Raw genomic sequence first — 72,089 nt, forward strand, 5'->3', positions numbered from 1 at the left:
GTCCTTGAGAATACTCTGTAGATGCTTAGGAGGGATATATTAAACAGGGAATATGTAGACTGAACCTCTTATAGCAATCAGATAAATAAAGGAAAGGGAAGGTTTTTTTAGGAATGCTATTGCACACAAAAATGCAGATACAACCTGTGGCTAAAATTCCCCTAGTCACAGAGGAATATTTAGCTGGGAAAATAGCACAAACATCACGCGTCACTGATTACTTGCCCTGTTCTTACTCTCTTTTCTTGTAAGATGTTACTGGCCGCTCAAAAATACAGGATATTTAACTAGAAAAGACCTTTGTTCTTTCTTTACCCTCTAAAATTCAACATCTGTGTTCTTGTTCTAAAAAAAAAGATTCACTACCACCCCCATCTGCATTTGGATCACTATCTTTAATCTTATACTATCAAGAAAGCTAAATGTTCCAAAGTATGAGATCTTAATCATATGGATCAAGACAGAAAAGGAGGCTTAGACATTTAAGGGGGCTACTTATTTTCTGTCTGTCATCAGCTTCAAGCTACTACGGTTTGATTGTTCTGGGTTGTCTTTAAATCTCTCCGTGCTTCTGCTTCACAACTTCAGTAACAACATTGCTTAGACATGTTTCAAGAATGTATGCCTAATATATAATTAAAACACTCATATGTCATGTTAATAGATGTCATTAATTAGTATCCAGGTAAAAATTATAATTGCATCATCACACTTTTGAAATACACATTAAAAACAATTACTCAGGTCAATTTACACAGTAGAGAATTACAGAAAAAAATAAGATGCTTAATTTAACAATATGTTTAAAATGGAGAAACAATAATTATTTCATCTCCAAGACTTGGCAAACAAGACCCCTTTGAAAGTGAATATACTGAGTGTTCACGTAAAATTTGAAGACAACAAATTCCAACAGATTCTCTTGCACTGTTTTCATATTTCTGAACCCATATTGTTTATACACCCTTTAGTTTCTCTGTCCCTGACTCAGACATGCGTCATCTCTATTTCTGGGAAAATATTACTGACATTTTGTCCTTGGGTGTCTGTCACTGGTTGGGGGCAGAGCGAGACTGTCTAATGCATGGAATGTAGGTCATGAAAAGCTGACAGCACCCAAGATGTTTCTGAACCAGAAAACAGGCTTTACTGGAATGGGTAAATAAGAAATTAGACAGCTTCATGTGATTTAATTTTAGATGCTTCACTGAAACACCACAGCTGCTCTGCTAGTAACGTCTTTTCTGGAGACAATGAGCCGAGTGTTCCTACAATGCCTTAGTGCTGGTAGGCAAACTGGGCAGCAGTTAAATAGAACTTCTTTTTTTCTTTGCAGAAATACTGGGGACCCATCTTTCCTCTCCTCCAGTTGGGCTTGCACGTGTGCGAAAGCTGCTAGGTACATGCTAAAGCTTAGACACTACCTCACCACCTCCAGCCCCATCCAAGGCAATCAGTAAAGAGCACTTCACACTACTGACAAAGGAATTTGGGACAGTTGGAAAGTGCTTCAAAATTTTTTTCCATTCCAGTTCTTCTTTCTGGGCGGTCCTTACCAGGGCTTGTGCTGAGTTTTGGCTCTTCTCTACCCAAAGCTGGTCAGAATAATTTCAGTTATATAATGTTCGCCAGACACTCCTCTGTTCTTCAGAGTGTTCCTTTTCACCACATTACCCCAGATTTCCAATTTCCCTAACAGCGTTTCCTCCCTTACCTACTTTACCAAATTCCCTCCTTGCCTGTCATTCTCTCTGTGGAAATCTCTGCATAATATTTTACATTATTTCATATCCCTAACTTTTATTTAAGCATAATGCTGTTCTCTCCCTGACCAGGCTTGAACGGGTACCCAACAACAAGTTACAAAGACAGATATTCATATTTTAGACATCAACACCTATCTTAGGAAGCTCTTATTTCTCATAAAGTTAGTGCAGGACAGTGATTTTTCTAACTTAGGTACAGGTAATAGGCGTAGTGAGTATGCTTAAACAATCTCGAATATGCGACACAGAAGCCTTAGAAGCATTCATGTACTAAACAGAATTCCTTTCTAGGAAAGCAGACACCTCTTTTTTTGTGGTTCTGTATTCCAGCTACATTTTTAAGCAACTAAAAGGAGTGATGACTTTCAAGGTATAAATGTACTGCTGTTGATCCTTGTTATTTGTCCTTTTGATGTCCTGCTCCCCTCCCTCAGCCTTATCAAGTGACGTATGAAAAGCATCCCTTTGGCTGCCAGCTGTCACACCAGATGTTAGTCATTGCCTGGGCATGATCCTGAACCCACAACTCCCAAGTGGTCACTCATGTCCTGAAGTTAGGCTTGTACATCTAATTTCTAATGGTTACTGAGGATTTTGAAGACTACTGTACCTAGTGATTTCCAAGCCAATGTTTACATAAACGGGAGGCACAGGATGTTTAACGTCTGTCTGCTACATTTCAAGTGCAGTTAGCAGAAACCATGCAATCTTCTATCATTATTTAATAGCTCATCTGAGAATGACAGGGTGATTCCCTTTTCAACAGTTGTGGCCCAGAAAGATTACATAAGATTACATAACTTCAATCACCTATTGACAGCTTACAAGAGAATAAGTTAAAAAAGTCTTCTGGGGTTTGGAAGTTTCTGATTGCAGAGCCTAATCTTAAACAAAGCAACATAAAACATTATCAGGAAATAAGAGACATTCTTCCAGAGTTACAGACAAATGCGTATTGCAGGTAATTTCTCAGAAAAAATGCCTGCTAAGAATCCTCAAGTTTGTCTGCAAATGTAATAATGTCCAGGAGAGGAAGCAATGTTGTAGATAAATGATGCAGAAGGATCTCTGCACTGACAGTGAGAAAAATGATACCATTTATTCATTTGAGCATATGTGCTGTTTCTCCATCTGATTTTTAACCACAAGGGGAAAGAGTTAAGAAGAATAAATTTTAAAGTGCCTATTCAGATGTACGTATGTTGTAGTAGGTCTAATTAGCCTTTATAAGGACTTAAAGAGAACTGTTGCAAAGGGTAGATGAGATCAGAATGTTATTAAAAAGAAGAAAAAAATTTACATACGAAAATCCCACCTGAAAACAGCATAGCCAACGCCTAGACATTTCAGATTTTCCTGTGATATTCAAAATATAAGACAAGAGAATGTACTAAACTGACATCCAGCCCAAGGGAAAATACTTGGATGGATGCACTGGTTGAATATAATGTAACTCTAGATACGAGTGAGGCTGTCAGGATAAGTTTTCCTGGGTAATTAATCCACAGAGAAGAAAAGTTCAGAGGTAAAGCAATTAGGAATGACTGCACCAAAGTGGAGGGACAAGTTAAATCAGATATTTCAGTTACTGACATGGCTGTATTTCATGTGCGCTTTATCACTCAGTTTACTATCAATGAAGAATCTAGTAAATGAAACATATTATGGCTACTACAGAATGCAAGATAAACTTTGATTAAAGAAAAAATACTTTAAATCCAGTTCAGCTAAGGCATAATACTTAAAACTCTCAGACTGTTAACTTCTATCCCAGTTGTTCAGTTAGAGTCTGAACTGTAACCTTTGAAAATTAACAGACTCCCACAGGAATGCAGAATTTCAAAATATAGTGCTGTTGCATGTCTTTTTCCACTCATCTACCTGACATAAAACTAGTAGATTAAAGTCAGATTGCTTAGGAGTTTGAATTTAAAAATCTGGATATGTTATTAAATGCAGACAATAAGCAGTAGCAAACACATAGGGAAAATTCTACAGTTCAAGCCATGATTTTCCTTTTCAATAACATTTTTGCAACTCTGCTCTTTATACAGACTGAGACTCTTCAGGTTCAGTCTGTCCCCTCTGTAATTCTCTGGTGATACAGTCTGCAAACATGCTAAGTACCAAAGCCCTCAAATATACATACCAGTACTTCAAACCCTTTGAAAACCGAGTCTCTTTCAGCTTTTCCCTTGACAAGAGCTAGTGTGACAGACACACCAGCTGCTCAGACCTGAATAAGGGCTTTTTGAAGCAAAACCTATGAGCATACCAAACACTCAAAATGAGACTGTAGCAGATACATACTGCCTGAAAATTAGGGATAAGTCAGAGCTGTGAGACCTATAGTGATATGTATATTGTATAGGTAATAATAGTAATTGACAGCATCTTGGTTTAAACAATAAATCAGCCACCTCTCTGACTTGGCTTAGTATCAGGTGACCTAGGTAACGAAAATAAGTGCCTGCAAGACTGGAAACTTCTCAAAGTGATACGAAGTTTACAATTAAAACAATTTCACAGCAGATTTCGCCACACTGGATTCGTGCAGCAGATAACTTGCACATCTGCTAATGGCGTATGTCATCCCTTGACTGTTTCAGTTTATAGTACACTGTCCTCTGCAGAAAACAATCACAGATTTTTAAAGCTTTATCTCTAGAAACCTCCTCTTTTCAAATAGTTGAATTTCTGAAGAAAACACAAATCTGCTTTCCACTGGAGGCTAGCTGGCAGGTGGGATGTCAGTGTATGTCTGTGACTGGAGAAGACAGGTAACAGTCCCTGAAAGGGTTTTCCTGGTCAGTGTTGTAGCTGCTCTCCATTTTTTATGTGTTTCCTCCATAATAAGGCTGAGAAGCACTGAGAAGATTTCTCGCTGGTCACTTGTTGTATCTGTGCTATGGAATGAATATAATCCCTAGAGCAGCAAGACTGGCCACAGCTCCCATGCTCATACTAGTGAGCTTCCTGGTATAATTTCCATACCCCCTCTAAGCTGATCCTATAAATAACAGTCAATGCAGCCTTACATGGCTAGGTCTTGATAAAGTTTCTGATGGTGCCAAAATATCCAGTTTCTCTGCTTTCCAGATGCTTTTAATAAAGTGACTTCCATCTTATGGAACTGTGTTTGCATTACCCTCATTCCCCTGAGCTGCTTACAAGTGATGGTTACAGTTGGGTCAACATTTTTCCCCTGTCTTGCCTTTTTGCCTCTGTATAAGAAATAGGATCATTATTCTCTGAAGTCACCCACAAAGAAGAAAAGATGTGTATGGATAACCTCTTTCCAAGAGCGTTTTGCATTGATTTAAGACTTTGTTCCTTTAGGAGAGACCATTCAGGACTCACTTCCACTGCTTTTCAAGAAAGCTCTTTAAAAATGGCCAATAACTCAGCACAATTTAAAAAAAAAAAATCATGTGAAAGGAAAGAACTCTAAAGCTGACAATAACACAGGGACTTTGTGTCCAGATGACCGGCTATGAAGTACCTGTTCCCAGAGCTGAGTCCAGAATTTTATGCTATGTCTGAAAGCACCTGAGGAGCATCCCATTAAAAATGTCTTTGGATAAAATTCCAATATAAAGACCCAAGACTAAGTCTAGTTGACTCTGCTCAATAAGCTAAGGTAGTGCTTGTTGCTATGCCCCTGTTCAGAAATGACAATTCTTAAATCCTTTTTCTCACAGAAGTACAGTTTTCACCATTTTCCCCAACAGTGGGGGAACGAATGTGGCCAAAGCCTAATTCTACATTTCCTAGGCAAGTGGCAGAGTCACAAGTATGCTGTGTTGAAAGAGTATCTTCCCTCCTAAGTATGGTTTTGGGTTTGATTTATTTTTTAAAGAAAGGTGCAGCCACCACAGGAGCCAGATAATACTATAGCACCACACCCCTTCAGGAACACCTACAAGAGCAAGCTGTGGAACAGACTCTCTGACATCCTACGTAAATTTTACTGCCTGTCGTCACAACTGCCTTGACATAGGGTAGGTGCAGAGATGCAGCTGCAGGTGTGTGCAGCTTCGTAGTTTAGATGTTTCCCAGCTCTGATGGAGCTTGAGGAGAGAGGTTTCAATATTGCAATACTGAATCTCAGTGCCTAATCTCAGTTAAGACTTATTTGAGACCTTCTCAGACCCTAGTCCTCATAATCTAATCCAATTGGATTGTTTTTCCCCTTGGGCAGGAATCACACAGCCGTCACAGGACACCGAGTAAGAAATTCCAGTTTTTCCCATTCTTGCTTCCAGTGCACTTAGCTAACATTTATTGTGATTCATGAAACAGATCTGTTGAGAACTTAAAGGTCAGCTGGTCTGAATGGAACTAAATCCATCTCCTATGTGGAAAGGAAGAAATAAAAGACATGGAAAAAACAACCAACCAAAAAAAACCCACCTTTCCATAACATTTGTGTTCCAGTAAGTACAAAAGTGAGGCAATTGCTGTCCCTTCTTGCTCTAATGAGTAAGCACAGTGCTGACTGTAGCACATCTGCTGCATGGGGTGGACTGACGGATGCTGCCTGTAGCCCACAGTGGGATAAGGTCTTCAACAGAACGTCAAGGAAGCTGTGATGGAGATGAAGACTCATAGGCAAGCTGTAGGACTGATCCCAGAACTGCTCAGCCCATGACTGCTTATGTTCACTGGCTTCTACCTCTATGACTCCACTGTTGCACTCTGGTTTACGTTGGAAAATTGCACAGATGAAGTCTTTTACTATTGATGAGGGAGAAGTACGAAAAAAAGTGTATTCCCACACTCCTGCTTGTGCGTTAAGCCATATGCCAGGCACGCAAAAAATCTCAGTTTAAATTCTTGAAGCTTTTGGGAAATCTATCAAACCACAAACCCAGGATAAGTCGGAGCGAGCATGTGAGTCAATGCACTTATTTAGAGTTCAGTAGTAGCTGGGCTCTGACTGTAAGCTTCAGGCTGCGCTCGCACGGAGTGAAGTCAGTCGTTGCTCTGAAGAGGTTCCAGTCCACAGTGGGAGAGGAGGTCCGATTCACTGCAGCACATGCAGCAGTTACATGTCTAGCTTTCAAACCCTATTTGAAATCATTTATGCCTCAGAAAGGAAAATCCTAATAATAGTCTTATCAGAACTAGGTTTATTTTATTCAGACCTGGAAGGTAGGGTTGTAAAGGTTATTTTCTGAGATCTGATAACTCAAGGATAGGATTCTATTACATGCTATTGAGGTGCAGATTAAAGCTATTCTATGGGAGTCTTCTAAATCTTCCATTATTGATCTTATTACCTTCTGCATCACCATAAATGGATTTAGAAAAGTAACTGGAAAAAAAGCTGATCTAATTGCAGAAGTAAGTACAGCCTCAAGATTCAAGGCAACAATAGATGCTATGTTGGGGTTTTTTTTAAGTTTTCAGCCAAAGATGTAAGAAGCCTTATTTAAAAAAGACATTCTTTCGAAAGGCCACCACTAATTAGGAGATTCTCCCAGAGGAACAAAACATCTGTTGTAAAGAAACAGTTGTCACAAATTTGTAGAGTTAAAAAAATATATCAATTTCATATTCAAATCTTGTTCGAACAATAAGATACTGTTGCATGAGATGTTATGAGAATAATTTTATTTTGTACCAAAAGATGTGTCTCCAGGCTCTAAGAGACTAAGGGTAATCACCGAGGTTAAATCTACCTATCAGTCTATCCAGCTCCACAACAAACATTGTGAAACTGACTTCAGCATTGATTCAAATTTTGTCCTGCTTCAGCATCAGTATTGAAAATTCAATTCCGTTAATTGCATATTTATGTATCTGGCCTAGACCAACAAACTCACACAGTATTAGAGGCTAAGACCAGATTTTGCTGCTGCATCTTATTATAATTATACATTGGGTCTGGTATTTTGAATAGAAGCGTAATGATTTTTATTATTGAGATATACCTTCGTTAGCCTAGAAAAAAATAAGATGACATTTAGGCCATTTCTGTGGAACCATGTGTGTTCTGTTTCTCTTTCAAGCACTCACAGTTACTTGTGCCTTTGTATTTCTCACTTCAACAGCAGCAATGGCTCTCTATTTAGTCTAAAAACCTTTATAATTTAGGAAAGGTTAGTGCAAAATATTGTAGCCCATCTCTTCAGTCACAATTTGGGTACAACTCTGACTCCTCACATACTTTGAATTAAGCTCAAGATCTTAATCCCTTTACTCCACAATGGTCAATATCTGAGCTCAGTATATTTAAAATTCAGGATACACCTAGGCTGTTCTGGAATTCCTACTGATTGGGGTAAAAAGCCTGTGATTTGAGGGCAACATTTTCTTAGAGGTTAAACTTACTCTGCTTTATTTAGCTAAAAACTACAGACCATTACATAGTCATATTACTTTTACTGACTCTATGCATTCCTTTAGAAGAGTATCAGTAACAACTCGTGACTGCATAGTCACATTTTTATTGATTACCACATTAAAGGCAGGACAGGACAGACAAGACAGAATAGAAGAGAACAGAACGGAACAGAACTGTACTCCATTTGTTTTGATGTATCTGAAATTTGATTCTTGCAATGTTTCAAATGGATCTGAACACTTTTACCTTTGTTTCTTCATAAGGAGTCAACATAGTAATTTACATGGATCTTAAAACTGGCTGTATATTTTCCAGCTGGCCACTTGGCTCAAATCCAGGCCACCCCTCCACATAAAATTATAGCTGTTTCATGACGAATGCAAAAGGAGTTTGTTGCTTTTAGTCCAGTTCTCAGCAGCTTGTAATTGTAATCACAAAGACTGGTACCTCATCTGTATTTGCAATGGATGAAAGTAATTGACTGGTGTCTGGATTTACTCTTTGCCTTCTTCATATTGCTTCTAAGTGTCACCACTGAAAATGAAAATAGAGTTCATCAATATTTATTGGATAATGTGTTTTTTTTTTCCCCACAAGAAATAAAAGTTTATTTCAAGGAAATTACTATTTTGCATCCTACAATGAAGATTTCTTATTTAGTATAATTTTATGATAAGCTAATGAATATATCTTGCCTCACTACATCCCTCCCCCCCACCCCCGACTTACAATATTGTGTATAGGTTGTGTATAGGTAATAAGAATGTAGGAACTGTTGCTAAAAAGTTAGAATTTCTCAGATTATTCTATTCTTAAATCCTCCCTTCCTTTGCCTGACGTTTCCCCGAGTTTGTCTGCTGCAACTATTTGGAAAAGACAATTTGGCAAAAAGCAATGGGTGGGAGTGGAAAGTCAGAAATCATGAAACGAGAGGTTGTTTAATTTGATGACCTACCCTAAGCGGTGAGGCACGTAACATACAGCTTTAGTATGATCCCTAATGGGTCTTCTGAATGCTTTCTTGCATCTTGAGGAATCAAAGAAAATGGAATAAATCTTGTCTTCTATTTTCCTCCTCAAAACTGGCTTGCTCAGAAGCCTTGCCAGTACCAAAATAATTGCCTGATGAGTTTATACTTTATAATGCACACAAATTACTTGCCTTATATTGAAGTCACCTGCTGTTATGCATAAAAGTAGAGAATACCAGCCAGTCTATACATATTCTGCTTTCTAACAGATTTACGAGGAGGCTGACAGGTGACTCGTAGTTAGCCACTTCTAGCACACCTTTAAACCATCAGCTGGTTTTCATAGTGCAAACACTCCAACGGCTCCCAGATGTTTCAGACCTTCCAGAATCAAACACGTTGTTAACGTGCAAAGATGTTTATAGGGATTTTTCCTGTTCCCGGTTGTTCAAATGCAGAGTTATTTTGCAGCTGGCTGATAATGCAGGATGTCTTCCAAAAAAACGACCTTTTCAACATCTGCTGTCATTGTGCAGATAAGACCTATCAACACAGGCACAATTTTTTTTTTTTTTTACTCCGCAGCAGAGACAATGAGGCCAGTTATCTACTGGCCACAGGCTGACTTCTACCTGGTTGAAAACAATTTGGGAGCTACATCACCTTTCAAGTAATGGATACAGCTTATAGACATGAGTAACACCATGGACTTCAAGAACCTGCCCTTACTTGCTGCCTTTTTTTTTTTTTTTTTTTTGTCTTGGATGAAAACACAACAAATTCATGAGCCTGTATGTCTAAGTATTAATGCAAATATCTGTCACAAGTTACTTCAAATATTTCATATTATATGATGAAGAGAGCAGCAGGTCACATTTCGCAAAGTGTTTCCCAATGGAAGCATATTTCATTTGGGACTTTTTTTTCCTCAAAATCCTATAAAAATGGAGGGTATCCTTGCCCTTTGACTTCTCCCAGTTCTGATTCAAGCACTGGACATTTCATATCAAAAAGTTACAAGAAAGTTGAAGACTTTCTGTCAAGGCTGAATTAATCTTGTTTGACATAATAGCTCTGAGTTTTTCCTATGATATGAAGTATGACATTAGTTTACAAAGGGTAAAAATGAAATGTTCTAAGGGATATTTTTCTTTTATTTTCACTATTCTGTCTTTAAGTTATATATTATACATAATATATATTTTATGTATATATTATATTCTACTAGAATTTTCTAATTGAGACTTGGCACACAAAGAAAATGTACATTAAAGAAGAAAAAAAATCCTGAAATGCAATCGAAATTGATTCTGATTGATTCTGATACAGGCGAAACATAGACTATGAATTTGAGCCAGGAAAACAAAATATATTGGAGAATAGATGGTGTCTTACCAAGATTTAAAAAAAAAAAATCATCAAAATTTAAACTGTCAGCTGAAAGTCAGTTCAAATTAAACATTAGGATGCTTAGAGACATCACCCTGAGTAACTGGGCACATTGCCTTTACCCTGCTGAGACACTGAATTCAGCCATCTATAAAAGCACATATTCACAGTCATGAACTAAGGCTTCAGTGAAGAGACTGAGCACCAGAGTGGAGGCTATGTCCGTTTACACATCTGTCTTCTTGCAGACCACACAGTCGCACTGAGTCTCCCTTTTTTTAATCACATAGAGACAGCATTTGCGATTGGACAGTATAAGCTTATTTGCTGAGATTTTAGAGTGCTTCATGTCAGGAATTGTTACCAGTTACTTCTAATGGATGCAGGAACCAAAGCGGAGGAGGAGTTGAACAACTAGTCCAGTATCAATCACAGTCTGGAACAGATTCGAATTGCAAACCCCCAACTTTTCAAATAAGCTGCAGAAAATGTTTAATCTGTATTAACGTCAGAGTTTATTTACCACAGCCACCTTCTCCCTCTCCCTTTTACTGTCACGTGACTCTCATTCCTGTGCTTTGCACAAAATGCAATCAAAATCATCCTTTTTTTTCCAGACATTCAGATCAGTTTATCATTTCTCATTTCAGTTCATTTTATCAGCTACAGTTATCAGCATGTCTTAATAATCTCATCAAAATCTACCCTTTGGTGCTTATTTATATGTTCATCAATTAGAAGTCCTTAAAAATGTTAGAGATTTTCCAGTCTTGCTTGGAGCTATTCATGGAGAATCATCACAGTTCTAAAGTTTACAGAAAGTTAACAGGAACTATTAGACAGTTTAGACAGTTTTTAAAACAACTACGAGCTATCTGAACCTGCTGATAAAATAAGAAAAATAAAAAGAAAAATAAAAAGAAAAAAGAAAAAAAAAGAAAATGAAAAGAAAAAAAAAGCAAAAAAAGCTTGGCTCTAGATGTAGCTGTATAACTCCATCCTGAGTTAAATTGGAAAATATTTCACTACTATCATATGAATTGACTGCCACATTCGGTATTATGATGCCCTTCTACAAGAGGGCTGGAAGGAGGATCCAGGAACTACAGACCTTTCAGCCTGATCTCAGTGCCAGGGAAGGTTATGGAGCAGATAATGTTGAGTGCTATCACATGGCATGTACAGGACAACCAGGGGATGAGGCCCAGTCAGCATGGGTTTATGAAAGACAGGTGCCGCTGGACTGACCTGATGTCCTTCTATAACAAGTTGACCACTTAGTGGATGAGAGAAAGGCTGTGGATGTTGTCTACATAGACTTTAGTAAAGCCTTTGACATCATTTCCAACAGCATTCTCCAGGAGAAACTGGCTGCCCATGGCTTGGACAGGCATACTCTTCACTGGGTAAAAAACTGGCTGAATTGCCAGGCCCAAAGAGTTGTGGTGAATGAAGTTAAATCCAGTTGGCAGCCGGTCACAAGTGGTGTTCCCCAGGGCTCAGTATTGGGGCCAGCTCCGTTCAATATTTTTATCAATGATCTGGACACAGGAATTGAGTGCACCCTCAGTAAGTTTGCAGATGACACCAAATTGGGAGGAAGTGTTGATCTGCTTGAAGGTAGGAAGTCTCTACAGAGGGATCTGGACAGACTGGATCAACGGGCTCAGGCCAATTGTATGAGGTTCAACAAGGAAAAGTGTTGAGTCCTTCACTTGGGTCACAACAGCCTCATGCAGTGCTACAGGCTTGGGGAAGAGTGGCTGGAAAGCTGCCTGGCGGTAAAGGACCTGGGGGTGCTGGTCAACAGCTGGCTGAATACGAGCCAGCAGTGTGTTCAGGTGGCCAAGAAAGCCAACAGCATCCTGGCTTCTATCAGAAATAGTGTGGCCAGCAGGACTGAGAAAGTGATTATCCTCCTGTACTCAGCACTGGTGAGGCTGCACCTCGAATAGTGTGTTCAGTTTTGGACCCCTCACTGCAAGAAAGATATTGAGGTGCTGGAGCATGTCTAGAGAAGAGCAATGAAGCTGGTGAAGGGTCTAGAGAACAAGTCCTATGAGAAGCGGCTGAAGGAACTGGGGTTGTTTAGTTTGGAGAAAAGGAGGCTGAGGGGAGACCTTATAACAAGTGACAGGACAAGAGGAAACGGCCTCAAGTTGCACCAGAAGATGTTTAAATCGGCTGTTAGCATTGGAACAGGCTTACAGGGAAGTGATTAAGTCACTGTCCCTTAGAGGTATTTAAAAGATGTGTAGATATGGCACCTAGGGGCATGGTTTTGTGGTGGAATTGGCAGGGTTAGGTTTACGGTTGGACTCAATGATCTTGAAGGTCTTTTCCAACCTACATGATTCTATGATTCTATAATTTTATGATTATCTCATTTGATTATACCTCTGTAGCAATCACAGAAGGAAATAAATGTTAGACAATTATTTCTGCCCTATTACCAATACTTCCATGAGAGTTTTTAACTAATCAAGGGTAAGGACAGCTCTTTTCAAGTTTCCAGGGTCAGATTTGTTAATGTCTGCTACCCACAGAATTCATCTTTCATCTTTGCACTTCCCTGAGAAATGCTTTCACAATTTTTATATTCTTATTTATATAAATTCCCCTTTTGTGTGTTATACCTGTATAGATTAGATATGTGCCTGCAAAATGAATTCATGTGAATGCACTGGGTATGTTTTATAGTATGTATAACCTGGAGTTGATTAGGTGTGTTTGCTATGTCTTTGTCTCTCATAAGATCGGGGCTACTATAGGCTTGCTACCAATGTCAGACGAAATACATGTTGGACTGGCAAATTGTGATCATTTGCAGAGAGTTGGAGGGATGTTTTAATACTCACGTCATGAGAATTCCAGCATGAACCAGATTTCAATGTTCACCAATGTATTAATCATGTGCTTAACTTCAAGCATATGTTTTCCTTCACAGATTTATAATCAGGCCCTAGATATCTACGGTGTACTTGTGCTGGACCCATGGACAGTTTATTTCTTCAGCAGACCCAGCTCTGGTGACTGGAACTCTGTGGAGCAGATGAGTATTGATTTAATGGATAACTCGTCTGCTATTTTCTCTTTCAGGTTTTTGGTTACATTACACTGTCAATCATTCTCCTGCTTTGAATGAGCTAACGTGGTGTTTACCAAGACTCATGAGACTTAACATGGAAAATGAGCAGAGTTATTTTGATTCATTGTTGTAACAGATTGTAAACCTCTCCTCTGTTTTTAGAAACATTTACCATAGCAGCTGAAAAATGATTTTTCAAAATACTATTGCTACAGCCTTGGGATTAGATCTTGGGTTTAACCCAAAACACCCTCTATGCTGCTAAAACCCCCTTTTCTAATCCTCCTAATCTCTGCGCACACACGCAAAAAGAAAGTTTGACTGGGTTTTTCTCTTCTGTTTTTAGGGGAGGATTTCAATCTAAGTCAAGCCTACCCTGTGTGGTACATTACAATCAATACGACTTTCTATTTGTTAATGTTGGCACATTTAGAGATGGGGACTTATCAGTGAGAATGAGCTGAAATATTTTTGGTACTATCAGCAGAAAGACTTCTGCTACACATCATTAAGCAGTAAGCTTTAATTTTGTGCAGTTCTTTCTCATTTTGTATAAATTTAAAAACTAGACACGAAGCAGACTCTCAAAGTGCTGCAATTTTAGCATAAGGCTCTTACTACAGAGTGAAACCACATTTTTTTTCCTCATTATTAATGTACAGCTGCCATTAAAAATCTGACAAATTGTGTAAAATGTCAAAATATACTTGTCATGGTTGTCTTTTGCTTTCCAGGTATTGGTAAGATTTCTTTACCTACTACTCATATACAGTGTGGGGTTCAGATATATCATCTACTTAATAACAAATTTCTGTGCTTTATAATATGTGAAATAAAAATGTCACCTCTCCCCGTACCTTCAATCTAGGTACTCTGTGATGCAAATTAATTTTTTTTCTGGCTGAGCTGTTGCTATGTTTTTAGGGAGATAAATGACTATCAAAATGTGATTGGAAGCGTCGAGATGAACTTGCAGGAAATCTTTGCTCCAAGAAAGATGTTTACATTCTGAATGTTCACCCCTAAATCAGGACACAAACCAGTGCTGTGGTGTCAGATATTGCCCCACACATACAAATTTTGTCTAACGGTCAGTCTCTAGGAAATGTAGTACCCAGGAGCCACACACAGAGAATCATGTAATCTATAAGGTATTCATGGCATACCACCTACATTTTCTGGAGAATCTGGACCTCAAATGCCATGGGAATAGGACTGTATAAAGACACAGACACTTAAATAAACCTCTGCATCTTCCAACCACTTCTAACCCCAGGAAGAGCTAGCTGACGCCTCAGGCCACGATTGCTTTTCTCTTCTCCTTCTTTTTCCTCGATGCTAATAGAGAAAGTGTGATGGTGCATAGCTCATTTTTCACTCTTTGACTTCTTTTTTTTTCTGTACAAAAAAAAAAAAAAGACCACAAAGCCTTGATTTCACATAGAGTGCATCTGTGAGTATAAATCCATACTGCACGTGCCAAATGAAAATGTGACAATGTGTCAATAGTTCCTTTGTCCAAAATCTAAGATTTTTGACTGCAGAACTCCTTGCTACCTCACTGACCTTCTGAAGCTCAAGCATCTCTTTGCATTTACCCCCCATACTTCATCAACCTGAACAAGATGATCGCTGTAGCAAATTTTTACATGTTAGAAGAAGAATGCAGGTGTCATTAAATGGGAAGCAGATTTTTCTGGAGAAAAAGAAACTCTGTACTTTATGCTGATTTATCATCTGCAGAATCATGTTCTCAAACCTGATCAGACGAAGATGGATAAGGAAGGTCTTTGCTATCAGCAGGCTGGGGGAGATAACTTCTCCCCAGCGGTGGTAGTTAATAGCAATTGCTGCAAACTCTCACAACCTTCAACAGTTACATATAGAGGCAAATGTATGCCTGACCTGCAGCAGCCCACGGAATTACAGACATCTGCCCCGAATCCACAGAAAGGCTTTGTTAGCTGACAAACTAACTTTGAGGTGTCTTTCGTAGAACCTCTGTGCCTTAGGTCTTCAATTTTGGAACCTGACTCCATACCACTAGGGCTGACAGCATTAGAAATTGACTCTGTTGGATCAAATTTCCTCAGTACTATGCAAAATAAATGTTGTGTTATGAAAATACTGCCCATTTAAAAATAATATTAGACAAAATTCACATTTCTCTTAAGAAAATACTGATTTTATTTGATTACCTACCATGTTTGGGGGCAAAACAGTTCAAAAAGTAAAGTTTTGCTAATATCGTTACAAGTTAAGGCAAATCTGTAATGCCTACCAGTGCAAAATGCGTAAAGATATGATTTTTCTTTTCAATACAAATACTAAATCGCTACAGTGGTATAACTAAGTTGTAGAAAAGCTTGATTTATTTTAAAGAGGTGATGGTGTTTGACAGCAGTTTGCCAGGCTGCTTTCAGAGGCTACACTTTTTCAATTCGCCAGGATTTACTCATGTATCTGCAGCTGCCAGTACAGATGTGAACCAAATAAAAAAAAAGAAGAAAAAAACCAAGCAGTTCCCTCTACTTTGATACCATGTTCAACTTCTGTTTGTGATTGTTTAGCCTCATACCAGTAAAACTAATGATACCTGTTAGCAAGGAATCAGAGAACTTTTCCTTAAAACAATCTCAGAAGCACTCAGAAAATTTACTACAACAACACCAGCAAAAACATAGACCATATGTACAGACCTTTCGAGGAAAAAAATGTGAAACAATTGTACATATTTATCACTGCACCTCTCAACACTTCCTCAAACTCTGCCCACTGATTTCTCCTCTTCATATAACATCTGACATCCCAAACTACTGAGAAGCTGTAAAGGGCTTTTCAAAACATAAGAACTCCCTTAATCTGCCACAAAATTTTCTCTGCTTTTCTCTACATGGGCGATTTCATTGTAAGATTTATGAGCCAAAATGGCAATATTTTAGTACACTAAGAATGCCAATATTTAAAATCCCAAAGGAGTAACATATTTCAGATGTTGAAGTCTTTCCGTATAGGCACAACTGGCAGCTTTACGCCCCCGATGTAAGCACTAGATAGTTTTCCAATGGGGTATACAGCTTGCAGGAGGTGACCTGCATAACTTGCAGTGGGAAACAGAATACTGGTATCTAAACATAAAGAATACCAACGTGATGGACTTTCCAGCTCAGATATTTTTATGTACATAAAGAAGGTATTTGGGAACATTTTTGGTCGTGTATTTTCCTATGTTCCTTGCATCTGGATTTATAGACGGAAAAGAAAAAACTTCAGAGGTAAAAAGACTAGAAAGGCAAGTGTAATTACTACATTTCAGACACTGATCAGATAACTTTTGGTAGGTGGCTGTGGTAGGCACATCATGGTGCATAACATCGGACCATTGACCACAACTCTTTGAGTGTGACCATGCAGCCATTTCCTTATCCACCGAGTGGTCCATCCATCAAATCCGCGTCTGTCCAGTTTAGAGACAAGGATGTCGTGCGGGACAGTGTCAAATGCTTTGGACAAGTCTAGGCAGATGACGTCAGTTGCTCTTCCCTTATTCACCAACACCGTAACTCTGTCATAGAAGGTCATCGATTTGTCAGGCACGATTTGACCTTAGTGAAGCCATGTTGGCTGTGGCAAATCACCCCCTTATTTTCCAAGTGCCTTAGCATAATTTCCAAGGAGTATCTTCTTCATGATCTTGCTGGGCACAGAGGTGAGACTGGCCTGTAGTTCCCTGGGTCTTCTTTTTTTCCCTTTTCTTGATTTCTTGTTGTGTGTTGGGTTAGTTGTTAGGGTTTCATTTTATTTTTTTTCCCAAGCTGCTTCTGGGATTTCAAGCAGCAAATGATCGTGCCCAGCTATTTATAGTTACAGAGGCAGAAGATCATTTTATAGTGGAATACAACTTCAGATGGAGGCAATCGAGAAGTCATTGAACTTAGCAGCTGCGCAGCTGCGTCACCAAACCCCTCATGCTGCCCAATTATTTTCCTTGGCGACTGCTTCCTCTAAGAAATTTGTTTTTTCCTGACTATGCCTCAGTTGGCTGTTTGTGAGGGCTTGGCCAATGTTTGTTGGAGAAAGAAAGAGCAAGCAGTTGCTTCTGTTATTCTCCAGAGATCTTTATAGGGAAAATGCTGTTTAATATTGACATATTCTCACAGTCTCCGGGGGAGCCTTTTGACAGAAAGGGAGGGGAAGAGGAAGGGAGGATGGAGGGAGACCTGCTCTGTCTGACCTTTCTTCCCAGAGGATAAAAATCAAAAGAGAAAAAATAAATCTCTTTTTCCTCTTTTTTTTTGTTTGTGACTGTTGCAGCCTGAAGCTCCACTCCTGTAACCATGCTCTGTGCTCCCTAGTGAATATGCTGTTAGTATTTTTAGTAGAAAAATGCTGTATTACATTGCCTTGCATGTTCGCCAGAAGATAAAGAATTGGACGTGCCAGCAAGATCTTCTAAGCAACTGTGTCTAAACTGCTGGTGGCTCTTCTTTCTGCTGGGGTTTACACATCATGGCATGATCTGGAAAGTTCTTCTACAGTAAAACCCCACCAGGCTGTGTCTGCCGACCCAAGCATTGGGAAGGTCTGAATAAAAGACCAAATCTACTATTTGCACAACTCCAAAGTTGCAAAAATAATCTTCTGCTGTGGGAAGAGGGATGGTAACAAACACAGACCTGGATGTTTTCTCCAGGCATGTCCAGTTAAATGAGGATTACAGAAACCCAAGTAAATACAGGGAATAAAATAAACATGCTACACCCACTTTCCTTTCCCTTCTTAGGTCTTCATCCTACTTCAAAGCAATCCTCAGGCTTTAGTCCTACATGTGGGTACAAAAAGCATACCCATACTGTCCATACATGTCCTCTCTGGGATAATCTCTCAACCTCACACATCTTTGAACACCAGTTCCTGGCCAGTGGTGCCTAAACAGAGGCAGCATCACCTTCTATATCCTGCAGTGTCTTGCAGTTAAATAAACTTTTCATCAACCCACTGCCCTAGTGTTATGCTGTGGTCTTGAAATGCTCAGCACAGCACTCCAGACTTCAGCGCTTGGGAAGAAAAAAAAATTCCTCTTTCTTCTGGATTTCACTAAACCAACAAAGCCTCAAGCAAGAAACGAGCAGTCAAAACAAAATTAAAAGAGTTTGAGGCTGCTGTCTGGGATATATGGTGGTACAGAGTAGCTGGTGCAAAAACCAGTGGAGAAGAGCAAACAGAGCAGCTGCTGCGGAGGGTGAAATGCAGAAGTGTGAAAAAGCCACTGTGGAAGAAGCTGTGCGGAAGAGCTTTGCACAGACCAGCTGGTGCATAGGCAGTCACAAGAGATGTATAGATGTATAGAAAGGAGGGACTGCTGGTTGGGCATGTGGTTGTGCAGAGTAGCTCGTGCAGAACATACAGAACAGCAAGCAGAGGACAGGTTATGCAGAAGAGCTGCTGTGCACTGATTTTGTGTAATGTTTCTGCAGCCTTTTCAAGCCTTTTCAGATCCCCATAGGCCAAAATTCCTGGAGCTGCAGCAGATACGACTGCTGGACCATGAGAGTGCTCAGTGCAGGACAACGGCTGCAGCTTGCAAATCACCAGCTTGCTTTGACAGCCTTTTACATTCAGGCAAGCTCCAAGACTCATTCACGTTTTGTGTCACGTCCAGTTCCTTGACAGGGCTACAGGACGCTCAGTAAGGGAAGGAATCCCCTTGTTTTTCCTTACTTGCAAATACAAAGTGCCTCTCTTTCCAGTGACATCATATTTTTTAACTGAGATCAGAGGTACAAGTGTGATGGAGCACTTGTGTAGTGGGGGAGTAGAGCCACAAATAATCATAGAACCATAGAATGGTTTGGGTTGGAAGGGACCTCAAAGATCATCTATTTCCAACACCCCTGCCATGGGCAGGGAAACCCTCCACTAGATCAGGTTGCTCAAAGCCTCATCCAGCCTGGCCTTGAACACTTCCAGGGATGGGGCATCTACAACTTCTCTGGGCAACCTGTTCCAGTGCCTCACCACTCTCAGAGTGAAGAATTTCTTCCTTATATCCAACCTAAATCTACACTCTTTCAGTTTAAAGCCATTGCCCCTTGTCCTATCACTACACACCCTTGTAAAAAGTCCCTCTCCAACTTTCCCCTTTAAGTACTGGAAAGCTGCAATAAGATCACCCCGGAGCCTTCTCTTCTCCAGGCTGAACAGCCCCAACTCTCTCAACCTGTCTGCATAGGAGAGGTGCTCCAGCCCTCGGATTATCTTTGTGGCCCTCCTCTGGACTCGCTCCAGCAGCTCCATGTCCTTCTTGTGTTGTGTCAGCCATAGGAGCTGCTGTGTGGTGCTCAGGGAAGGTGACAAGGTGCATGTCACACTGACTGCAGTGCAAAGGCATTATCAGTTCCTCTTGGAGAGAGTCACTGCTGTTTTGGGATGTTACCCTTCCCTCCCATCCCAAACTGCTCTGAGGGTATAGAGGTAAATGAAAGATGCTATCACTGCAGAAAGGGTCTTCAAGTACTTTGCAGCTGTACAGCAGCCTGGCCAAGTGTCATGGTCATCTAACTATATAAAATAAACTAACAGACATACCTTCTTTTCTTTAAAAATCCCCCACAACCTTTCTTAAGAGCATAAGATTTTTTTTTGTTATTTCGTGCAGTTTCCCTTTCTTGTTTTCTGCTTGACCCATACCTTGTCTCCCTAACCGCCCTGATCTCTACTTATGAACAGTATTGTATTATGCCTGGTGTTACCTCATTCCCGTCTTCTTCTGAACATTGAGCCTGAAACACTGTCCGTAACTTGCTCAGCCCTACAGCCGGCAGAGGCAGGCAGGGCAAGCAAGGGGGAGCTCCCTGTGGGGGTCAGCTCCTGGCACTGCCGAGCAGCTCCCGCTGCACACCCTGCTGGGCTGCAGCCTAGAAACACCCTGAAATGCTCATGTCTCTCGTATTGTCATTGCTGAGTTAGTTCTTTATTTATTTTGCTGATCAGGCCTTGCAGAAATAACAACGAGGCTTTAAAAACCGTCGGGGTAATAAAAGGGTGGTCAGACTAATGAACATCAAAAACTTCCATCCTGTTGACCCAACCTTGACTTAGAAAAGCTGCAGCTGTCAGTTTCTTTAAGAGATAAAGATCACACTTTTGTTACTTCTTTTTGCCTGAGAGACACAGCCAGTAACTGCTTATAACAGACAAATAGCCTGAATGTTTTGTTTTAGTCACTGACTGCTGTTTTATTTTATCTTAGCCAAGAAACAAAGATAGCAAGGTTGTGTGATAGACTTAACTGCTGGCATCAGTAGATGCTGACTTTATCTTAAGATCAAGCAATTAACCTTTGCAGCTCTGGCCAATGTCAGAGGGACAAGTGGCAATTAATAGTCTGCTCTGACATCTCAGCAGTTAAGGGTCACATCACAGCTGAAATGACACAGCCACTCCTGCAGCCAAAGGAAGTGACAGTGTTTTCCTTCTAAAAGAACCTCTGCTGATCTTTATTCCCTCAGCGTGAAATCTGCTACGCTGCAACGACGCTTGCAGACTTTAAGACGTGCGAGCTCCGCAAGATTGTTGGAGAAAGCTTAGGAAAAAGGAACTGTTGGTAGAACACGAGTTTTTGATGAGTAAGGAAACAGCCTTTCTTCTCTCCATACAGTGTCACGATGAAAAGGCCAAGGCACTTGGCAACAACAGTGTATTGTTTTAATTTTAATGCTGCTATGTCACTTTCAGACTCTATTCAGTATTACAGTAATAAGAGTTGTTATGCAATTTATTTCAAAATCACTGCTGTGTTTTCTGGAAGCTGAAATGTTTCTCTTACAGTAAGAGAAGCTAATCACTCTGTGGGTCTTCTTACCAAACAATTTGCTAGTTAAAAATCTGAAAAATTAGCAACAAACTCAAGGAAATATTTGAAGTTGTCTAATATTAACCAATGGACACAAGCAAACACTCCTTACAAACTGTAGAATGGTAGTCCTAACGTGGTACACATGTACGGACAGGCTTGACTTTAGCCATGGCAGTATCCTTCTGCATTCCACGGCTATCCTAACTTCAGGACATGCTTATGCTTTTTGCAAGCCTGGATGCTAAGGTTGTATCTTAATGGAAAGGAGTTGGTCCCTCTAAATATAGAATCATAGAATGGTTAGGGTTGGAAGAGATCTCAAAGATCATCTAGTTCCAACCCCCCTGCCATGGCGGGTATATGATATACTCAACAGGTACTACTAAGTATCTTTGGCTGGTGAGGTGAAAACAGCTCTTTTTTTAGTGACAGCATGGGTAAATACACCATTACTAAAGACATGGGTGACAACGTGATGGAAAGAAACAAAATTAATTTTTAGGAGGAATATACCCCATCCACATTTCAGCTGTATAGCTGCAGTCACAACCAGCCAGCAAGTAACAAACAGATTGCTCCTTTCTGCGTGTCTGGCGCCGCACAAACCCAAAAGTGCAATGCTTCTCACAAACAAGTCAGCTGGTATAGCCAGAAAGTCTGGACGTGATGGCAACCTAAAGGCAAAGTTCTAGCTGCCCCAGAGATACACTCTGATGCAAAAAGGAGTTAAGACACTAGAACTAAGTCGAGAAAGCACCGCTTGCTGTAGGAAATGATCCGGATAGGGACACTTCTCTGTCTCTTTGGCAACAGTAGCAATATTCGCTAAGAAGATAGCTGTGTGGTTTAGGATGCCTAGAAAATCTGGATTTAGCTCTTTGCAATTTCTGTCCTAGGTTTATTACATAGAATCATAGAATCATAGAATGGTTAGGGCTGGACGGGACCTTCAAAGGTCATCTAGGCCAACCCCCTGCAAGGAACAGGGATATCTCCAACTAGACCAGGTTGCTCAGGGCCTCGTCCAACCTGGCCTTGAACATAAAAGTCTCACATGCTTTAGCTGCAAAACAGGGTTAATAGTGCTTCCTTTCTGCTTCTTGTCACGTACAGGCAGAATTCAGGACAACAGGATCGCAGTTAGATATTCTCTAAATGACATCAAAGCACAATTCATAAATATGAAAAAAGTGTAAATAAATGACTTGTTTGCAAAGCATTTCTAAACATAGTCTAAATATGGGCAGAATAATCATACCATAGGGCTGCAAAGGGTTTTCTTAACATCAGGGCCCAATTTTCTGTAAGAAAGTTTTCTCTTGGGAGTCTATTTCTGTCTGACAGAAGAGGGAGGGAAGACATACTTGTTTAAAAAGAGGTTTACACCAACACATTATTTGTGTAAACTTTAATTTCCTTACAGTAGAAACATACATAGTACAAGCCAAAAGTAGTATAACAATTTTACAGCAAAGCTAACCAGCAAAATGCAAAACTATTTTGTATCAAATTCTTAAAAAACTGTGCACTTTCTCAAACTTAACTTTGTTCAGCACATCGTTTTGATTTATATATAATAAGGCATTAATTCTATAAGAATCATTTACTATATTCCAAAATCGCATGACCTAGGTGTAACACTCTATAGCCTGATACCATTTTTGTTCCTTTCGATATTTACAGATTTAATCTACCTGCATTGACATGTAGCATAAAAGCACTAAGAACAAACACAAGCTTCGCCAATACTAGTTTCACATTGAAAAAGTTCCATAAAAAAAAGCTCATTTGTGCATTTCAATAGCTTGGTTCTGCTGCAGCCATGACCGTAGTTTAAGAATAATTTCCCCTTTTGGCATGCTTCCTCACTTCCAGTAGTATTTTGGTCTTTCAAAATGCAGAATTGAATCTGCTCTGAACCTGCAGGAACTGGAAGCGGACCCCAGTTTTACCAGCTACCCAAAATTTGTTTTCCTCCTCTCCAGAACACAGTTCTTAAATTTATTTGAAAGATAAATCTTCTATAAATGGCATAATTGAATTCATTCTAGCTACTATGTACAGAAATGGCTCAGGCAATTAAGTTAGTCCACCTTGTCATTAGTCAACAGGAAGTATAATTACTGTAGCTGTAAAGGAGGTATCTAGTGTTCCAGAATAAGTGAGTTTAATTATGGTGAGAGCTTCCCCAATTCTATTTACATGACAACTTCAGGCTCAATGTTAAATAGCAAGTCATCATTTCCTCTTCGAACTTCAAGTAGTAGAGGTGATTCATTCATCACAGCCTCTTGCAGGTCACTGGAAGTCATCAAAGGACGTCCATTGACTTTAACAATAATATCTCCATCTTGGATCCCTCCTCTGCAAAGACAAGAAGAAAAAGGCAGTAAGTATGCATTCTATGCAGAGAAAAAGCCCAAAGACTATTCACCGCCTCTTTGGCTGATGTGATAAATTTTTACTTGTTTTAATTTCCATTGAAGGGAAATTCCACCCTTCTGACTGTAAGAAATAATCAGTAGTACTCGCTAAATGCAAAATCAGGCTCATATTATTTTATTGAGGATTTTCTTCTAAAACAGCAAAAACACACCGACAGTGAAAGTAGTCTAGTTTTCTCTTTGTCTTCCACAAAACTACAGCAAATGAGAAAGAGAAAAGAATTTTAGCCATGACTGACTCGCACCACTCTATCCATTTGCAAGAATATGCTTTTCTCTCTCCAGTATGTATTCCAAGCATTGGAAATTCAACAATTCTCAAAATTTCAAGATAAGCAAAGTGTACCAACTGAACTACAGGTAAATTATTTCTCTCTTGCTGTTCAAATGTAATCCAGAATAGCTGCTTTTACTGTCTTTGCCTTTTCTTAATAATTCCTAAAGTAATTTTTAGAAGTGTCTTACTTATTCACCAACTGTTCTGTAAAATAGTCTTTTTCTCTCAGATAAAACATTGTCCCAGATAAGAGCTCTGCCAGTGTTCTATGTGAATGCTATCCTGTTTCCTGTTTAAACTCAATCCAAGTTTCTATTTATTAATATTCAACATACTTTCCAAAACCAAAATTTGTTTAATTGCGTTTGGGGTGTTCTTTAAATATGCATACTGTTAATGTTTCATAATGTCATTTTAAAAGTTCTGATATTGAAATATTTCACTTTCATAGATGTGAGTAGAATCTTAGCACAAATATTTTAATTTTTTTTAACCTAAAGGCACAATTTTTAATTGTTTAAATACAAATCAAGATTGGTATGAGGAAGTACTTGAATACAAATAGAAATATTGCCTACTAGTATCTATTGGAGATTTATTTATGGTGAAGAAAATTACATGCTCTACATACCTATGAGAAGGTGAGTTTGGAACAACTTCATGTACATAAATTCCACTTCTGACATCAGGAAAATCTGCATTATTGTGTTTCAGTTCTTCCACCAAGCTAAGAGAAGAACAAAATTATACAGCACAACAAAAGCAGTAGCATTCAAAATTTATTTTTTATTTATTCTCATTTTTTTTGTGTCCAAAAATGAGTGACTTAACTGTTAATCGTTTGCCCCTTGTTCTTGTGAGGAGAACGCAGGGGATTTGAACCTGGATTAAAACAAGCAACACAGACTTTAAGAGAGTCAAAGCTACTTACCTGTGCAAAGCATGCTATATTTAATGGTCTTGTACATCTCCTGCAAGAATCTGACTTTTGCTATTTGTAGCAGTAGCACAGAGGGCACTGTAAACAAGCACAGGGACAGCAGCACAGAGGCAGTAGCACCCTCTGTCCTAGGTGCTGTACAGGGACAAAAGACATTTCTGCCCCAAAGAATTAATGCTGGTGATGGGGCAGAAATTTGCTAACTATTTTGCTTCTTTCATTTTGCAAGTAATTTTTAATTTGTCTTTATCTAGAACAATATAGCTTTTGGTAACTTCAGTCATCAGATAGATCAGAACTGTCAAGAGTTTTCCAGGGAAACTTCAGCTTCCTCAAGTTTTCTTGAGGAATTGTTTGTGCATCCCTTAAAGAAAGAAGACAGGAACCAGCTGCAAAACAGAGACTCTAAAAACATTCTCTCGTTTCTGAGAAGATGACATCATTTCAGGTCTGTACACAGTGTGGGTCAAAATCCATTTATAGAAAGAAAGGATTTTAAACTAATGATGGATTACTCTGCTGTCCGCCATGAAAATGTGGGGTCCCTCAGACGGAAAGCAAGCCAAAATGGCTGCACACAGCTTCACTTCATTTGATTTTGTACTGAGGAAGCTAACAATCAAATGACTAAAGCAAACAGACCAAGGGAAGTAGTTTTTTTTTTCCTGAAAACAGGCCTGGAGACATCTTACGTGGCTTCATTAGATGCCACGAAAGCAGTAAAATCTCACATCGTGTTCATTTCACAATTACGCAGAGAAACATTCTGAGCTTCTCTCCATCGGTGGTGGCCCAGTGATGTTAATGCCATTACACTGATTTGTTCCAGCTGAGGATCTGACCCTTTGGGGAGGACTGCAAAAGTATAACTCAAACAAAGATGGCTTTACTACAACTCCAGCTGGAAATCGTCTTAATGTTGCAGTCTACTGCCACATTGGAAACGTGCCTACTGCTGGGAAAGAACACAAGCCTAAGAGCCCTCATTTGTTATCCCAGATTATATCCGGGTAACAGGAAGACACAAAGCAATGTGAGAGAGAAAAGACAGTAAAGAACTGGAGGAGGCTGTCCATGTTCTGCCTTTGTTAACATGGAGGCATGAGCTTTAGTTCTGCACTTTAGCACCTACTTTCTTTCTAGTTAATGGTTAGGCACCGAATCTCACATCGGATGGCCTCCACTGGCACTGATAAAACTACCGCCAAAGCCTCAGGCAGCTAATCTGTCACTGGCACTCAACCAGCACCTGAAAGCAGCAGCTTGTTTAAATGTCCCCTAAAACCTAGTGTAACTCCATACATCCTCATCAAGAACGAAAATCCGTGTTCAGGCTCTTCCTAAATTCCCTCAGCTATCAACAAGGCATCCGCCATTTAGAGAATGACTGATAGTGATTTTCCAGATCTCAGAACACATATTAAAAATGTTTAAAATTAAAAAGTTTAAAATGAAAACATTTGCAGACTTCATAAAAGCTAATGCACACTTCTGGTTTCTCTGGAAATTTGGAAAGAAAGCTCAGTGATCAAGTTCTGAACCACTATTGACCACATCTTGTATGCATGATCATACAGATTAACTTTCTAAGATACTTACGCAGGTGTTATTGTCAGCATTCTGATACCAATGAAACGTTTCTTCCCATCTGAAAATAACACAGAGGATATTTAAGAAATTTAGGCAAACACTGACAAAAATAACTACTTTGATGACCCAAAATATCTATCCATTAAACCAGGATCCATCTGCTTTTAACAAAACTAAACAGAAATCACACACATCTTCACTGAGGCCATTTTTCATTTTGGTTAGCCTTGTTGTACAGAATGACTATCCCTCTCCCTGCAAGTAAAGGTAAGAGAGAAGCTCATTTACACCCCCTAAGAGTTTTCCTTCAGGAAATTCAGGAAAATTTCTGTGATCTAGTATCACATGGCTTTGGTAAATGGAAAATTTCATAACCAGCTACTGTTTCATCTGAAACTAGTCAAGTCAATTTAATCATATGGTGTTCTCATTAAAATGTAGAAGTAGGATTTAAAGAAATGGAAATTTCCACTTTTCAGAAAAAGGAGAAACAAAAGACTCATGCTGATTCTAATGCAAATGATTTGTTATTTCTACCCCAAAGAATGAAAAAGTGATTTTTTTTAAAAAAACACATAGACCTTAGTCAAAATGATCACAAAAATGATCAGAGGGATGGCACACCTCTGCTATGAAGAAAAGCTGAGAGAGTTGGGGTTGTTCAGCCTGGAGAAGAGAAGGGTCCGGGGAGACCTTACTGCAGCTTTCCAGTACTCAAAGGGAGCTTATAAGAAAGGTGCGGATTAAACTTTTTAGTAGGGCGTGTAGTGATAGGACAAGAGGTAAGGGTTTTAAAGTAAAAGAGGGTAGATAACAACTAGATTTAAGGAAGAAATTTTTTACAATGAGGGTGGTGAAACACTGGAACAGGTTGCCCAGAGAGGTGGTAGATGCCCTGTCCCTGGTAACATTGAAGGTCAGGATGGATGGGGCTCTGAGCAACCAGATCTAGTTGAAGATGTCCCTGCTTGTTGCAGGGGAACTGGACTAGATGACCTTTCAAGGTCCCTTCTGACCCAAACTATTCTATGATTAGCTAGGACTCTACAGAATTTTAAATGGTGAAAACTCACTCCTTTAGGAATAGCACCACATTTCTGTAGTCAGCTTTTATAAGTCATGATATTGCACAGCTGTCTTATGAAAAAAAAATGCAGTTTGATGACTTCCTGCAGTGAGTTCTTCAGTAGTTAGTTATATCCGGTATGAAACAATATTTCCCCTTACTTGTTCCAGCATAACTACTTCATAATTTCTTTGAGGTTCTCCATGTTCTCATGTGAGGAAAGAGTTTGAAAAGGAGATGTACACAGTCTCCTCTAACTCTTATTCTTTCCAAGAAAAATAGTGCCAAGTGAAGGAATTAGTTGTGAATCTTACACATTTCCAATATTGCCATTAGTGTCAGTGAAGATGTGGACTGCTAAACATTGGATTTACTACACTCGAAACAATCTCACATCTGTAACTATCATCCCTGCTTTTCCCTGAAATGTTCTGGGTCTCCTATATTTTAAGGCAAAACTATCGAGATCAAAATCAGCTATAGTAACAGTGTCATGAAGAAGTCCAATTACTCAAAATTGAAGTCTCAAAAGCTTTGGACATGGCCATGAACTAGTGCACTCATAGTGCTTCTCTAGTCCACACAGCATAAATGTAAGTTTTCATTTTTTAAAAATATCCAAACATGGTAATTCTCCCACCCAAAAATAATGTCCCCATCCCTGCAATGTGAGCAGTTAAATGATGAAGTTGTCTCCATGAGACACAAAGATGACAGACTCTCTGGTGACAGTTTACTGTTTGCATTAAACAGTTTGCTGCTGGTCATCACCTGCGTGATGGAGAAACATGCAGAAGCAAAAAGCATGCTCTGGGGCTGAGTTAGGAATGTTTACATGAAAGAAAAATGAAAATGAAAGAAAGAACAAGAGAAGCTGATCTGGAAGAAACAAAACAGCAAGGGGGAGATTGGGCAAGAATGAAAAACCACGGCGGAAATGCCATTGATCTAAAAGAAAATTATTTCTCTAGGGGCTAATGATACAAGTAAAAATAAGGCTTTGGGGAAAAAAAAAAAATCTGGTAACTACAGATTTGTTCACAACTATAAGTCTCATTCTATCTTCATCTTTGGGCAGGTTCATGTATTCTTTTACTCCTGTTCATGCATTAAAACTCAAAATTGCCTTCAGCCCTCTCTCCACAAACAGTTTGCCATACTGCAAATAGTGGTCCATACTGTAACAGTAGCAGGCTATTATATAAAGTAAAACTAATAGCTATGAGCTATGGGTTATTTTAGCAGCAGAGTTTAGATTCCGCCTCTTCCCACCCTCTAGCCATTTTGTATGTCACAACTTCTGGCCTTTTGTTTTGAAAAAGTCCATTCCATTCAATTTAACCCATCAAACACTTTGCACAAGACCCAAAGTTTTCATCAACAATGATTAGAGGGAATATAATTGTCCAGTTTATTAGAAGTATTAGCAGAAACTGAACAGGCACAGACAACCAGTTGCAGTGTTTTATTATCCTCAAAGGACGGGCATTTTGACAAAGGGGTGAAGTCCCATTGGCAGAGCAGTATGTGGCACCTGGAACTATCACTGTCATATTACATCTGCTCTTTGAATCAATAGTCTCAAAAGCTGTCATTCTGGCAATTTCATACAATAATAGAATGGTTTGGCTTGGAAGGCACCTTAAAGATCATCTAGTTCCAACCCCCCTGCCATGGGCAGGGACACCTGCCACTGGATCAGGTTGCTCTATGCCTCATCCAACCTGGCCTTGAACACCTCCAGGGATGGGGCAGCCACAACTTCTCTGGGCAACCTGGTCCAGGGTCTCACCACTCTCAGAATAAAGAATTTCTTCTTTAGATCTAATTAAAATCTACCCTCTTTCAGCTTAAAGCCATTATCCCTGGTCTTATCACTACATGCCCTTGTCAGAAGTCCCTCTCCAGTATTCCTTGTAGGTCCTCTTCAGGTACTGGAAGGCTGCTAGAAGGTCTGCCTGGAGCCTTCTCCTCTACCCTATGCTGAACAACCCCAAGTCTCTTAGCCTGTCTTCATAGCAGAGGTGCTCCAGCCCTCCGGTCATCTTCGTGACCCTCCTCTGGACTCACTCCAACAGGTTCACGACCTTCTTACGTTGGGGGCCTCAGAGCTGAAGGCAGAACTCTTGGTGGGGTCTCACGAGAGCAGACAGGGAGAACCACCTCCCTCGACCTGCTGGCCGCGCTTCTTTGGATGCAGCCCAGGACACAGTTGGCTTTCTGGGCTGCAAGTGCACATTGCCGGCTCATGTTAAGCTTCTCATCAACCAACAACTCCAAGTCACTCCTTCTCCTCAGGGCTGCTCTCAAATTTGTGCAATCATGAGGCAGAAGAAAAAGCAGTTAGGAGCACTGGAATAAAGTGAGGTTGTAAATCTAAGAAGCTGGTCACCAGGGTGCAGTTCTAGCAGTAGTTAAAAGAAGGTTAATATGTTGGAACAATCAGGTTGAACAAATGTGAAACCATTGTGGCTTAAAGCTGGAGCAGAGCACAAGAGAGAGAGATATCCAAATCGCATTTCATTTTTGTAAGCACCAGGCCAGATTAAACACTGATTCCAGTGTTCAATTTAAATTAAGGTGTCAGGTACTCAAACTCTTGCGCACACAAGTAACTCTGGCACATGAGTATCCCATTGCAGTTGATTTCTGTGAGGCCAGGATATCACCAAGACCTCTGAGTGAAGAAATGAACCCTGCACTTTTTATTCAAGTGGCAGGCAAAATTCCTACTTCTCTGCTCACTCCTTTTGCACTTAGACCATCTTGCAGATTGCATAAGCAGCCCTGAAAGCATTCAAGGAAGATACTCCACTGCCGAACAGAAACCATGAAGACAGCTTGAGTTTATAATGCTGAATTATGTGCAGTGTACCTGAAATATAAATTGCATATCCGAATTTAACCAGTAGTCTGAACGTATACTCAGAAAGCTTCCTAAGCCACCCTCATGACTACTGGTAATAATCATACAAACACATAGCTAAGCATATAGCTTCAACGTAACTACTAAAGTGTTCTGGGAATGTAAAAAAGGATACATATAAATGACTTTTTTGTGTGTGGCCAATGCAGAACTCCCATCTATCCTTGCTCATCCTAAACAAGGTTTATTCACTTTTCTGCTAACATTATGAGGCCAGGCTGACCTCCTAGGCTGGATTTTCTCTTTAGCGTTTTGTCAAATCGCTAACTTATTGTATTCCATCCTAGAGGATCCATGTCTGAACACTTTCTAGTTTTACTGTTCTGCTCAAGACTAAACTAGGAATATATACAGATGACTTCCAGAGGTAAAGACAGAACGCACAGATAGTTAAAACTGAGATACAGATGGAGACACTTAACTTCATGCACCAGTTTAAGAATTCCTAACTATAAAAGGAGGTTAACATCATTACTGATAAATCCAAAATTAGCGAAGGCTTTCAGATCATTCAACAGATAAATAGCTCTATGCAGAGTGTGGTAAATCTTTGGTCAAAAGTACATCAGGTATTATTATGTATTACCCATGCATTAGGTATATAGAATACAGAATGATTAGATAATAAGAATCAGTGCAAATAATTCATTCAAATGCCATCCTCGCCTCCTTCCCCCCGCCTCCCTCCACTCCTTACTTCTGTAGATCATGAATTTGCAGTTATATACAATGGATGGGACTTCAAAAATATATGCCTTATAAACTGGCAGTTATCTATCAATCTATCTAAACAATATTCTGAGTATCTCCTATACGCCACAGTAAATCTGGAAAGAGTAGCTTCCTAAGGGAATTTTATCATCTTCAGGCAATATGATATTTAGAGCAAAATGGTAATACCCTTAAACTTATTTCTATGACCTAATTGTACCATAAGGGCGGGTCCCACTGAAACTACTGAAACATAATTGGAGCAAAAAAAAAAAAAAATGACAAAAACATCCCAAAAATTCTGCTTGCATAAATTCCTTATGTCGAGAAATAACATCTATAAAACAACCCTGAAAACTATTACTAAAGGCCTAAAAAATGCAAACTAAGTCTCGAATATGGTGAAAATATCTCCTAGAAATTCTTTCTCTGTGCATCAAGGGCTTTAAATGACTGTTCTTCTGCCTGCAGCAAAAGTGTAAGAGGTACTTCAGTCAAGCAAAAGCAAAAAAAAATTTAAAAAATAAAAAAAAAGTTAAAATTGCCTGTGCCCAGGTTATGCCAAGCAGTGATGGTCACACTGATGCTAAGAGTAAGCGTGAATCCTTTTCCTTTGATTAGAGGATAACGAGTTATCTCTAGGCCCTCTAGCTGGGCTCAGCGGGTTCGTCGTTCTCTGGAGACAAGGTGCCTGAAGGAGCAAGGTGGCTGATTTCAGTGGTGGTATCTCCAGCCTTTACTGACTTTTCAGCCCCAGTTACCAGGAATTCCCTGGCAGATAGTGGGCTTTCTGATCAAGGCTTGAGTTCATGGCTCTAGAGCCATGGCTGCAGGGTAAGCCATCGCCCTTTCCTGTTTTGAGATGAGCAGTTTGGTTCTGAAGGGTGATATCACTAATGATACAGACCTGCTTTTCTCAGAAGCCAATTAGTAACCTGGGTGAATAAATACGTTGTTGACTTGTTGGCTGAAACAGAATTGTCTCAGCTACTTTGAAATGTACTTTTCAGCACATAATAACTTTTTTCATCAACTCTTACCCCTACCACCCCAATCAACAAGTGAAAACAATCTAATTAGGGGAATTCAGCAAAACACAGATGAGGGGACCCATCAGATTTGTGATGGTCTCAAATATACATGCAGATGCATAACTTTAAAAACTCTGACTAAAGGAAGTTTCCGAAATAACAGTATCTGAGAGGAAAATGGTGTAGAGAACCAACTCTTGCATCAGCAACTGGATGAACTCAGGAGAAGACAAGATTAATATAAAAAAGGTTCAAGAGAAGCAGCAGCCAATAGTCATGATAAAAGATGAGTAGGGTGTGGACAGATAAACTGGCAAGCAAAAGAGAAAGATGAAGCATAACTAGATCAGCTTTGGCTGTGCAGCATGTAGTATGACACCCAGTACAGTGTCACAGATACAAGGCAGGCACATAAAAAAAGTCCAGAGTACTGCAGATGTCAGTTGCTGGTATATTTAGATTTATATGCTCTTTGGTGCAGAGGTCTTTCTTTTTTTCTGCCTCTCCTCCCTTTCCCCATGTACTTCTTCAGGAATTAGTACACAGCTCTTCCTCCACCAGGATCTGAGAGTCTATCACAATGTCTGGTTATACAGCATTGACACAGATATCCATGGAAAAATAAAGATCATCCACTGATAGTGCACACACTATATTCCATCCATCGACAAGTGTTTTAAAAAGTTTTTACCTTATTCCCCGCAGTACACCTTAATCTCCTTTTTGCTTGGACAATATGTGAAAGAGGAGGATAAGACTCCTTGAAGAAATCACCATCTGTTCTCAAGATCATTTGAGACTGTAATGACTCATCTGTGTCCTCACAGACCCTTTTCCCCAGATTTATACAGATACTGTCTACTCTTTGAAGTTGTTTTCTATTTCCAAATCCATGTGTTCTATACTGTAAAATAATGCCGCTCCTTTCAGTAACAGGATCCTAGACCCGTGTCTTTTGTTACTTCGCCGACAGATGAGGACAATAATTGGAAGATGTCACTGTTTCTTGCAGACCTTACCTTTACTTTGTTTGTCATGTGACTCTGTGAGAAACTGAGTGATGCGGTCTGAAGGAATAGCAAAAGAAATTCCAGCTGTGACCTTCAAGGTATTAATCCCAATCACTTCACCATCCTGTTGAGAGACAGCATCCAATTAATTTGGTCCTAAGTGACAGGGTTCAGCTCACTGCCTAGCATTTCATGTTAAAAGCTGGTCTAAGACATTTTAGAGTGTTGTAATCACTCCAGAAATAAACATTACTTCTAAGGGAGGATCTGGGCTCTGATTCACAATCCCTCTCTCATTTAACTGTGATGGCCAGAGAGATTACAGTACAGTTTGTTCATCCAAGGTCCATCTCAGCACTCGGCAAGAGACTCTCTCTGCCGAGCGAGCAGTGGAGTCACTACTGCCACTACAGCCACAATTCACTGACCTGCAGAATCAGTGCTGGTTTAAAGCAATCTATTTTAAAATCAGGTTTGTGCAGATTAACCAGGTCCCACCTTTGCTCTGCATCCCAGGTGTATAGTGTGAATGAGCTTAACTGCTCCTACTAAATCCCGTTTTCCTCACTGCTGTATAAAATTTCCTCTGATCTATGGGGAAATGTTTTTCAATGGTGTATGAACTGAGACCTAATTTGCATAGTTTGTATTAGCTTCAGAGTATCTGCCTACCATTAGCTTGAATGACTGGATGCTAGTATGACCTATGAATCTTTTCAAAAACATACTCTCCCACTTAGTTCAAACTAGCTCTTAAAATAAAACAAAAAACAAGTCACTTGGACTTACCAGATTAACTAGAGGTCCTCCAGAGTTGCCATACTGTAAAAATAACATAAGAGAACAATAAATTGGTGCTTCACTATAGGAAATGCAGTTTTCATTTCAAACAGTATTTTAAGCAAATGAAAGAGAGCAGGTCATTTCTTAGGCAGCACTGAAGGACACGATATTGATCACAGAAGATTACAGGCAGGTCTTACCCTACCCATTCACACCTTTTACAATTAGATTTTCTTCTTTTCAGAAACAGGCCTTAAGTTAGGAACAGGAACTTACCACTCCAAATAGTTAGACTCTAAGTTTAAGAAGAATCATTAAATAGTTAAAACAAGTATTTTGATTCTTCTAAAGACTGTCAGAACAAGATTCTGAAATAATTAATTGCTATTTAAAGTTATATTTCAGTGAGGTGCACATACAGTTCTTAAGTAGTTTTATTCATCTCTTTGGTTTGTAACACTGTCAGTCTCTTATTCTCCACTGGAGAAGAACACAGTGCTTTACATGTTTAATCACAGCGTATCGCTATGAGGTAGGTACTACGTAAGGATTGATTTAGTAACCATAGACATGCAATCCTCTCTAGGGAGGGCATATAGGCGCTCTGAGCAGTCTGAAATTGCCTAATATCTAATGGCCTTCAAAGGAAACATCCAACAGGACTACAGGAAATGGGAGTTGGAGAAGTTCCTTGTCCATCTTCATGTTGGCTCAAAAAGTTTGGTTTTGAGTGAGGCCAGAGTTTTCCAGTAGGTCTACTGAACAGCCAAGAGCAGCAACTTACCACTCAAAATAAACAAAAGCTAAGTGATACATAACAGCAACATGAGCCATATAAACTGTTTACACTTAGATAGCGCTGGGCAAGCCTTATAGATTCTCAGAAGAATAAAACAGACACTGAAGTTTTTAAAACAGTGATCAGAGGCTACACACTTGATTTTTATGTCTGACTGACACAAAGAACCAAGATACTGATTTTTCAGCCTTCCTCAGCATATCATCTTTCATTCACATGTCCTCTACTTGAAAGATGTGGTAACCAAAGCACTTCAGCACATGCAGTATAGCTCCATTTAGGAATGTACAGCCCTGTTTTCTCCTGTCCCATGTTCCTGCTGTTCTAGTGTTTCTCAGAAGGCAGCTGCATGCACACTCCTGCAGGAAAATCTTGGCTGAGCCACAGGAATGCTCTGAATCGACCAGCTCTCAAACTCCTCCCATTCTCAGGAGAAAACTAGTGCATTAGCTAAGCACAAAGCATCCCTATGCCAGGGACTATCTTCATACTTTGTGGTCTCAAATGGCAAAGCAATAATAATAATAATATATTGTCATTTGCCTTACAGCCTCTGCTATCACTATTCCATTTGATCTAGCATTATCTGAAACACTCTGCTATCCTTGTCTAATCTTGCTCATTAGCTTTTGAGAGCAGAGAATGCCTAAGTAAATAGAAGGAAGCAGTTTGATCTTGAGGAATGTGTATAGGCGAGAAGTCAAGAATCCCATGTTCTAATTCTGTCTCTGCCACCAATTGCATGTGTGCTCCCAAGTAACCCATTTTGCATATGATTTCCTATTCTCCTTTTACAACTAAAGAAATTAATTACAACTAAATGTCTTAAGAGGTTCAGCTCCTGGATCATACAGAAGCTTTTTGAAAAAGGTTGCTTTTATGTCACATCTTAGCACAAAAAGTAATTACTCTCCTTTTTCCCCGTACAATTTATCTTGACAAGTCTGTGCCAATAAATATTTGTGAAGCACTTTGCATATGTAAAATGCTAAGTGTTATGACTGGTAATGTCAAATTTGATATTGAGGTCCAGCAAATAAATGCTGAAAACATTTTCCTTTCAATGTATAACAGATTTACGCTGTAAAATTTCAGGCCATTTTCTACCTCAGATATGCATACAGTGCTCTTTTTTGAATCACTACAAGTTATGTACCCACCCAAGGACTTTACTTAAGCTCCCTGAATCCCTCCAAGCTGCTGTGAAGAGATAGTATTTTCATGTATTTCTGTACAACATGCAGTGCTAGAACTTTTAACTTGAACTGCATCTCCAACCTTATGTTATCTTAAATCTAGATTCTTACTTCGAGTTTGTGATGTGCAAAGGAAAAACAACAAAAACATAACAATCAACTCTCTCCTTAAGTTCTTACCTGGGTGTTCTGTCATTAAATTCAAGCAGACACTATCAACTTGACTACTCCATCCGGTTCTAATGAGTAGACATGAAAGAAACTGTGGCTCTATTCTACAGCTTGTTTGGCCAGATCAGCTGAACACGCAGAAAGAGTATTGATTTACTGCTGCTCTATACAACCATGTGTTACTGCACGAGATCTACAGAATGAGAAGGGTCTGTCACATCTAACATCTTCATAGACAAGCTCAAAGAGGGCAGTTTTATTTAACCTATCTTTCACAACATTAATGCTTGAACACGACTTACAGACACTGCATAGTCTTTTATAAAAAGAAGAGCCTATCACTGATTTTAAACAAAGCTGCTTTTATTTAGTGGATTCATTTTTCAGAGCACACACTTCCCTGCTGAATAGGCAGGGATTTCAAAGTCTCAGGACTGTGAAGCTCAGCTCCTCACATACATAGTACTTACATTGATAATAGCATCTGTCTGAATGTAATCCATATCCGAGTCCCGCAGGCCAAGTTCTTTGCCATCTCGCTGAGCAGTGCTGACAATACCTGTTGTCACAGTGTTCTGTAAGGCAAACGGACTTCCAATCGCCACCACAAATTCTCCTGGCCTCAGATCAGCAGAGTGTCCCAGTAACAGTACTGGTAGTTTTTTCTTAAATAAACACAGAAAGAAATAAATAAGCATTAATTTATACCTGCATATAACCTGACTGGAAAGATCAAAAGCTAGCAAGAAGTTAGGAACATACACTTTCCATTACATTAACAAAAAAGCCACACACTATCATACACTCAAAACTTATGCCAGATAAAATTAGTATACTGCAGGGTGTTACTGCTTTAAACTGTCTTCAGGAACACACTGCTCGCAGCAGTACCTTTCCATTTCATCCAGAAAAAAAAGCCAGCAAGATTCTGAAACAGATCTCCCCACTTCCCAGAAGATTGTTCCTTCTGCCTCCTAGAAATAGCATACAAATAGCTTTTGACCAGCCTGCCACTCTCCCTAGACTACGTATCACCTTGCGGTCCATGTGTTAGCACAAAGCTAGAAGGATTACACAAAATAGCCTGGTTCTTCAGGTGAAGATAGCAGAATCCGGCCACATGTTAACTGAGCTGCACTTTTTTTAGTTCTTTTTTAGCTGTTCCTAGCACAGAAGACAAAGTAATTTAATTCTAAGATATGAAGAATTTCCTGGCCTACAGAAACAGTTTTTCCAGTACACTGTTTTCCCTAGATATATTTCCAAGGAATCCCTAAACATATATTCCAGCCAATCACTCTATGCTAAGTGAAACTGAAATAGGAGTTCCCAAATTAATTCATTCATCTGTTTGCACCACTCACCTTAGGGTGAATTTTTATTGTTGCAATGTCAGATTTCTTGTCAATGTCTTTGATGGTTGCTTCATAGGTATCTCCATTCTGCAGCTGCACTTTCAATTGCTGTCTCCCTGATATAGCATTGGTGCTTGACACCACGTGGGCATTGGTCACAATTAAACCAGAATCAGACATAATAAACCCAGAGCCACTGGAAAGTGGGACATTTCGGCCAAAGAGAGGATGCCTGTACAAAAATCAAGTAATTATAAGGGAAGCGTAACTTAGAGAAGATTACATTAGAAATCATTTACCACCATTCACCCCGAAAAATAACAAAGCATTTGATGACCAAGTTACAACCCTTACAAAAATTAAATTAAAAAAAATGACAAAGAAAGAATCCTTTTCTGAAAATTGTGATTGCTTTTAGTCAATCAGGGTGGTAGGAACAGATGTTTTCAGGCAACCTGCAGTGCCCTTTTCCTTTGGTTTCCAATTCTATCTTTATAGGCTTCCTTGCAGAGAGGCTAGGGGGCAAAAAGGGAAGGAAGAGCCCATCTGATCGCACCAGTTGTTGCTTCTCTACGAGAATAAAATGACAGGAAATAGTAGAGCTGACAAATGGACTGGTCCTCTAATGGGAAAAAGGGAAGAAGAAAGAACCTTGCAGTCGGACAGAGGGGCAAAGGAAGAGGTGACATCTCAGGAAATCATGAAGCCCAAGTGTGGACTGGCAGGGAAAAAGCATGTCTGGAAATTGAAAGGACTGGGAAGGTGAAAGAAAAGAAATGAAAAACTCTAAAACCAGGTAAAACTTGGGGGAAACAACATTCACTGCAATATAAGCAGTTAAAAGACTTTATAAAGTGTTTAAAATATTATGTCTTTTCTCTATGAACCTTAATGTAATGACCTTAGATTTGTTAAGGGAATAGAAAGTGCCTGGGCAGCAGAAGATTAGAAAACATCCACAAATTCTTCTTTCTTCGAAGACATGGTCCTTATTAGGAAATTGAAAGTTCTGGGCTATTCAGCAGTAAAGAACTGGAGTCAATCCCAGGCAGAAGCCAGTGTTACAATTAGCACCCAGCAGGATGCTGGACAAACATTTACTTATAGGGAAAGAACAATCAATCTTAACTATACATGCAAAGACCTTAAACATCTTCAACTGTAACGTTCTCTCAAAACACCAATCACCATGTGCATAAAGCTGTGTTTCAGAAAACCTGATTATCTTGATTTTGCACATTAAAAAAGCCTGTAAAAATTATTCAAGAAATTCTTAAGCCTATGCAAAATTAGAGTACTCTGAGCAGAAAGGTATTCAGGTAACAGAGCACATATAACATTTGCAGTAATTTGTTCTGACAGGAGGTTGGTTTGAGCACGCAATGTTAAACTTGTCACCTCAGCTCCAGCGTCAGTACACTGAATATTGGTATGTACTGGTCAGCAAATTTAGTACATTTTTTTCATATCAGAAATCACTTTTGTGTTTAGATAGGTCACATCTGGTCAATGTGCTACCCCTCTTAATGTTCTCCCTGTCAAAATAAAATCACCTCTCACTGAAGGTGGAATAAGGAACAAGGGGCTATGTTTTTCGAGCTTATCTTCTGGACTTTTTTTTTTTTTAACTGAGATAATAAACACAATCCAACAAGCAATATATTTTAGTGAAGGCTGAAGAGATCTCCAAAGGTGAGACAGACTTATTTTATGGCAGACAATATGTATTGTAAAGTACTGTAATGACTGTAAGCCCAATAAAATAGATCTACTAAACAGGAACAAAATACAAATGGGTGGTTCTCTGGATAAATGAGTCTGCTATACTGTTTCAGAGTATTTTGTGAACTTCAAGAATTCAAAGTGAAAGTTACTACACTGGAAAATCTTTGTAGACCTTTGTTAAACAACGCAATGAAAACACAAAGAATTGAAAGTGTTACCTGAGGAATAGTTCAATGTGCACAACTGCAGGTGCAATCTTTTCCACCACATCTGCTATGAAGTTGAATTTGTATCTTGGACTGCTGGACTGTAGGTGACCTATACTAGCAGAAAGAATTGGATATGTTAATAAGACAACACCCTTTTTCACCAAGTAGGTGAGATAAATATGGTTTGAATTGCCCTGTTTCTCCTACTGGAATAGCTTCCAAACAGACATTGGAAAAGAAATCAAAGTCATTAAGATTGTTTAAAAATTATCCAGCATTTTGCTTGATCCTGAAAAAATTAGGCATCAGCATCACTTGCCTATAAGGTCTTTGACTTTCTTGGAAGTCTACAACCTTGTCTGAAGTACTTTTCTTGGGACAACTACCAATTATTATCCAAAATGCATAGGGTCATAGGATAAGTCAGGTTAGAAGAGACCTCAGGAGGTCTCTAGTTCAACCTCCTGCGCAAAGCTGGGTTGGCTACAAAGGCAGACAAGGTTGCTCAAAGGCTCTGTCCAGTTGGGACCTGCAAACATCGAAGGATATTTGCTCCAGAAACTCTCCGGGCAGCTTGTCTCACTGCTTCACTGTCCTCCGTGTGACAAAAGTTTTTCTTCTATCTAGTCTGAACTTCTCTTGTTGAGACTCATGTTTTAGCTCATGCACGTTGTCTCTCACCATGCACCTCTGGAAAGAATCTGGCTCCATCTTCCTGGTAACTTCCTCGTGAGTACAGGAAGGCTGCTGTTAGGTCCTCCTCAAGCTCTCTCCTCCAGGCTGAACAAGCCTAGTTCCCTTAGCTCCTTCTGACAGGAGATATGTCCAGCCCCTCAACTATCCTCATGACCCTCTCCTGAACTCTCTCCAGTTTGTCAATGTCTTTCTTGTATTGAGGGGTCCAAAACTGGATACAGTATTCTAGGATGTGGTCTAGCAAGTGCTGACTAATACAGCTGCAGCATTCGAGAATCACATTTAGAGGCCAAGTTAGGATTTTTTGAAGTAGACACATTAGAAATCTGCTGTAAATGACAATCTTTGCACCTAAAAAGTTTTGCAAATTCACATTTAAGCTGTCACAAGCAACTGGGCACTGCAATAGAGTACTAAATACTAAGCGTTCTGATAAAAGCCAGTGCGGTACTGTTAAACAGCACTACACACAGCATTTATGAATACTGAACATAATTCTGTGGAATGAAGATATTTGAAGAGAGGGAAAAAAGCCCACAGCATCGTGGCTTTTAATGTCACAACATCCTGGATGTTAACATCATAACATCATAAAGTGATAATACTGCCTGTGCTAGAATGTCATACTTACCTGCAATCCCTAATACAAGGGGACATATCACCACATATGTTAAACGTATGCTAGGGGACATATCACCACACTCAAATAGCAATCTTTCATGTTCACAGCCCAATGCTTTAAAATTAATTATGGGATCTAGGGAAGGAAGTAAACTAGTTGTAACCAGATACAGCAATAACATTTTTGGTTTTTTTCAAATCCGGTGCAACAGCACACTGTTCATCCCAGGAGATATAATTCTTTTTCTGTCATTTAGCCAGGAGAGAGAGGCTCTAGTTCTAGTTTCTAAACAATATCAACTCTTCAGAAGTGATGCTTTGCACCATCATGATTTGCTTTAAGTTCAACTCATGCTGAAGGATGAGCTTACTCCACAGTAGCTCTTGCGTATCAAGTCAACAACTGGTCTTAAGGGTTCTAGATTTGCCTGTTTCCAGATCGCACAACATAGTACCAGGTCCAAATACAGATTCCGTCTTCCAAAAGTATGTATTTTTCCTTCATCAGCTGCCCTTTACTCAAGTCTTTAAAAGGAAAGTAGGTAGGAAGCACCACACAAAAAGGAAAGATACACACAAAAGAAAGGAGAGAGAGAAGAGAGTTCTCAGGCATTTTGGTATTCTGTGTGGTTCTTAATTCAAAGATTATTTTCACCAATCCTTATCTGCAGGTGTTTTACTGACCATTAGACCTTCTAACTTGTAAATTACTTAGGATGAACATAAAGATTACAGCACAATGGAGTCTAACGTGTTTACAAAAAATATGTCTCACTGATCTATTCTATTCTTTGAACGAATTCATAAGATAGCAGGTGACAGAGAACTAGTTGTTATAGTTCCTATAGTCTCTCAGAAAACTTTCACAATAAAGTGTTATAAGACCTAGAAAGTCAGCATGTAAGAGGCCTTATAGTACAGTATCCAAAAAACCTGAAGAAAAGACAGAAACTTATGGAATGGACCCAACACTGGTACCAAGGAAGACTGGTACCAAGGTATTGAAGAAATTAGATCAAGACAATTAGGCATTTCTCCACAGAAGTTCGTGAGTTCTTTTTCCTCTTACTGGACATGGGATTTACTTCTTAGGGGAAAGAAACCACACTTACATTTAGCAAGTTACATTTATATGATACACTATAAACAGAAGGAACGACTTGGCAGGATTAGATTCGGTCTATTATTTTTATGTGCATTCTCACGCACTCTGAAAAATCCCTCTAACCAACTGAGTGTGCTTGTTTCAGTACTTAGTTTAAAAGAGAGACCACAAACAGGAATCAAAAAGGACAATCAAACGTAAGCACAATATACTGTTATTTATTTTGCTTACTGGGTCACTTAAGATTTATCTTACCTTCAGTTTATAGAATCATAGAATGGTTAGGGCTGGAAGGGACCTTCAAAGGTCATCTAGTCCAACCCCCCTGCAAGGAACAGGGATATCTCCAGCTAGATCAGGTTGCTCAGGGCCTCGTCCAACCTGGCCTTGAATGTCTCCAGGGATGGAGCATCCACCACCTCTCAAACTGTTACACCTCTCAAACTGTTACAAGCAGTTTGCCTGATTATGGAGTATATCCTTCGAAGTCTACTAACATGACTTTGAATACTTGCATACACAGCAGTGTTCACTGACGGGATATAACGTTATCATCACATTTATCTTAATTGAAATGACTACACATCTATGACAGACAGTTGGCTAGACCCTCAGCTGATGAACTAGCATAGAACCAAGGGGAAAAAGCATGGTGAATGCAGGCTTTCGGTTGGTGTAAATCAGCATAGCTCTATGTGAGTCAGGGCAACTAAAGCCCTTTGCATCTGCTGAACTGTTCTGCCCGTGCCAAATTGTCACAGCATTGCACATGGCCAAAAGCAGAGGAGGACACCTGCCAAAGAACTCAGTTTTGCACCACTCCTGACTAGCCACCAGAGAAACATCATGGCTGGCAGTGGCTTTCCAGGTAAGATTTGCAGTAGGCAGAAAGAAAAAGTTTGAAAGATGTAGCAGATGAATGTAAACATGGAAAGAGTTGAAGAAAATAAAATGTAGCAATACAGAAAGGAGACTGTAAAACTGAAGCAAAGCTTGTCTTCTTTCCATACCATAGTGAAAGCATTTCTCACTCTGAGCAGAAGTCCAGAAACTCTCTGCTGGGGTCAGAAGACAAGAATACTCAAACCTGAAGGTGAATCCAAATCTGCACTATATATTAAGGGGAAATTCGAAAAAAAAAGGATCAAGAATAACAGACATGCAAACTTCTTAAGCTGAAGAACTACTAGCCTGATTAGAGATGAGGTGTTCTTACTAATGTCTGCTGGAGACTAAATACTAGTGAAAACTGACTTAGAAAGTTGAGATGCCTTCTTAGAAACTGATCTCTCTTGAATCATCTTCTGCAAGCTGGGAGTGATAAGAACCTTCAAACACATTATATAACATCCCAGGAACTCAAACTGTGGACTTGGAACATGTAACTGCAAACTAACATTTACTCTCTCACACACAGCCCTATTTAAGGGAACTGAAATTTTAGTTATTATTAAGAAAATTTCAGTGCACAATTATTAAACTGTTGGTTTTCATCAGAAGTTGTCGATACACTTTAAAAGGGAGGAACTGCAGTCTGAGAAATTGAAGAAGGAAGCAACATTCAACACTGCATGAGCTGAATAAGGTCAGCCTGAAAACGAGTGTTAAAATACAGTAGCAGAATCAGGTCTTTATGTCATACTTTCAATCTATCCTTTAATTCGAGTTAGCTGGTAGACAATAGCTGCTGCTACTGTTCTTATTAAAACATGAAATTAAATCCCTGTTTTTCTTTCTTGTCTGCCCCCCTCTGCTGTCTTGCAGAGTTTCACTCAGCTGTCACCTCTGCTGGGCTGTGAATGTAAGAGCTCTATGTTTACAGCAGCTTTGTGTATTTTGACCTACTGACCTACTGAGATTTGCCACGTATTTTTCCAAAGGTCTCTCAATAACCTCCATTATTTTCCATGTTATTACTGCATGTTCAAAATGATCTCACACTAATCGAAGGTAACGTATCTTGGCAAAAAGCTGTAATTTAATCCAATTAACTATCTGTTGCATAACCAAGATATCAAAGGTGCTGCAACCAGGTCATACTTGAAGCAAAAACAGATTTATACTGTATAAGTCTTTAGCTGTCTGCACATTTCTTAATCAAAAGAACAAGATTTTCCTCATCTACTCCATAGTCACAAATCAACCAGCTTTTCAGCAGATCTGAATCTCCATCCTATCATTTCAATTAAGTCATTGGATCTTCAGAAGCTCTCCATCTCTTCTCACAGAACACTCGAAATCCAGATTTGGATGTAAGTGTATAAACTGGAGTTAAAGATGTTCAGTTGGTTTCATAAAACTTGATCTTATGTTTCCAGTTCTATGGGCTCTAACTACAGTGGATTTACAGGGCTAAAGCCAAGTGCCTGTCAAGTAGGGAGTATCCTTATTATCAGCCTAAGACTCTTCCCAGATATTAGTGTTATCTTCAGGCTAGACGTTCATTTAATAGAGTCTTATTTATTTTCTTGCAGACACCAGAGACCCACTCCAATCTCATTAACACTGCTGTAAAACAGGAACAAGTCCTACAAATTTGTAGAGTTAACCTAGTATGAAGAGAACTGACGAAAAATTTCAGCAGAAATAAGTAGTCATAATCCTACTGAGGACAATAAAGCTAGACCTATTTACATTTGTAAAAGATTTAAAGTTTCTGAGTATCTGCCAGCTTACTCCCTGTAGAATTAAATCAAATCACATTCAATGCTTTCTTAAAGACAATACATTGTATTAAAATCCACAATTTTCTATTCATTAAGAATTCATGAGCCTGGGAAACTCATTCTTGTAAGGCTGTTCCCCCGTCCTCCTTTTAAAACCAGCTTCAGAAAAGATCTGTGTGTTCAGCTAAATTATTATGTCTAAGGGAGGACTGCAACCTGGCAGATCTGATCACCAGGGATAAACACTGTCCCTACTGTGCTTTCATGGAAAGAAATGAAAGACAAATAAAAGATTATAATGTCTCTGCTTAAAAAACAGAAATATCTGCTGGAAACATAGGTTCATGGGCAGCTTTTCTGATGAATTCAGCATTAAGATCAAGTTGCATAGCTGTGCACTGACCATAAAGCCTTGGTGAGTTTAATGCCACATTATGGTTCAGGAGACTTGTTTATACAATGGATGTCTACCATGCACAGATGAAAACAATATGAACCAACACCAAAGTGTCTTTCTTGTGCAGTCCAGCAATCACAACGGACAGATGGAGAAAGACTGGCACAAGCCTTCCAGCAGACACCTCACTGCCCCACTGGCTTCAGATGCTTGTTATTCGTCCTTCCCAAGAGACTCTCATCAGAAGACACAATGAGAACATCTCTTTCCTGTTAGATATAGTGTACAAAGCAGTGAAGTAATACACTCTGAATATTTACCAAACACTGTACAATATTCATCCTCACCTGCAGGAACTAAAAACAAACTTAGACATAAGGAAAACAATTAGTAAAGGAATGTGACTAGAGTTTGCATTTCCCTAAATACAGCTGGAGGCAGCTGTAAGGCTTTGATGACAATAATACCAGCAGAAGACTTCAGTGTTTCTTACTGGGCCAGCTTCTCAGAAATGCAAGTAATGGTATGCTCAGTTGTTCCTCTGTATCTTCAAGGTGATGTACAAGCACACTCCAGACACCCCATGTAGAACTGTGTGCAACGACTCTGCTCATGCAGTAACTGTATTTCAAACATTTCTTTTAGGGAACTGAACTTTTATGCTCGTATCTTTCAAAGAGTTGACTGACATGGGTGAGGCTTCACATCATGACCACTTTCTGAGACTGACTTCAGTTAAACAATGCAGAGGACATTCTCGGGCAGAACCCTGCAAAGGATCAGTGTCAAAGCCAATGTACTTGTCCTCTGGAAGTTCTTTCCTCAAATGTTTTCTAACCAATCTTCTAGTTTTCCTTGTTCCACTGACAAAACAGCATCCTTATTTATTTTCTTTTTTAAATTTCCTCTTTATTATCACTTACTACTCTTTCACATCCTTGTTCACCAGACTTCTGTCACCAGGAAACCACAGCTAAGTTTTCTCAGCCTATCTTGATTTATCACAGCCAGAATCTAACTTAGCATCAACATAAGCAACTGGAAATGGACAGGCACAGACATTTCAAAAGCTGCTTCTCAGAGTCATTGCACCTTCTGAAAATGGCCTAAGTCACACTATGTAAGGCTACCGTTATCTGAGACTGTTTTAATACATGTACGGTTAAGCAAAACTGGATTTACTCCATAACTAGCTTAGCCCTTCAAACTCTCAGTCATCTGAGGCCAGATTCTTTCAAGAACAGGGAAACAAGAGAAACTCGACAGTAATTTTAAACTGTCGACTTTCTTCTAAACCTCTCATTACAGCCATTGCATGTTATTGTTTAAAAAAAAATACCATAATTGAGTTCTATTCCTGTCTCAACCACCAACTCTGTCTGACCTTGGGCAAGACACTTGGTTTCTTTGAGCTTCAGTTTGTGCAGCTGTAGACTTGAATAAAAAAATTAAAACTTAACAGAGAACCAGATGCTTCATCTAAGCTGCGGTTTTTGGGGACAAAAAATAAAGCCAAAATAAATCGAACACTAAAATAGTTATATGAAAAAAAATAATGTTACCTCTACCTCATGGCTCCAAATTCCTAAGCCTATTAACAGTAGATTCAGGAGGATTCCTTAGAGAAAATGTCATATATATCAAATCCCAAGCACTCAGTAAGCCCTTAGATGCAGGCTAGCTCACTCATTTTGGTTAAACATTCTGATTATTTCACATGGATTCGTTCCAACCAAGTATCAGGAGTACTAAAGCTAATGGATGCTGATGTGAAAAGGAACAGGCAAACAGCAATCCATAACTACAAAATACTGGAGAGACTGATCATTGCAGCTCCAGGCTGGCATCCGGAGCAATTCTTGGCTCTGACAAGACAGTCCTCAAGTAACTGCAGGAATACCATTTGACCTCCCCTCTCTGCGCCACTGTTCAACTTCTCTGGAGAGCAGGATGTATTAAAGGTCTCCTATTCACAGAAAGGCTACGGTAGCCTGTTTTCCTCTGACTTCTCCTGATAATTCTGGCAACTTTGCTATCTATGAATACACAGGACAGTTGGTGGTTCACCTGACATAATGGAAATACTAATGCGTGATTGATTTAAAACTCCATTATGCATATGACTTTTCTTTCCAGGAACATTATGAGAAAGGCAGTAGAAGCAAACCCTTACATATCAATAAGTATGTGAAAGATATATATAGCACTAACACTTCCATAAAGTGACTCATTTTAATATTAAAAAAAAAATACCAACAAACGATGACTAAACTTTCTGAAGTTAAACCATCAAGCCTGAAGTTGCCACAGCATATCACGATATCCAAGCAAAGGTCACAGCACATTACTGCAAACAGAAGACCACTTCATATCCTGAGTGTCAACGCTTTAACCTGTAAAGGAGGTTCGCAGGCATTTCTTCCCCACTTTAGACTCTACGAGGCTACAAAATTTCTTGTGAAAAGAAAACAAAACAGGTTAAAGACTCTATTTGAGGTGTTTTATATACTACTTGGTGCTTTTTCTGCCAGCACGCCCTGCCCCGAGCAGGGACGAAGGCTGAAGGCGTGCCCGCTGCCCGGCCCCGCCAGCCCGACGCCCCGCACCGAGCCCGCTCCGGTGCTGCCGAGCGCGGCCGGCTCCTGCGCACGGGAGGGCTGCGGCAGCCATGTGCACAACGCCGAGGCATCCACGGCCGTGCTACCCGAGGGAAACCTTCCCGAACCTCAGCCCGAGGCCTCTAGCCCACACCGAGGATCAAGGAGAAGCATTTTTGCCGTTCAGAAAGGACCCGAGCACGCCTTCCTCACGCTACAGCCATCACTGGCAGCGGGGCAAGGTGCCTTCACCTTGCAGCCTCTCGCAGTCCCTGGGGCCACCCAGTCTTGCCAGGTCACTGAAAAATCACGATTTTTTCTGAGCCTGGAAACCAGCACGCCCCTGCGCCGTCCACCCTCCGCCCCCATCATGCTCCTACCCGATTCACAGGCGCCCTTCTGGACCTGGGCGAGGGCGGGCAGCCCGTGCTGCAGCGCCTTGCGGCTCACCGCCTTCAGCTGGCAGATGTTGTCGTAGGTGCGGCCGTCGCTGCCGCACACCTGGGCGCTGAGCTTGCACTGGCAGACCCCCTTGGCGAAGCGCTTGCCCATGGGGTAGCGGCAGTCGAGGCTGTCCCCGCAGGGCGGGTCCTCCTTGCGGCCGCAGGAGTCCCCCTCGCCCGCGGCGCAGATGAGGCAGCAGTTGCAGCGGTCGGGGACGTAGCCGCTGGGGCAGCTGGGGCTGGGGCACTTGGAGACATCGCAGCGCGTCGGGCACTTGGCTCGGGTCGCCAGGAGCTCCGCGGCGCCCGGGCTGCAGCTGAGGGAGAGCAGGAGCAGCGGGCTCAGCAGCCACAGGCGCATCCTCGGCGGGCAGCTGGCGGGGAGAGCGGCGGAGAAGGGCTGCGAGCCCGCCCGGCCCGAGGGCGGGAGGCGGGGAAGGCGCGACCGCGGTGCAGCGAGGGAAGGGGCAGTCGGGCTTTATGCACACACGGGCGGGAAAGCGTCTTCTGTCCCGAGCAGAGCTCCTGCGGGCGGAGGGCGAAAGAGCAGCAGATGGAAGGAGGGAGGCCGGAGGGTAAAGCCGCGGCGTCGAGGCCAGCTCAGTCCGTCCGAGGCGCGGCGGCTCAGCTCTCCCCGGGACTAGCTGGCGGGGCTGAGGCGCCGAGCCATGGCCAAGCTGCCGCGCAAGGTGAGCGCCGTCCCCGGGCAGCCGCGGGAAGCAGTGAGAACGGCGCCGAGCGGAGCGGCAGCGTTATATGTGGGACGCGCCCCGGGCCGCCGCCGCCGCCGCCTCCAGCAGCAGCCGCCGGCGCTCCGCGGCGGCAGCGACGGGCAGGCCCCACCCCGGCCGGGGAGGGACGGCGCCCCGCGGGCGGGCCGCCGGGCCGCGCCGGCTGCTGACGGGCGGGCAGGGCGGGGGGGGTCCGCGGGAGCCGCGGGGCTGGTCCCGGCGGCTGCTGGTGAGTCACCGCCCCGAGCCGGGACAGAGGCGGGAGGTGAGCCCGGCCGGGGCCGTGCGCTCGCTGGCGGCAGCTGTGGGTGAGCGAGGTGCGCTAGAAAATGCAGCTGTGTACGTGCAAGAGGATGTGTGCGGAGGGGGCTGCTGTGGGCTCCGAGTGCTGGGCGCGGAAAGCCGGCAGCCTTTTGTCTCCCTGTTCTTTAATGTCGGCAGCGTCGATAAGGACGTTTGTCACCACTGCCACCAAAGGCTGGTAGAAGTTGAGCCCCTGTACTACTAAACACAGCGGGCATGAATCTCTTGTTGCAGAGGCACGTGGAGCTGAACATACCCCTTGTAGCCACTCGTTCATACGTGGCATCATGGCAAGGTGTCCGAGACACTGTCCAACAGCCAAAGGAGATCCATTGGCCTCCCCACCATCACTGACTTCAACGAAATATTTGGTAGCATCTATATAATATTAATTGAAAGTATTGCCAAAGTCTTAATTCCTAAGGTTTTTATTTCTTTCTTTATTTTGAGCTATTATTAGTCACAAAGTATTCAGTAACGCTGTCAGGTGGAACAGTGCATCTGTCGAGCTCTGTTAACTAGTCATCCACACAGTCTTCGTAACATGCAGAGTAAACCTTGCCCGTGTGTGCCATCCTTATCAACAAAACACTCACATTTGCTCTGAGGTAGCGACTAGTCATAACTTTCAAATTAATTTGTCTAGATACAGATTGAGCTGGCTTCCAGAAAAGTTAAGCTTGACTTAAGGAGAAAGACCTCTGACATAGCTTACCCAGACACCATGCCAAACTTGGCAAGTCTTATTTGCTGTGTATGACACTTCCAACTTTGACTTCTGCCTGCAGTTCCCTCTTCCCCCTTTTTAATGCAAGGGATGAAACTCTGGCAATCCTTCAAGGTACTACCTTGGGCTTTCTTCTGGTGGGATCCCATGAACCAGGTTTAAGTAGGCACTATTCACTGACCAGCTGCGTCTGGATATAGAGTCATATAAAGGGAGAAATTATGATGCTGTCTTCTAATTAAGGACCTCTCGAATGCAGTAGGCAGCTTCCAGAGTCACCCGCTACAGTTATGTTTTGTTGTTCCCTCTGTTATAGGAACAGAGTTGGTCCAAGCCTGGATTCTCCAAACAGCTGCACTCTCACTTAATGGAAAAAGAAGGTATATGTGGTGGCTAATGACATTACATGTCTTGTGATGAGAAAACTGTAAAATTTCACTGTAGAACCCATCTTGTCACTTTTTTGAAAGGTAAGAGTTACTGAATAATTTTATAGAGCAATATCTAAAATATGAAAAATGTCTATGGTTTGATATAAAATTGTCCTTTAAGGAAACAGGAGGCTAATAAAAATTAAAAGTGTTAGGTCTGAAACATGGATCAGAAAGAAGCAAGAGTTCTGCGTGTAGGTAATGTGAATATTTTCATTATTTATGATGAAAGTTACAAGGAAGAGGTTTGGGGAAAATGTTTCAAATTACAAATAGCAGTCTGTGAGTTACTGAATCTTTCATAGTTGTATTTGTATTCCTATTAGTTATCTCCTATTAGTCACACCTGAAGACTTCAAGCAGAATATAGGAAAACAAGGTGAATATGGACAGATAAATAGAGTTTGCAGTCTAGGATGAGTGTAAGGAGTTTCACAGAATCTTCCGTAGTTGGCTTATCAGTCTGTATCTCATTAATTTAGGATGAAAAAAACACCTGAAAGGTATTTTCTGCTGACTGTTGTATCGTAGCCAAAATAAAACAGATGACATAATTTCTCTCAGATAAGCGTATGCATACTATTGCCACTGCTAGAACTGAGTATTAATTATATTCTGAGGAGTACTGATCAGGCTGCTGTTTATTATAGGAGATACAACGAGAACTATAAGGGATACCTCAGTTTCTGCAAGCACTTTTTGTTCTTTAAAAATTCATTATTCCAAAAACAACGAGCATGATGCAGAGAGTAAGACTAGGAAAAAAATGAGTCACACCAAGTATTGGGTGTTCCTCTTAGGAATAGTGAGAGGTTTCATGGCTCAGTGCTACTTGCTGAACAACTTTCACTAGAATTTGATTTTATTCAAAATTCAAACGTGGCACTAAAGGCTATTTAAATGATAACTCATTCAGTCATAGTTATCCATCACTTGGAAAAATTACCGTTTCATGGGTTCTGAATCACCTCTGTCTGGTGGAAATGATGCTTAGTGCATAGCTGGAAGGGAGGTGCCTAAAGACAAATCCAAAGCAATGCTGGAAGTGTTACTGGTGACTCAGTGGGTATTTGTCTTCTCTCTTGAGGACCAAATTGAGATTTTATTCAGGTCTCAAAGGACAGTGAGGCTTGTAGTTGCCATGCCCTTAAGACAATATCAGGAGTTCGCTCCAAAACTCACCTACTGCATTCTAAACCCTCTTCTTCCCCTTCTCACAATAGGAAAAAGGTCCTTGGTGGCTTTCTATGAAGTTAATTGTTCTGTTGTGCCTACTTGTTTGCATTTCCTGGTGTACAGGCAGGGCAGGTTTATGGTCCCCATCGGCTCCTACTTCTCTCTGGCTGCATGTGTGTCATAGGAGCCAGGGATGCTGGTCTCTTCTGTGCTGTGTAGTCCACATAGCTGTGACACAGGAGTAAGGTGGCATATGACACTGCACAGAATTAATAGTGAAATGATGCCTTATCTTAGTGCTGCATTAGGCATCTATAGGCTGCTAGTAAAGGAGGTGCCATTTGGATGATGTATAAGTCTAAATTTATGTCCCCATAACCATTAAAATGCATACTTATTTGCATGAGTATAAGAATATTTTCCACTCTGTCTTGTTCCAATCCAAACTGGGTAATTGTGTATCAGCTGATTTAAATCTTTGCATCTCTCTCAATTTAAATCACAAAGTATTCTAAGTCACACAATGTCCTAAATCCTGTTACTGTAATTAATTTCTGTGTATTCATAAGTTTCTTTGGAGTGAATTTCTATGTAATTCAAATTTCTTGTTATTGTTTCTTTCATATGGTTAAAGTTCACGAACATTCACTTCTGTTATAACCTCACTACACAAATTGTCTAAGTTAAAGACCACTCTGACCTCTCCATTGAGGTCTCTAAATTAGGAGCACATGTTAATATTCATCCTCAGTTCCTTGTAGGAGTATTTGGAAAAGAAATCCAAAGCACACTAAGCTGGAGTAATAAACACTGTTTATTTATCGGATTGTCTGCATCTCATTTCCTCAACTAAACAGCTAAAGTCTGTTTGCACTCCTGACATTGCAAGTCTCACAAGCTGATCCAAGAGAACATCTGTCAGTGTGTTTTCAAGGCTGGACATTGCAGAAGAAAAGAAGAGGTGGGGGGAGAAATAGACTTTCAAAAACACATCAGTTCAAACAAACTGGGAACTTTCTCAACTGCTTTCATAAGCCAGGCAAGTTGTACCTTAGAAATACACCTTTAAGGACAATTTCTTTCTCTTTCTCCCATCCCCTAACAGCAGTTGAAAAGCAGGCGTCATTTTTCTTCTCCATGTTCCGCTCAAACTGATGCCAATAATAATTTAAGAACCATTAATGAGTCAAAAAATATATCTGAGAAATACTCTCGAAGTATACTGAAAGCAAATTGAAAAATCAAGAGCCTGTTCTCTAACATGAGACAGTTACGCTGAATTCATTGCATTTGGTGCAAGAGAAAAAAGGTAGGCTTTTGGCACAGGGACAGGATGATTTGAAGGAAATGCCACAGCCTGCTCTGTTCTTCACTCTGTTTCTAGCCAAAAAGAACAGTTTGTGTTTGTATGTTTAAGAGGAGGAAATTCAGACCGTTAATAACAGAACTGGCCTAGAAATCTTATGCTTTAAATTCTGTCACAGTCTTAACAGGCCTTTTTCTAGCTGTAGAAGGGGGAACTGTGTCTCCAACTTTATCATTAAATATAAAGTCTGCAGTAAAAAGATAAGTGTATATTTGAGCAGGTGTTTGGGAATAAGAAAAAAAGCCTATTTTTTTTATTAGAAATACTGGTTCATAAAAGAGAAAGGTATCCAGATGAACAAAACATGACAATTTGTGTTTGGAAGAGCTGTTTGATATGTGAGGGTGTGTATAAGAAGACAGGGGTAGATCTGGTCAAAATGTGTGTTTGAAAAGGAAAGAATGGAGAATGAAAGAGGGAAAGGAAAGACCCCTTTGTTTTTCCCCTCCATGAGATCCAAGAACCAAAATTTTGGTAATTTTTTCTGAGCTGTAAAAGATGCAGATTCAATTTTCTGATCTTTCTGGTCAAGAGCAGGGACGTGACTTTGGTGTTTTGGTGTTGAAAGTAAATACCCTCTCTGCTCCGGAAGATACAGTTTTCTTATATGGAGTGTTGGAAGCCTTATTTTTATGCAGAAGCAAGATGACAAGAAATACCAAACTCATTGTGGTATGCAGATTTCCTGCTCCACATCGCACCCTCTTGAAGGGGCTTCCATGCCATTCTGTTAATGGGCCACATCGGTTGTGTGAAGGGCTGTTTGGCAGGAGCTACCAGGTCTGAAGCTGCAACATGCAAGCTCAGCTCACTGCTGAGAGGGGTTAGGTGGACTAGGCAAACCTCAGGCCAAGTCACTGTTCAGCAGGATACCTAAGTTTGTAGTTCTCTAAAAATACTACTGTACTGTTCCTTGCCTCCTATTAGCTCTTAAAAGAGATATGATACAGTGACACCAACTGCCATCAGTTCAGTATGTGTGGGGCTATCTGAAGGAAAGAGAAATTTCCTTCAATTCAAACCACGCTTTTGTGGGTTCTTCAGACATGTTGCCAGACCCCCACTGTGTCTGCTCTAGCTGATAGATTTACGTGTGTGATTCGAATTTGTGGACCCAACAGTTGTGTGGAAAAGATTGTGAGTCATAGAAACTCCTTAGTCTTCTAATAAATAGCTATAGTGGATCAGAGGAAAACATACAAACGTAACTGGGATATTGCTTCTCTCTGCTCCGTGTTTTGCTTTGCTGTTGAACGACTGCCTAGAATCTCAAATAACTTTATCCCAGCTGATGTATGCCTATGAATATACCTATCCTGCAAGATCCTGCCACATGCAAAAAGGATACAGTGCGTTAAAGAAAAAGGAATGAATTTGAATGGAATGAGTAAAAGGGAAAGAGTCACATTTAGATGTTTTCTACTCTGTTGGGACCAATGCATTTCACCTTTGGATGCCCTTAGTGAACTGTCAGAAGCAACCTAGAAGTGCAGTTCACAGTAGAGTGAAAATAAAGTCAGCTTATAAGCCTCCAGAAGACCATAAAGTAATACTTAACAGTCATTATGACTGAGAAGGTAACACATCTCACAAACTTAATTGCATCTATAATTAAGTTTAATTGCATCTATAATAGAATGCTGGGAATTGTAAACTGAGTAGAAGCTGTGGCTGTCGTAGAAGTACATACTGACATTACTAGTATCTTTGATACTGTCTCTGATAATATTTTTGCAAGCCAACAGTGAAATTAAAGTCTGGATGAAACCTCATGATATATAACTTCTTGGAATTCTGCTGTCCAAAAAGAGTCATCAGTCCTTCATAGTCTACCTGAAATGATGTCAGGAGTTTCCATAGGAACGTATCTCAGGTCCAGCACTGTTCTTATTATAACTGCAGCTGACTGCAAGACAGAAGAATAGAAAAATTGAAATATGAAATTATTTTTTTTAATGGAGAGATGTTTCCAGTAAAAAAGATTCAATTCAGTAAGGACAAGTGCAAAGTGCTACACTTTGGCACAATTCAGTAATGAAACAGGGAATGACTGGTTCAATACAGTTCTGCATACAAGTTTTCAAGTTTGTGAGAGACCATCAGCCTACATGCTAAGGGGGAAAAACGCACCAAAACCACCCACACCTCTCCTCCTTGTTGAAAAACATAGAACCTTTGTATATCTTACGCAAAAAAACTTTAACCACCCCTCATATTTCATCTTTCCTGATGGCTGGTAAGATCTCAATTGGGATTCTGCACCTAGGTTTGCATTTACCACTTCAAAAAAGATGTGAATCAATTGGAGAGAATCCGTGAGAGTGTAAAATCATTAGAGGTTTAAAAATATGCCTTAAAGCTGAGCTTGAAAGATCTGAATTTGTTTAGTCTAAAACAAAACAGAAAAGGGACATGATAAGAGTATTCAAATATGTAAAAGGTTGCTGAAAGAAGAGGGTAACAAGCTGTTCTTCATGTTCATTGGGGCAGCTCAAGAAGAAAAAGACTCAAAATGCTGCTAGGGAACTTCAGGACTTATACTATGAAGAACTTTTTAAATATAAAGGCACTGATGTTTTTTCAATATAAAGAGAGCAAAGCACTGGGACTGAGTTTTGTGAAGAGGATGTGGAATGTCTTTGGTCTTTAAGGCCTTCTTTGTAAGAAAGTTTACATAGTTATTGTTCAGAAATTACTCTAGAAAGATCTGATCCTGCCTTGGATAGGTAGGATCTTGAACCTCCTTTTTCTACTCTTTTTCTGGTTTTGTGACCATAATGCAGACAATCTCCCTGATTAAAGACTATATAATCAGATAGCAGAAGTCCTAAAATGAATTTAGGAATCTCACTCAGAATTTCAAGAAAAAAGAAAGACAGAGATGGATTAGAATTAGAGACGAAGAAGGATTCAGTTAGGACTATTGCAGAATAATAGTTTCAGTAGTGTGATAAAACCACAAGGCAAAACCCAAATAGAAATACAGTGAGATTGAAAGTGAAAATGGTTGTACAGCTAGAGTTTGAGTTCTAAGGGTGATCATAGGATAAAGTTCTGGAGATGGGGAGATCAAAGAGAAATATATAACAGATGGGAGGGTGGGGAAAGAGAAATATTTCTTCCAGATGGCGTGTATTATCTCCTGGAAAAACTGGCAAGATTAGGGAATCTTGCCAAGATGAGGATGTACTGTGAAGAGAGGTATACCACGTGTATTATATTAAATTCTATTCAGCAAGTAAGAAAAGACTTCTTGTAAATCAGTTACTCTTTTAAATGTGCAAATTCCATATATTAATCCAACTTGCTCCCTGTGTACTGTCATTACTGGTGTTGCTAGGTAGTCAGTGTATAACTATGGATATTCTTTAAAATGTCACAAAATCAACCTCCTTCTGTCTCCCATCTCTTCCCTAATTTTTCTTGTTGATACCATCCCATATTCTGTGACTGCTTTTTTCCTTGCTGGCAGCGTAACAAGGTTCAGGGGCCTGCAGATTTTATGAATCTTTTTATGGTGGCTTGGCATTGTAGAAGGGTGGTGTGGATGTCACTGGATATCAGCCAATCTTTCTGTGAGAGGGTCTGCACAGTGGGTGCCAAGAGGGATGAGGACTGGAAGACAGAAATAGAATTGTAGAATTAGTTACAGAAACAAATATAGAATTAATTCTATAAATCAGAGTAAAAAGTGTAAATTCATGAAGAAAGCTTTATCCTACTTAATCCATGAAAGGACGAGTTGTTCAATTTCACTTGGAAAAGGTTAGGGGATTTACGACAAAAATTGTGCTTGCCTAGGGTATGCAAAAAGGTAGTATATGACCAGTTGCTTTTCTCATCAGATTTATCTAATTAAACAATCAGTCCAAAGGAAGACTGCTGAAGAAAGGTGGGTTTAGGAGTCTTACCAACCTCAAGTTTTCAAACTCCTGAGCCTTTTTCTAATTATGAATTTTAAAATTAATAATCTATATTTTGTTCTTTTTACTGTCTTCTTTTTATAAGCCTGGGAGTTGTGTTTTTGAGCTTTCCTCTGTGAAATGACAGCTAGAAATTAATTTCATTTTATTATGGAATGGAGACTCTCAAATTACTGCAGTAGTTAATGTTTTAAGAAAAACACTAGATTTTCAAGATTTGCCATGAAATTATGAGAGTTGGAAACTTTGGTTTAAGTTAGAGGCCTAGAACTTGAAGGTAAGTAGAATTACTTCTGAACAATTAAAGAAAAAGGCAACATAAGCACAATGAGGAAAATTGTAACACTGCCTGAGTTTTCCTTGTGAAGGCTGAATGATGGCAGAAGAGAGGAGCTGGTAGAACTCAAAAGCCAGAGTGAGGAGGTTTGTAGGATGAGTGAGACCATAAAGTGGAGAACAATGGGTCACATGTGGAGAACATCTGTCCAAAGGGCCAGTGTCCTCTCATTTATGGTGGCTTAAAACAGATCCTTGGAGAAGAATGGAGCAAGTCTGAACTGATGCTTCTCACGCTAGAGGGTGCTGCAGCGGTTTTCTCACATCCTGCCACCACTACTACCTTCTAAACTGGAACTCTCCACCTAACTCTGTGACTCAAACTGACTTCAAGTGAAAGGGCTAGACTGCAGAGATGGTCATTAAACCTTCTCACCCGAGCTATAGGCATTTTTATCAGCTTAGCCCTGTGAAATAATTGGCCCAAGCAAGTTAAGAAGACAGGTGTTACTGTCAGACCAAGCTGTTTGCTATAGGGTTTATTTGCTTACCCTGGCACGTTTCGTATGATGTCAGCACACAAAGAATGTTTCTGCAGATAAAGCAAACAGCAAATGATTTCATGAGCCTGTTTGTGACAGATGTGTGCGGTGTGAAGAAACATTGTAGCACAAACTACAGTACTCGTCAAGATCGTGTTTTTCTAGCTCATTAATCACATTTCTCTGGTTTGTCTCCACGGATGACTGTCTGCGAAAACTCACTAGCGGTCATGACAAGGCTTTCTGCTTGCCACCTCCTCTACATTGATGCCTGTTGAAATTCTGCGTGTCATTATCGAAGCCACGCTGAAAGACACATGGGTGTTGTACCTCTTTCGCGTCTGCTTCACACTCCTCTTCCATTCAGGGCCAAGAGCTGCCTTGTATGTGAAATCTCCCAGAGTTTTTCATGGTGAAAAAAATTGTTTTAATCAGCATTCTCGCCAAATTATATTTATCAATGTACTTTAACCAAATAGGTTAAAATCTGTCATGGGTTTTTTTAGGTGATGACTGGATAAAAGAAGAGCAAAGTATAGGTGCTCTAAGTTAGAGGAATTTACATAATGAAATTACTGAATCATATTACTACAGTGAAATCAGAGCATAAAATGTATTTGGAAATGTGCAGACCTTAAGGGTATTTTTTTTTTATGTGAGGGAGGAAAAAGAGGAGATGCTTGCCTTTTCTCCACTCCAAAGAACCCAAGGGAACGTATATTTACTGCTATCCCCAGGATTTCTGTGTGTTCCTGGCCCAGTCTTTGGAAAATTTTACTAGTCAAGGAGTCATGCATGCCTGTTTTCTCATCCTTTACTTGTCATGGAGCAGCTGCATTTCAGAGTTGTTAGGAAAGAGCAGTGACTACATATGGAAGACAACAAGATGAATATATCAGTATTTGCAGTTGAGATCAAATCAAAAAAGAAACTTAAATAATGTGATGTTCATTGTTGCAAGAGAAAACAAGGATTCAAAAATTTCATCTGTAGCACTGCACAGACTCCTGAAACCTTTTAATTTTGGATATTTTGCCAGGATGAGTTGGAAGGACAGATTCTTTTATGGATCTGCTGGTGTCTTGTATTCAGGAACAGCAGCAGTGAACCAGTGAGGTGCCAAATGGCATGAACTTCTCTCCATTGAGCTGCTGTTCAGTCAGCTCAGTCTCAAAGCTTTATGTTCCAGTCCCTCTTTCCCCAGGCCTTCCTACTATTCTTATGGAAGGGAGAAGGTACTGAACTAACCCCCAAATCCTCTGTTAGTAGGATTAGGATGAGTTTTGGTTATCAAAGGCAGTAGAGGACATGCTTGGCATTACACAGTGTGACAAAGACATGGGCAACTGAGAGGAGACGGAACTCCTCAGAACTAGGTAGCAGCAAATTTTAGAAACAGGCCGAGTGTGACACTGCTGGCTAGCAGTCACTGCAGTGAAACAAATTCAGGACTGAAATTGCTTCTGCACTTAGGCATCTGGGTGTCATCTTTGACTGCACATTTGCCTAATTATTCTCTTTGGAAGATCTGCTCGAGGAGAAGATTTGGTCATGTTTTATATAGCAATATACTGATTGGAGAACTCACCCTGGAAGCAAGGAACAGAATTCTGGCCCATTCTTACCCAGAGGGAATTTCAGCCTGCATCTCTTTATTTTTTTTTTTTTTTCTACACAAGGTATTTGAGAGCTCCCATCGTTTTCTTTGACCATAAAAATGTAAGGGTCCAGATAGGAGATGGTTTCTACAGTCTAGTGATTAGGATACTCAGCTCAGTGGGGTAAGTCTAGTAAAGTCCTGTAAACACTTATGCTTTTGTTGCTACACAATATTTGTTCTCAGCAGTCTCACAGTGCCAAACAACTATCTCTCCTTCAAAGACAGGAGTGTTTTAAAAAAGGTATCTCCCTACCAGCCCATTCTGTGACACTCTATCTGGTAGGTAAGTTCTAAAACTAACCTATACTATAAAATTCCACTATATTGACAATTTGTGTGTGTGTAAGAGGTAGCAAGACAATGGTTTTCATTGTGGGGGTTTTGGTTTGATTTGGTTTGGGTTTTTTTTTAAGTTGAATGAAGAATTAGAATTCCATGGTACAAAATCATAGCAAAGGGCTGAGTCCTCAGCAAGATCAATGTTTGGGAGCTGCTATGTAGACCGTGTATCACAGAGTAACTTATAGCAATAATGGCTTAATTTCACTTATACGGAACAGCAAGGGTTAAGAAGAAGATGGTAGGTATCTTTTAGACTGTCCTCACATGGGATTTCAGAGGTATTTGCTGTTGGTGCAGAACTCTGCCATTTTTGCCCTGTGACTCCCTCAGCTCTCCAAATATTCCCAGGTAGGCTCACTGCTTGACTCCTCTCTACCACTGCCTCTCATTATACACTTGTTCTCCTTGCTTGAAATTTAAACTTCTACTTCTCATTCCCATCCTAGTCTCAGAAAATATTGTTATTTATTTTCACCTCATCCAAACCAGCTCCTCTTGGGTCCTCATCTAATCTTTCGATAGCGACTTCCACAAGTTCTTGAGAGGTCGTCTCATCGGAACTACTTTATTTAACCTCACCGTTGTCTTGTCATGTGGCTTCTTGAAGAATTTTTCTCCTTTCTCTCTATTCCCCCCTTGCCTCCTTCAGTCCCCACAGTTAAAGAGGTGACTCTTATCCGAGATGTCTGACTTGGATGCGATGAACTTCACTCAAATAAATTACATTATTTGTTCAAGTTAAATCAGTCCCTTTTCAATCTATAGCTAACTTTCCCAAGGTTTCTGTATAAGAATCTCATTTTATAGTGTTTCATATCAGGCTGAAAAGTTTTTTAAATGGCAAAATATTCCCTGGGATAATGAAAAAACTTCTCCTAAAGGCGTATGTCAGATAGTTTAGGGACAAGTTGTGCCTTTCAGTGCAAATTCACACTGGTATGTCAGACGCTTAGTGCAAGTATCCCAAAGTTTTAGTTCACCAAGCTAATCAGTCAAGTTTGTCTATTGTAGCCAGTCCCCAGGGTATAACCAACCCATTGAATTGTGACCATATTTGTCCCTACGTATCATACTCAAGATATTTTCAAGTTATGCTTGTTCATATATAAACCAACTTATCCTCCCTTTTTTTTCCTGTTTCACAAAAAATAATTAGGTGAAAGCATTTATCATGTTAAAATGTTTTTATCAACAAATGACAACTCATCTGGTATCAATATTTAGTAAGTAAATATGATTTAGCAACACTAAAATGTTTTTTTTTCCCATTTTTGTTATGCTCTTTTCTTGAAATGCACTGAGTGCCAACAATCTGTTTTTCTATTGTAATTGATGCATTCTTATACTGGCTTTTTAATTGCAATGGTCTAAAAACATCTGCTTGTGGACAGAATCACTTGGGATTTAGGTTGCTTTTTGATTTCCACTTCTGGTTTTGGAGTTCAAATAACTCCCACTCACCTGACAGCATCAAAACCAAACCAGAACAAAAGCCCATCTGCTTCTAGTGAATTTCCCAATGCACAGCTGTCAGCAGATCTAGAAGAGAACTGATTCTAGAGCCAAATCCTGTGCAGCTCTAAGTTGGTAGAACTAACTTGAATTCAGAGGACATCAGGAGAGATCCTGGCACCCAAGTCTAAGTGAGGAATGTGAAATTAGACCCAAAACATTCTGGACTTGTTTTTATTAATACTGTGTAATCTGGCCAGTACACCGAAGTTAATGTCTTTCCCGTTGTGAAACGTTCTGTGAGATCTTTAACTGACGGCAAGTCACCAAGAGTCAGGTTTATCTTTCTCAGCAGTACAGTGCCTCTTTGAAGCACATTGGGCACTGGTTTGATGCTGACTTGCAGGGAAGACTGATGTCTTCTGAATCACTGCCAGCATTTCACTGCAGCACCTGGCGGTTCTTTGAGATCACAGCTTCCATTCAGATTTTAACCATTCTGAGCCTGCATTCCTTTACAAGATCTGGAGAGATCATAACCTAAATTTTTATAGTGGCTGACTTGAAGAAAGTGCCTTATGATTTAAGAAACCTTTAAATCAGCAGCTAATAACTAGATCCTTTATTATACAGACAGGCTAAAATTTGTCAGAGTTATGTGCAAGTTCCATAATACACATATAACTTTCAAAACACAACTAGAAAGATCAAACTGAGTTTAGTAGTGAAAAGCCAAAATGTATAGGGAACTTACACATCTTATTAAAAAGTCTGTCTCTTGAATCTGACAGGTCTCTGTTAGATGTCTAAGTCTATGCTGAAACTGAGACAGTTTTACTCGATTTTTTGAAGGTATGGAAGTAGTGGAGATAAGAGCTGAAGAGCTGAAGAGCCATGACAGTTCTCTGAGGAGGGGAAATCTTCATGTACCAATCTGGAGGCACTGGCAGAGAAAATAAAGCTACAGCATGTTTTCACTGGTCAACCACAAAACAAAGGCTCTTTAGTAATTTTTACTGTTATGGACTTTGAGTTTAGTTCTTTTGATGAATATCGTCAAGGGAGTTTTAAGGTGCAACTCATTTGATCAAATGAGGGTGTCTACTTCTGAATTAGACAAATAATTCTCTGTAATTTACCAATACATTAAGTCAATTGATGTTAAGAGTAGCCTATACACCTGAGTTACATGTAGACATTTACATTATAACTACTTAGGACTCAATTCAGTTGTGCCCATATGGATCTACTGCCATTTGAGCTGCTCCAGGGTATTCCATTTGATCTGCCAAAGGGCCCTGACACTCCAGAAGGGCATAGCTCTCTCTTATGCCCTGTTGTACCTGGCAGCCCTGTCCAGATGTTTGAAATAATGTTTTCTAAATCACAATCTGCCCTGATATTTAGGCAGTTGAATTCTGTCCTTGAAGTTAGGTGACAGGAATCACATGCACTGTGTCTTGTTCCAGTTAAGAACTTGAAAAGGATTTAATTCATCTTTCACAGAAGACACTGATAGTCTTTTAGATAGACCATGGGTTTTGATGGGAATCAGCTCAGCTGTGTGTAATAAAGATAAGGGATTGTGAGACTGAATGGCCCTCCAAACTGACACTATCTGGACTGCATTATTTTCTTTGAAATAAAAGTGAAGATAGTCACAATCAAAACTTACTGTCATCTAATGGCTGTTTGGTATCACAGTCCTGTAGATAGATATCTACATCCCACATAAAACCAATAAAGTTGATACTAGATATGTATCCAAAACTCAGATTTTATAACACAATAGGTGAAGTTTGATTCAGCTGCAAAGTTCTGTAGTGGGACACTACTCGGTAGTCCCCATAGACCGAGCAAAGGCCAAACAGGCATGGCAATTACCCTAACAATTACAGTTGAGGCATATTGTATAGTGGAAGGACATTGGTGTGATGAGTCCTGATGAACCTTTTCAGGAGTTTCTGTCAGGGAGAGCATCAAACCTGCTTATCAGATTCAAAGAAATTTGGGAGGAGCTAGAGCGTTCTTAAAACATGCTGTACGGTTCAGCGAATTCACTCTCTCACTGAGAGCAATGGAGACCTTCCCACTGACTATAGAATGAACAGGAGTGAGACTCAGAAGCACATTGCTGCTGCCAGAACTCTCAGAGCAGAAGCTCTTTACAACCAAGAAAGTGCATTATATGAGTTGAAATGCGATATGTGTCATTTTCCTGTTAAAATCGCTTACGCATTTAGAGTTGTGCTCCTTGGCCTGCATACAGTTGTACTGTCCTGACCAAGATGGATGTCTAGCTGCCTTTTTCCTGATAAAGCCCCTTACAATTCACACTGTTGGTATCTTTATACCAAATTCCTTTGACAAGTTTGTATCCTAGGCATGTTCACTTACACACAGAGAACAACGAATGGCAGGCGCCTTCACATTAATTCCTTAGTCCTAAATTCATGCAAAGACTCAAAAAGAAGAATATATTTTTAAAAGGAGACCAATATCTCTTTTTCCTGTTGTAACTATATTTCAAATTTAGCTTCTCTTTGACAGAAGAGAGTAGTAGAACATGTAGGATTTATGAACTGTCCCCAGCAAACTTGTGTTTCGTCTTTTAGCTACTTTTTTACATTCAAAAATAACATCTGCTCCTTCCCTCTTACTCAAAAAAACTTTTTAGAAGAGATTAGATGCAACAATTTTCTAAAAGCCTTGTATAATGAAACAGCTGAAAGAGAAGCTTAAAAGAAGACAACTGAAAACCCCACCATGACCATAACTCATAGCTATATTTTGTGAGAACTCTAACAAGCTAATCCATCTGGTTTTGGTTTTCAGTCACAGATGAACTAATAGCCTCTCATTTAAGTTACTGCATGGAACCACTATGAGCTTAAAGAAGCATTAGTCATTTTATTTGCATTCAAAGACTTGTGCTTTTTGAATGTAAGGAATATCTCTTCCCTTAAGAAAAGAACATATCCTGCATAACAAGGATTACCAGAGAGACAGGAAAATCTGTGTTAGCTAAAAAATTGATTACATAGACATGTTTGGGTTGGGCAAGGATCCTCCTATGTCATCAATTCCATTCCACTGCACCAGTACCAAACTGATGATACCAATTGGATTGTGAGATGGAAGAAAGTATAATTTCAGAAAGAAAGAGCCTAGAATTATTTCAGTGTATGTGTATGAAATAAAGGACCTTGAACTGTTGTGATATCTCTCCTGTAGAAAACGCTTTCTTTATTTTTGCCAACTTTCTTAATATTCTAGTTTGATACTCAAATGATATGTTTTCATTCTAAATATTTGTTGTCTCTCTTCTCACTGTTTCTTTCAAGAATGTTACTGAAAGCCCTTCATCAAGTAGTTGTGAGTAGATTACTTGAGATGTAGCAACCATACTTTTGCCACAAAGCAAAGAAAGTAATGTAGGACCTTCAGTTTGTTTCATTAAGCCCCACAGCAGTTAACGTACCTTGCTTATGAAAACAGTTTTAATTGTAGAAATATGCCTCCATTCAAGGAAAGCCATACCATAAAGAAGGAACTTTATTCACAAAAGGCTACCTCCTCCAAGGACTGCTTCAGCTCTCACTCAAGTCTGTCCTAGTTTTTTCCATTGCTTCCATTTGGCATTGGATCAGGCCTCTTCCCTGATGAGTCTCAAACCCTGATAGATAGGAGAATATTTATTCTATGCAGTAATAATTCCAAAAATTACTATATTACAGTGGAGCATAATGAAGAATTTTGCTGTAGTAGGAATTCTGGTCTTTCATTTTGGTTTTGACCTAGAAATTATCTGACATGCTATAGAGAGATAAATTGTTACCATTTTTTGATTGTATACATGGTTTCGAATAAGCTCAAGCAGCTGGTTTTCAGTATGCTCTCTATTTTTTTCATATTAGTCTCATTATCCCTTAGTCCCATGCTATCATTATAGATTTCATAGGAAGGCAGAGATTATCTTAAAAAAAAATATTAAATTACACTATCCTGAACTTACCACCAATGTGTTCTTCATTTTATAAATTTCTTTCGCTCAGAGGCTGATAAAGCAGCGCTCAGGCTTAAGAGTATGTTACCTTTTATTCAACACATACCTAAGTCAAAATGCATCTTGTTTTCCTGTCCAATCAGGTGTGTATACTTGACAACACATCCTTTTGTTCCCAGACTCTTACAGTATAAGACATTTCGTTTCCCAAGGAATCATAGGAGGTAACAGCTTTGTTCACAGTAAGCGTTTTTAGGACATCATTGTGTAAGGTCTCAGAGACTACATGTGTCTGCCTTCTCAAAGAGCTTGTGGAAAAGCTGTCTTATGCATAACTTATGTCAAAGATGCCCAGACTGTCAAATAGAAGGACAGAATGAAGCTCTGAATTTTTGTAGTCATAAACTTCCATGAAATAGTGATTTTTCCAGTCCATGATGTGGTACTTATGAGGGTCATTTGATGCTTTTTGAGGTTTTGCTTTTGTTTTTGTTATTATTTTTTTAATTAAAACTTTCACTGGTGATTCTGTGACTTTCTTAGAAGCTTCAGTATGATGTGACTTTTTCCGTGGCCCACATGTATCATTATCTGTTGTTTCTAATTCTTAGTAGTTGTGTCACCTTTGCTATTAGGCTATAACTATTTATGGAAGGGGGTTATAGTCTTCATTCTACAGAAATAATTTTGTGGGCGTACCTGGGAGTACATAGACATCTGTGTCAAGGAATTTCTTTTCAGAGCTCCTTGGGGCAATTTTTGTTTCTCTTTGCAGGCTTTGGGGATCTCTGTTCTGTATTCTGTCTACTCTGCTACAATCTGGGTAATACTGATAGGGATCCCAGAAGCTGTTTATGTGAGAGGTTTGAAACTCATTTACTTATGCTGTTATTCTCACAACCAGCTTCATAGTTCTCTCCTACGGAAAATGGGGTTTTGTTTTGCTTTCTTTTAGGCTCATGACATAGGTCAAGATTTTCCATGGACAAATATAATCAGCATTGGTATAATTTCGTAACTCAAAATGGCTCATACGTCCACAGAAATTTTCCATTGGAGAGAGATCAAATTGTCCCCAGAAATCCAGTTTTGTGAAACCCACACACAAATTATTCTTGAAGCCGTCTACTTTTATATACATGGTAATAACCGTTTTGCCTGAGGGTGCATTGGCACTGTAGGATTTTCAGGTTACAACTTCATGAAAAAGAGTAAATATTCAGTGAAAATAGAAGAGAGAAAAAAGGAATTTCTCGATCTTCACTCCTCTGTCCTCACTAAGTCGCTAGTTCTACAGAAAGGCAAAAAACTGTAGACACTTCTAAAATTGAGAATGGTACTCAATACTTTATTTTCCTAATATTTTATACACTTTCCTTTTTCGCCAAAAGAAATGTAATTTTTAATTATTTATTTCCAAAATTATTTTCAAATCATTTCGGATCAAACATACTGCTTACAGTAACAGACTGGCTATTCCTACTAACAGAACCAGGCTCACATTCTCCCTTATGCCACATAGGGCCAAACATGATGGTTGCAAACCATAGCCTCAGTGTTGTCATTTCAGCCCACTAGTCTCAGGCACAAATACAGATATCCATTAAAACTAAAGAGCTCACTAAGAGTAATTAGAAGATAGTAATTAGGATGAAAGGCTTCTGACAGGCATATTCTATAAATAACAGCAAACAGAAATAAAAACTGAATGCAGTAATTAAAAAAAATCTACTGCTAAATTATGTCTAGCACCTGTGGAAGATAGCAGTCAGCCACGCAGCCTGTAAATTTAATGTTTTTTTGTTCACATAAGCAAGTCTCAGTTCTTGCAGACTTGCTTCTGAGCTTTGCCATTACCTCACTGAGGATTTGTGCTCACGGGTGTGTTTGTGTTTGTGTAGCAGTGGAAATTTTTTTTCTACAAGTATAAAAATAAAGCCTGCGTGTTTTTCAATTTTGAAAATATTTTCCTTGGCAATGAAAGTGATAAACTCAGTGGCTAAAAATGATGTACTTCCTAGAGTATATTTCTTGGTTTATACCTGAAATAGGACACCACGCTGAATGACAGCAAATCTCTCCGCTGGTAAAATTAGTACAGAAGCATAAACTCTGCCAATTAAATATGAGAAAGCTATCATTAGTCTAGATTTTTGGAGGTATATAATGATACAGATGATAATTTACTGCACATATTATTGATTTGATACTATGGAATCGTTGATTACATCTTTATAAGCTTCACAGTGTTAGAGGAGTAATACTGCAGTCACTGAAAAAGCAGTTGTCTTTTAGTCTTTAGAGTATTTGCCTGAGTTTTCATCAACTTCAAACCACAGTGCCCAAAGCTGAAAGACCAATGTAGGCCAATCAACAAAGCCAATTGTATGTGTAATGGAAGTTTACAGCACTGGGATCATTGTATTTCTCATGCAACAGAGACCCAGCAAGGGTAGGCATATGGTATTTGCCTTGCTGTTTTACTGCTGTGACTTCCTCTTCCAAAAGAAAAATTTTCTTCCAGTAAGAACCTGCTTTTGGAACTGCAAAGCCCACATATGATTATGTGATTAAATAATTACTAAGATATTTTGCAGTGGTGCCCATCAGTTTATTGTAATCCACAAAGCCAGAGAGAGTCCATCTGATTTCACAATCTTATTGGCCTATTAGGAACATATTGATAGGATTTCCTGCATTTTCTATTACCTCTTCCCCAGAATTAGCTGTGCCTGATGGTTAGAGAGAGCAACCTCTTTCAGTTATTCTTTTTAAAAGACTGATTTATTAAGCAAGTTTGAAACTGCTTTCTGGCTTGAGGTGTCAACCAAAATAAGCAAAGGAATGTCTTGTTAGTAGACCTTGATGGGACTTAGATACGAGGTTTGAGCTACTCGTGATGTGGGAATTACAATTTTGTCAGAGAAAGAACATCTAGTCAAGAGAATCCAGTGGCCAAAACTGTAAGTGTCTATGGACTTCGTACTGCTTTTAGCAGCTGATAAGCATGAGTTTGAAGGACTGGAGCTTTGGTGTCAGTTGCCTAATATCTGACCTATCCATTCATCTGTCTAGTCCACACAATTGTACTTTGAAGCATTTCCATTTAGGATGATGGGTGGAAAAGAGATGTAAGGCAGCAGAAACACATAACAAGAAAAATTGCTGGAAAAGATTGTGTCGTGCTTGACACACTATTGAATCTGATTCTTCCTGATAAATATTGTAAAATTTTGGAAATAGCTGCATTTTTCAGTTAAAATTAGGGAGTCTTACATTCAGCTGAAATAAAACTGTGCATATAAAAAAAATCTGTTCATAAAAAATGTTTTACTAGTGGAAATGGATTGCTGAACACATAGACCAGTAACATGCAACGGATGTTACATTTCTGTTCTAAATTATGGGTTTAAAGCCCAAGACGTTAGTTGACAGCTGTTCATTAGCCTACACTCTATCTCATTTCCTAGTGGACAGGCACCTGTATCAGAATCGTCAGTCTTGGTAATTGTTCCTGCATCAGCCTGAAGACTAAACTATCCTCCCATAAACTGAGAAAGCCTTTTAGCATCCGCATTGCCACCGTATTTCATGCTGTGCTTGTGCAGATAAAGAAATTATGTCTGTCTCTTTTGCTGTCATATCTGCTTTCATTCACAAGCACTAAGCTTGTCTGAGCACAAGAATAATACAATGAAAAAGCTAAATCTTCCAAAAAGATTTTTTATTGTTTAGCTTGGGTAGACCAAAGCCCATTCAGTCACTGTAGGATACGGGATTCCTTACTAAGCATCTATCCAGTGTTTTGGTATATAACCACCATTCAAAATCTCTTATGAACTCTTCAGCCTGATTAAATCCCATGTGCGCTTACAGCTTTGGCACTGGTCACATACACATCAGCACTGACAGTGCCAAAGAAACAGCTATACCCTTACAAAATTGAAAGAAAACAGGTTTCCCCTATCTCTCACTCTAGTGATGTAAGCATCACAGCACACAACCAAATGAAATAATGCCTTTTTAGTTAGTGGTTGGACAGCTAGACATGAAAGAGTCTGAATCACCATCTCCTTTGGCTTATGTCCATTAGGCTCTGGGACATTTGCAGATGGAGGTCTTTTGATCCGTCCATAGCTTAAGCTGTTCTATTTTGTCGAATTAAATCCTGAAAGCATGCAAATGCAAGAGGTCAGAATGATCTCTAGGGATCCAAATGCAACCCCGGTGCCCTGAGGCAGAAATAGCTACAACCGGGATACCATATATATATATATATATAAAAAAAAATATTTGTCTATCTTGTTTTTAAAAAAGCTGCAATGAAGGAAACTCTCCTTATGTAACAGATCCTGGTAGTTCATTACTTCACTATTATGAAAATACACTACATAAGTCTTATTTTCCTTTCCTGTGCAGATGCGAAGAGCTATCTTCTTCACAAGCGGCTTTTACATTGTGAAGACTGTTATATCTGCCCTCAGTCTGTTATAGACTAAACAAACATTGTTCCTTCAACCCTTCCTCAAAGTTCATATTTTCTAAACTTCTTATCAGTCTTACTGTTCCTCTTTGTACTCTAATTTGTCAACATCTTCCTTGTGTTGTGTTGTGCCTAAACTGGATACAGTTCTTCACCCAAGGTCTCACTGGACAGAGAATAAATTTCTATGTATGTCGTCCGTGACACTTCACTGATTTGAAGCTTGCCATTTTTGCACTACAGCCAAGATGTTTATTCATGTCTGACTTGTCACCCATTACAATCCTTCATTCTCTGCTGTCACCCAGTCAGCTATTCCCCATTCCGCATTTATTTTCCATAACACAGGTCTTTAACACAGGTTTCCTTTCTCAAAAAGATTTTAATTCTGATCCTACCCTCAGTAGTGCATTTAGCCCCTTTCAATTTGCCATCATCAGCAAATTATAGGCATCCAGATTTCTTCAAAACACGTAAGCAGGCCCAAAGTTCTCTCTCTGAAGGCTGCTATTTGAAATCCTTTCCATTTTGATAGTATTAACCCCCAGTAACTTATTTTTGAATTTTTAGTAAATTTAGTTCACATTATGTGTTCATGTACAAGAGGATGTATGATGTGACACTATTTTACATAGTTTGGCATTTATTACTTCACCTTCATGCACTGTCCCATTAAAGTACTTATCCTGGCAAATTCTGACATGTGAGCTTAGACAGTTTACCATCATCTTGGTATTTCCTACTGCCAGTCTCATGCCAGTGTTGTATATTATGCCCTGTTTTTATTAAATCCCACTTCTGAGGTCCTTGGGGTTCCAGAAGAAAGGTGGCTACCTAAATGACCACTACAAATTTCACAAACTATAACAACAGTTGTAATCTAGGAATTGCAATATTGTTGTCAAATCCAAACCACAGAGACTTTGCGTTTTTTTAGTGAACTCTTTATTATAATTAAAAAGTCCATCCAAGACTATGCTTTTGGAATTGAATCAAATTTGTATGTTCTTTGGAAAAGGGTGTGTGAAATAAATCTGTAACAAGATCTTTTATTTTAATAAGTTGAACTACAAGTACATAAACCTATTTCTAAGTGATGATTTAAGCCTCTCTAATAATGAAACAGTTTATTTGCATGGTGAGTTCTTCCATAGACTTTTATTAGTTTGGTTTTATACATGAAAGATGAAGTTAAAGAATGAACATCATTATAATGTACAGTAGAGTAGGGAACAAACGAAAAGTGATACTTGACTCCACCTAACAAAGAAGCACCCCCTCCCCTTAATGGATTGAGCATTCGAAAGGAAGAGAAACAGCTTCAGGTTATTTTTCAATGTTTTCTAAAGTTGGATGAACTTAATCCATTTTGTTTCCCACCATTTATTCAGAAGTATTGCATCAGGATATGGATGATTTTAAACACTGATATACCACCACACCCCATATGGGATATAGCAACTAAGCGTGATAGTAAAAGTTTAGACGTTGGCCAAGATTGTGTGCATATCTGAGACATTTATACTCGACGGACTGAACCTGTAGGCTTGGGGAACTCAAGGGTTGTAACTTCGGTACTTTATTCCATGAGGTGTAACAATTACCTTTGTTTTCACGTATATTCTAGAGTGTCCCAATCCTCCTTTTAGTGTATGAGAATAAGTTTTGCAGTTCTTTTAAGTAAAATAAAAATAGGGCTAAAATCTTAATATGAATTGTATGTTTGCAAAAATACCAACACAAAGTATTTCTGCGCTGGAGTAAAGGAATGAAAGTATCTAAAACCATAGAATCATAGAACGGTTAGAGTTGGAAGGGACCTCAAAGATCATCTAGTTCCAACCTCCCTGCCATGGGCAGGGAAACCCTCCACTACACCGAGTTGCTCAAAGCCTCATCCAACCTGGCCTTGAACACTGCCAGGGATGGGGCATCCACAACTTCTCTCGGCAGCCTGTTCTAGTGCCTCACCACTCTCACAGTGAAAAATTTCTTCCTTATATCTAATCTAAATCTGCCCTGTTTCAATTTAAAGCCATTACCCCTTGTCTTAGATCTTGAAAATAGAGATATTATCCCAAATCTTAGTTCTGCAATCTTCTATCTTTTAATATTTTTTTTGTATTTTTTTTGTACTTTTGCTTGTACATTTTGTACTTTTTTTGATACATGTAATTTTTACCAAGAACTTCATATGGTTATGTAGCTAATGAATGCTGGAATCTTATTGGCATACACGTTCTTCAGTTATCAATTTCAGCCACTTCACTAAACTATGCAACTGATAGTAAAAGAGTGGGTTTACGAGCTTTATTCTTTAGTTGCTATGGCATAGCCAATCAATAGCATGGGAAAAAATTATGCTACTTTTGAAGATACAATGAAAATACTAAAGATTCATTACTCTCCCTTGCTTGTATAATGCACAGATTTAATTTTTACTGTAGTCTGAAAGGAAGTGTTTGGATGATTTATTCTAGAGATTATACTTG

General features: G+C 39.7%; 1 protein-coding gene across 1 annotated transcript; it reads right to left on the bottom strand.

Moving 5' to 3' along the window:
- Window positions 1–23,619: 23,619 nt before the first annotated feature.
- On the bottom strand, window positions 23,620–48,540 carry HTRA3 (HtrA serine peptidase 3). Its single transcript, XM_086611807.1, has 9 exons — window positions 48,117–48,540; window positions 39,664–39,763; window positions 37,730–37,952; window positions 36,836–37,030; window positions 34,206–34,238; window positions 33,426–33,540; window positions 26,682–26,730; window positions 24,774–24,869; window positions 23,620–23,785 (listed from the first exon to the last, which is right to left on the bottom strand). The coding sequence occupies exons 1-9, from the start codon at window positions 48,538–48,540 to the stop codon at window positions 23,620–23,622; spliced, it is 1,401 nt and encodes a 466-aa protein (XP_086467933.1).
- Between the last annotated feature and the right edge of the window lie 23,549 nt (window positions 48,541–72,089).

This window comes from Tauraco erythrolophus, chromosome 5, assembly GCF_009769465.1.
Source record: "Tauraco erythrolophus isolate bTauEry1 chromosome 5, bTauEry1.pri, whole genome shotgun sequence".
Lineage (NCBI taxonomy): Eukaryota > Metazoa > Chordata > Aves > Musophagiformes > Musophagidae > Tauraco > Tauraco erythrolophus.

Bases quoted from the DNA above. Each gene is read 5' to 3' on its own strand.
- HTRA3 (XM_086611807.1), bottom strand. From the start codon at position 48,540: ATGCGCCTGTGGCTGCTGAGCCCGCTGCTCCTGCTCTCCCTCAGCTGC. The intron at 37,953-39,663 runs GTAACACTTTCA...ATTTTTGTACAG, and splicing joins CACATTGAACTATTCCTCAG to GCATCCTCTCTTTGGCCGAA. The intron at 34,239-36,835 runs GTAAGTACTATG...TTATTTTTACAG, and splicing joins AGACAGATGCTATTATCAAT to TATGGCAACTCTGGAGGACC.